Source organism: Coregonus clupeaformis, unplaced genomic scaffold, assembly GCF_020615455.1.
Source record: "Coregonus clupeaformis isolate EN_2021a unplaced genomic scaffold, ASM2061545v1 scaf2797, whole genome shotgun sequence".
Lineage (NCBI taxonomy): Eukaryota > Metazoa > Chordata > Actinopteri > Salmoniformes > Salmonidae > Coregonus > Coregonus clupeaformis.
This window is the reverse complement of record NW_025536251.1, coordinates 1-64442: the sequence shown is the minus strand read 5'-3', so window position 1 is coordinate 64442 and position 64442 is coordinate 1. Positions and strand designations below refer to the sequence as shown.

Genomic DNA, 64442 nt, shown 5'->3' with positions numbered 1-64442 from the left:
AATGTCCATTGGTCGTGTTACTTGGCCAAGCAGGCCTCTTCTTCATTGCGTCCTCTAGTAGTGGCTTTGCACTGTTCATGAAGACCTATCCACAGCCCCTCTGGTGTTGATGCTGAGATGCCCAGACTTGAACTGTAAAGCATTTATTTGGATGCAATTTTCTGAGGCTGGCAACTCTAACAGAACCTTTCTCAGTAAAGAGGTGAAATTAAGCCCTCCTCCATGCGTCCTCCCACATGCAGTCAGCTCAGCACCATGTAGTTTTCGTACATAGAAGGCTTATATCTGCACCTGAAGAACTGGCAGCCCTTAGAAGTAGTATGGTGCTTAGCAAATGATGTTGTAACCAGGTCATGAGTTCTAATCCTCGAGCCGATTAGGTGAAAATCTGTCGATGTGCCTTGAGCAAGGTATTTAACCCTAATTGCTCCTGTGGTTGCTCTGGGATAAGAGCGCCTTACAGCCAGACTATAAAATGTAAAAATGTTCTTTGACATATTCCACATTGACTGACCTTAAAGTAATGATGGACTGTCTTATTATTTGAGCTGCTCTTGCCAGTAATATGTGACTTGGTATTTTACCAAAGAGTTAACAATCAATGGCTCAAACACATTAAGAAAGGAAAGAAAATTCAATAAATTAGCTTAAGAAGGCGCAACTGTTAATTGAAATGTACCCAGGTGATTACCTCATGAAGCTGGCGAGAGAAATGCCAAGTATGTGCAAAGTTGCTGGTCAAGGAAGGTGGCTATTTGAAGAATCTAATTTATAATATATTTTGATTTGTTTTAAGACTTTTTTGGTTACTACATGATTCCATATGTGTTATTTTAGTTTACATCTTTCACTTATTATTTTACAATGTAAAAATAAAGAAAACCTGGAATGAGCAGGTAACCAAACATTTGACTGGTACTTACATGAAATACTCAAAGATTAAAGAATATATAAATGGATAAATGCAGTGAAATGTTGTTATCTGCCTAATATGGATTACTACATTGACACATTTTTCTTAGCTTCTGTATTCAAACCAGCCACCTTTCAGTTACTAAATTGTGCTGCTTCAATCCTAGGCTACTCTACATGAGCTAAGCATGTTTACACAGAATTTGAATAGGTAATATGACCACTATGATTAATGTCATTGTCAGTTCTACCACTCAAGCATTGTCCATTTTAAACAGGGTTGAAGACGAAGTAGGGGGTGAATGTAATCGTCAGAAGATGTGCTTCAGCTAGAAAATTTTTCATCTCTCTATTCGTTAAATAGCCAGCCATAGTTAATATTGATCAGCTAGCCAGCCAGTTTAGTCAGTAGAAATGAAAACCATCAAATACACTTTTCCAATATTGACTTAACATCCTTTGGTTGCCCATTCACTAAAATGATACTACAAATAACCTTAATTGACACCATTGTAGCTTATATGGATGCTGGAGCTATTTAACGTTATAATGAGAAAGATGCTAAGGTTATGGAAATAATCTGGTTAAAAGTTATTATGAGAAAATAGCTTTCGGCTATGCCGAAACATTAGCATAGCCACATCGCGTGTTTATTTCTCCAAGTACAGGTTGTAATATATTGCTCTGTTTGAGTTGATCAACTTTATTTTGAGGCATTGGGAAATATTAGGCACAGCTGAGCAATATATGGTAAAGGTCAATACTTCATATTGCATTGCAGAGAATTCTGAGTTCTCTATGCCCACAGACGGAAAACAATTGACCTCCATGACATAGCATTACTCCTTCTGATCTAGGCTGATGGGAAGCTTTATGGATAAATTAATTCTTTAAACGCATCCAAGTGTATATATGTGGTGACTCATAACACAGTCAGGTGTTTATCATATCTGTCCCTAATGAGTGCGTGATTTGTGTGGGAAGTCTCAGGGAATGACATTGTTTAGCCAGGCCACTCTACTCTTCACAAATAAGGTTGAAAGATTTACATAGAGGAACAGCTTAGCTAGCTAAGCAGTCCTTTTTGTCTTGTAATTTCACATTTGGAAGGTAATTGAAACAAAATTATTAGATATTTACTTCAGTGCACAGCCAACAACTAGCAAGCAAAATATATGAATAATGCGCTGAAATTAGCGTAATTGAGGGCCACATGGTAGTTAGTAAATGTATTATTCTCAGAACAAGCAAGCCTTATCTATAGCTATGTCTGAAATGATCGAGTATTCTATTCAATGCATTACGAACACATGATTTACAAAAATATTGAGTGGTTGAAATACAGATACATTACAAATGAGGCAAATAATTAGTAGAAAACATATTTTCACTGTTGATGTCACTGATTGATTCTAGGTGCAGTATAACTAGTCAGCTAGATTTACAAGATTTAGGAGACCACCCATTTTAGCTGAAGAAGCCACATTAAAGATTGATAGCTATTTTTGATTAACTTTGTTAGTTAATGGCCAATGCTTGCCATCCATTTGACGACATGATAATGATGGCAAAGTTGGCTTCCACAAACATTTCCGTTTACTTAGCAATGCCATCATATTTCCAGGCCACTATAGTGTTAGTTAGACTAACAAAGCCATTAGTTTCCATTTATCACATCATCAGATGCAGTGGGCTATTGAGAACGCCATAATAAATGGTACGATGTAACCTTATGACGGAGGTGCAACCTATGAATAGCAACATTTGTTTTATGCTATTCTATTTTAATCGTAGCTCTCACACTGTGTGTGTATGTGTGTGTGTCTATCTGTCCGTCTGGAGTTCCAGATGGGCGGCCACTGGAGGGCAATCTCATTACTGAGCACATGTAGGAGCTCATCGCCAAGAAATTAATCTATAACAGCTGATACAAGATCCATATTAGACACACAGTGCTAGCTAACTAGTAAATGTATGACTAAAGATGGCGCATTGGGCAACATTTCTGCAAGTCCAGCGGGCGGAAGACCCGGTTCCTGCAATGACTCTGAATGCCAGGGGGAGTGGGCAGCGGTTCTAACCGTGATGTCATTGAGCGCCTGGCATCAATGCACGCCTGCACCTGCCCTTTTGCCCACGAAGAAGAAGCCGCCATGTGTGAGTGTAGAGGGGCAGATGAGACCCTTGACGAAAGCCGTGCCGATATACTCCTCACGTTGTGTTCCGGCAGGACAAGGAAAACAATTGCACTGCGGTGGCATGGCGCCCATGTAAATCCATTATGATTAGGGATTTATGTAATGGACATACACAATAGTCAAAATTGGTAAAGGAATGAAAAAAATTACTACCTAAAATCTAACAAAATAAATAACGAAAAGCTAAAGGCATATGTATTCACCCTTGCTATGTGAAGCCCCAACAAGACCTTACTTTTTGCAACCATCATTCTCCTTCAGAAGTCATATAATTTGTTAAATAAAGTCCACCTGTAGCAACGCATGTCACGATCCAGATACAGTTGAAGCCTGAAGATCATGACATCTTCTAGGTTGAGTTTGAACTTGTTTTTCAACCACTCCACGCTCCTCTTTGTTAATAAACTATAGTTTTGGTGTTTATTAGACATCTCTATGTACGACATAAGATTTTCCAACAATTGTTTATGATAGATTATTTACCATAATTCACTGAACATCTGGCAATGGGTGAAGTTTCATACAAGTTGACTGTGCTCAAACAGCTTAGAAAATTTTAGCCCATTGGTAGAGCACGGCTGCTTGTAATGCTAAGGTAGGGTTCGATCCTCTGACCCACCCATACAAAACAAGTGCACGCATGACTGTAAGCTCGCCGGAGTGTACATTCTAAGTCGGCATATTATTATTATTATGTTATCATGGCTTTAGAAGCCGATAGGCTAATTGACATCTATCGTTGTCGCCAATTATGGCAATCGTAATGGGCTTCTTACGCATACCTTCAAACTCAGTGCCTCTTTTGTTTGACATCATGGGAAAATCAAAAGAAATTGCCATGACTCGTTAGGAAACAAATGAGACTTCCACAAGTCTGGTCTTATCCTTGGGAGCAATTTCTAAATGCCTGAAGGTACCACGGCTCATCTGTAACACAAACACCAGGCCAAGCATAAACACCATGGGACTCCCATGCGCTGGCTCATGACAGCTCAGGACAGATGCGTTTGGTCTCCCAGACATGAAACGGCTTCTGGTTCAAAAAAAATCAACTCTAAACAAAGGCAAGTGACCTCGCATATGCTGGAGGAAACATGTGCAAAGTATCTATATCAGCAGGGGAAACGTCCTACATCGACATAACCTGAAAGGCCAGCAAGGAAGAAGCCACATTGCTCCAAAACAATCATAGAAAAGCTGGGGACTTAGTGTTTGTAACTGCACATGGGGACAAGATCATGTTCTTTTGGAGAAATGTCCTCTGTTTCATGATGTGGAAACAAAATAGAACTGTTTGACCATAATGACCATCATATAAGTTTTTGGAGGAAAAATTTGTGTGTCGGGAAGAACACCATCTCAACCGTGAAGCACGGGGTGGCAGCATCATGCTGTAAATGTGGTGCTTTGCTGCAGGAGGGACTGGTGCACTTCACAAATAGATGGCACCATAGAAGTGTAGTACAGGATATATTGAAGCAACATCCTTGAAGACATCAGAAGTTAAAGCTTATCAAATGGCCTTAAATGGACAATGACCCCAACCATACTTCCAAAGGCAAAATGACTTAAGGAGAACAAAGTCAAAAGAATGAGCACATCAAAATTCTTCTGACCTCAATCCATAGGAAATGTGTGGCAGAACTGAAAAAGCGTATCAAGGAGGGTCAGCAAACCTGACTCAGTTACACCAGCTCTGTCAGAGTGAATAACACAAAATTCACCCAACTTATTGTGGGAAGTCAGGAAGGCTACCAGAAATGTTTGAGCCAAGTTAAACAAACTGAAAGGCAATAACAAATACTAAATGAGTGGAAACCCCACCACTGGGAATGTGATTAAATAAATAAATCTGAAATAAATCATTCTTTCATCATTATTCTGACATTTCTTGGCATTCTTAAAATAAAAGTGGTGATCCTAACTGACCTAAGACAGGGATTTTTACTAGGATTAAATGTCAGGAATTGTGAAAACTGAGTTTAAATGTATTTGCATAAGGGCAAACTCACTTCAACTGTATACACCTAAAATTTTACAGATGAAAATTACAGGCCTTCATCTTTAAGTGAGAACTTCGTACACCAGGCTGGACTAAATACTGTTTTCCTAACAGATGCTCAGGCAGAGAGGGTGAAATCACGCCAATCATGGTTAACTACTTGAGACCAGAGGCACTCAATAAAAATTTGGGGAAAAGAGCCGGGTGATGACGAGGCCATACAGCAGAGGCTAAAAGGAAGAAAAGTGTAGAGGCACGGCAGAGGAGCTGGCTAGCAGCAGATGGACAAGCATTAAAGGAACCCAGTCTCGCCTTCGCACCAAGAAAGGGCATGTCGCTAGTCCGGTCCAGCTCGATTCTGCTCCCCTCACCAAGCAAAGGGCACGCCAGCCCGGTCCGCCTGTTCTGTCCTCACCAAGCCAGTGGTGCGCCACAGCCCGTCCGCCTGCTCCTGCCCCCTCGCGACTCAAGCTTTCAGTGGTGCGCTGGCCGCCAGCCAGGCCCGCCTGTTCTGGACCCCACTGCCGGGCAGGCGCTGCCACAGTCCGGCCCAACTCCATTCCTTCCTCGGCACTGGGCCAGTGGCAGGCATGACGCCCAGCCCTGGTCCGGTCAGCCTCCTGCCCCCGCACTAAGACAGGTGCGCGCCAATAGCCCGGCCCGGCCTGTTCCTGCCCTGCACTTAGCGGTGGAAAGCGCCACTGGGCCTCGGCCCGGCCTGTTCCTGCCCTCAGACCGAAGTAGTGGTGCGCCACCGGCCCGGCCTGTTCTGCCTCCCGACCAAGCCAGTGGTGCGCGGCCGCCAGCCCGTCCGGCCTGTTCCTGTCCCTGAGACTAAGCCAGTGGTGCGCCACCAGCCCGGTCCGGCCTGTTCTGCCCCGCACTGGCCAGTGGCGCGCCGGCCGCCAGCCCGGGTCCGCCTGTCTCTGTTCTTCAGACCAAGCCAGTGGTGCGAAGCCACGTCTGCGCCCGCATGTTCCGTTCTAATTCGCCAGTGGTGCGCAGCCGTTCTTCGGCCCGCCTGTTCTGCCCTCGCACTCAAGCCAGTGGTGGTTGCCGCCAGCCCGGCCCGGCCTGGCTCCTGCTCCCACTCAAGCCAGGGGCGCAACAGGAGGCGAGAATCGTGGCTGTCACTCGAGCTGATCCGCCTCCGGGTGGCGAATGCCACCCGGCCCTCACCTCTTATGTTTATGCCAGTGTCGTGATCCGCACTTTGAGGGGCACCGTCATCACTCTGACCCAGGACGCCATATGCTGATCTGTACGCATTTTCGCCGTGTTGGCCTTAGCAGAATCAGCATGGTCTCACTATGTTGGCTTCGGTGGTGGTTCAATCAGATGTTGTCGCCGTTGTTCGACTGGCACCACTGAGTGCAGCCTGGCTGGCACCAGTGGGCCAGATCCGCCTTGTGTGAGGCGTTGCTTGTGTACCTTTGACTTCACGCTGCTTTATTTATCATGAAGCTTATAAGTCAAATGAACATGTTTAGCAACACACTGCACCTGGTCTGACCCATTCATCAACGACGATGATGTTGTAAATGAGAACTTGTTCTCAACTGGTTAATTTGAGCAACAAATGAATTGAAAATAAAAATAAAATTATACCAGATTCTCACTTTGATTGAGGTCGGGACGACGAAATATGATCTACATTTTATCAAGTTTCTTAAACCACTTATGTACTTAGCAGTATGCTTAGGGTCATTGTCCTGCTAATAAGAACCTCCATCCCATTCACCCTTGGGCATGGAATATGGTTTCCTCAAGTTCTCCTCTGGTCTAGCCATCCACTATTCCTTCACCTGAACTAGATTCTGTGTCCTCAAGCTTCACAGAAAACACCACAGATGAATTCGCCACCACCATGCTCACTGTGGGGGATGTAGGCCCGGCATATGGAAGGCAATTAAACAGACATGCTTGATGGACAATAAACTGATTTTAGTCCATCCTGATCATAATTTCTTCCATGTTTGGGAGGCCTCCATTATGTTTTGGCAACCACAAAATGGTTTGCTATTTTCTGAAGCAAATCATGCCATGATTTCAGCTCATGCTTTGATGCATGGCTTTATAGTGGTCCTGGTAACATGCATCACCCTCTTCTGTGGAGCTTCATAAGCCTTCAGGCATACTGCTGGTCTCTGTTGCCTCTATGATTAACACCTTCCTTGCTTAACCGTGACGGTAAGCGCCTTCCTTATGGTAGTCATAAGGTGCCATATTCTTCCGAATTTTTAGTGTTGGATTTAATGAAGTCTGCGATGTTCAAAGTCCTGATGATTTTTTACAACCAAACTCTGATCTGCTGTACATCTCCACAACTTTGTCCCCGACTTATTTTGGAGAGCTTACTCGGTTTTAATGGCGCGTTGTTTGGTGGAGCTTCTGTCGGTGGAGTTGCAGACACGGGGCCTTCATCAGGGTATATACATACTGAGATCAGTGTGACACTAGATTTGAAACACAGGTGGACTTTATTTAACTTGATATGACTTGTACAGAATTGTTTCACCTGATGCTATTTAGGGCTTGTAGCAAAGGGGGTGAAGATATATGCACGCACTACTTCTTCCGTTATTAATTTTTAGAATTTTAATCAACATCTTTTTCATTTCACTTCAATCAACTTTGATTATTTTGTGTATGTCCATTACATGTTAAAATCCAAATAAAATTCATTTTAAATTACAGGTTGTAAAATAGAAAACGTTAAGGGACATTTGAAAAAATAGAAAGAAATCTGCATTTTCATACTACTGTAATCTACTGCATATAACTAGTTATGGTATCAAAGCAAGTACTATTGTATTAGAGACTGTAATAAAGTAAATGCCACCATAATCTGAATGAATGAAATTCATTGAGGGAGGGGGTCAGCCTACAGTATTTTACTGTAATTACAAGATTATACAGGGTGGTTGCTAGATAAATGTGTTTATACATTACAGCATACTGCAACAATATTTATAAGGGCACTTACTCCCAGAGAGGCTCCCAACCTTTCTTCCCCAGGCCTCTTTTCACATTTGAAAACACACCAAACACAACAATTCCTTTCCTGCCCACAACATTTCACAATGCTCTTAGTTAACTTACAGGTATGCTGCAATAAAAAAATGTCAGAGTATTTTATCACAATATCCAAATTAATGTATAAACTATGCCTTCCATTACAGGGCACCAGATATTCCAACACAGAGATACAACTTGCCTCACGAATGGAACCCTAGGGCTCTGGTCAAAGTAGGCACTATCTAGGTAATAGGTGTCACTTGGGATTCAGGCACAGTCACTTTTAACAGCCATGTAAATTCAGCAGCAGTCTCAGCATCATCATACCTCTAGATCAAGCAGCAGCACTTCTAACACGTTGCAACATAGCCCGCCTTGAGGTTTCCTCTAGACAGTGCCATCTAGCATCTGGATGTCTACAGACATGTTTTCTAGTTTACATTATCACTAACCTTAACTCTAACTCCCTATCAGCTAAAATTAGCCACCTAGCTAACGTTATTACAACATATTGTAGTAATCAAACAAACAAATAATTAAACAGTATAGAGATTGTAATAGAATTGTAATTCATAAATGAGAATAATAATATTGTAATTCATAACATATAATTCGAAATGGATGATACATAATCATAACAGAATACTGTACATACCATAAGAAACTTAACATATCATACTAATTGGAAAGTGTCCTGGATTATCGCTATAAATGTTAATGCCTACCCTACCCAGATATACTGATTTCTATATAGGCTTATTGTTAAAAAAGAGGAGTCTATTTGAACATTGCTAAAGTTGTTTATCAACTAAAAATGAGCTGAACTGAGTTAAAGGAATCAAATCAAATTTACACATTTTTATTTTACTATATATGTTTACAAGCAGAACAAATTCTATTTATACGATGTTTCACACCGCCAAACCCGGACGACGCCATTAATTGTGCACTGCCCTATGGGATTCTAATCACGGCCGGGTCAGGATAGCCTGGAATCGAACCAGGGGGTCTGGTAAATGATCACACTGATGCAGTGCCCGAGACCGCCATATCGCAGTTCGGCGCTTCTTAATACAACATAGCCTTACAGTGAAATGCTTACTTACAAGCCCAACCAACAAAAATGCAAAAAAATGTTTTGTTGAATCAGCGTATCTGATCATCAATAGATTAGAGAAAGCAGAATGTTTTAACATGTGTTTCGCATTTCATCAGTTAGGTCCTTGTTTAATAGCCTATGATACGTTAAGTGTAATGTTGAAACTTCCTTTTTTACACAATAGAGGCTCATTGCGGCTCGTAATTCGCTGCCTTGCATGGGCATTCCTGGAAAACAGGCTCACAGGCGTGGCGGCGCGATACTGCCTACCATTGACATATCTTCAAGCTCCTTTTTCTGTGGGGCTCTATCGCAAGGCATCCACGTTATGGTGCACACGCCACCACTGTACTGACTGCCCCCTGCCTCCTGCCTGTGTAGCTGAGTCCTAGTTTAAAAATGGCCAATAGAAGCAGCAAAGAGGGGTTCCTGCAGATTGAGGAATGCCCATATGCAATAACGCCTAAATTGCAGGCTGCCAAATTCACCCTCTCTTCTCTTACAATAGCCTATACTAAAACCAATGGCATATAGTCACAAAAATAGATAGGGTGTTTGTTAAACACTGCATGAATATTTTTTGCGAATGGAGGAATTTGGAGCGGCAAAGAAAGTTTTTCCCAGAGTGCTGAGCGCTTTTAGCGGAATGGGGAAAGGGACATTGGCGCTGGTGAGCTGTCCGGGGAGCAATGAGTGACTTCCAACTATGTCTAACTCTGATCACATACTCTGGAAGCAACTTGTGACCATGCTTAGATAACCGTCACGGAATCTGAAGCCGAGGCTGCTCCTCCTCCCTGCTCGGGCAGGTTTCAAAGTGGTCGCCGCCTCTGAGGTACCAGCTGCCATCACAGCGTTTCATGTTCGGCTTGGTTTGTCTTATTGGGTACACCTGTTTCTAGTTGTTTCATTAGTGTCCTATTTAGTTCTCTAAATGATGTTGCGTGTGTGATTACGCCTGTTTGGGTGTTCTGTGCTTACGCGGTTTCTCCGTTGTTTTGAGAGGTTTTCAGACATGTTAGTGCGCCTTTTGTTTGATGCCTGTGTGCGCCTTTATTTCGCCTCCGGCCTATTGTGTCGTACCACGTGAATATTTACCAAAGTCTTTGGACTTTGTTTCAAGGGCCTATGCTGATTCCACCACACTCCACCTTCAGCACCTGAGCATAAACCAAATACTAGTGTACATATTTCGCTTCTAATGCTCTTATTGTTGTTGAATGAAACAGTGTTACTGAAGTGAAAGTATATATCAATGTCCCGTTTCTGTTAACCATTAACATAATTCACAATAAACAATAAAATCATGATTCAGGCCGCCTTCAGATGATATGTCAGGCAGCCAGACATTTTCATATCTGTTTCAAAGCTTTACTGCTATTTTGAATCGCTTAACATGATCTGCATAATCAATTGGGTGGCAACATAGGATTTTAAGCCATTGGCAAATGCCCGTTTGTTGCGTTATGCTTTCTCATTCCCCGGATGACCGGCACTTACACTCATTAGTCAATATTCGCCCTGTTTATCAAAAAGTGTTGAAAACTTGTCAACAATCAACTGATCACTTTTGATGTCTAAAATATTCTCTGGTATGCAATCTGGTTTCCACTCTCAGGTTATGGATGTGTCAATGCAACCTTAAAGGTCCTTAATACGTCATATCACTCAGTGCCCTAAGCAAATGTTGTGCTGCTACGATACGCACCTCCATCTTAGCCAACCAATATATTGGTGTTTAGGGGTCTTTATCGGTTTCATAACTACGTCTCAAAGAGTGGAGTGTATAAAGTCAGAACATCTGCTGTCTCAGCCACTGCCTGTCACCAAGAGAGTACCCCAAGGCCTCACATCCAGGCCCCACGCTCTTCTCAATTTACATCAACAACATAGTCTGTGTAGTAGATGCCTTCATCCCATTTAAAAAGAAGATGATGACAGTCTATACTGAGCTGCCTCCTCTCGATTTTGTGTTAAATGCTCTTACTACAAAGTTTCATGTCCAACAAGTTTTCTCTGCCCCACCTTTGTTCTTGAATAATTTCAAAACAAAGGTAATGCGGTTTGGTAAGAAGAATGCCCCTCCTCTCACCGGTGTGATTACTACCTCTGAGGTTTAGAGCTTGAGGTATTCAACTCATACAAGTACTTGGGAGTATGGTTAGATGTGCACTATCCTTCTCTCTACATATCAAAGCTGCATAAATAACGCTAAATCTAGACTTGGTTTCCTCTGTCGAATTACCCTCTTTCACCCCAGCCACAACTAACCCTGGATTCATGACCATCCTTCCAATGCAGATTACGGCACGAATTTAGTGATACAAGCAGGTTAGGTGCTCTTGCATGACGTCGTTTATCCGCCACCAGATTTGCCACCAATGCTCCTTACAGACACATCACTGCACTCTACACCTCTGTAAACTGGTCATATCTAGCACCATCAAGACCTAATTGCTGATGCTGGTTTAGAAAACCCTCTAGGCCCTTACCTCTTATCTGAGACATACGCCCTCAGCCCCACATACAACACCCATTCTGTCAGTCATGATCTGCAATTCTGCAAAAGCAATACACATCCCTGGGTCGCCTTCAGTTTGCTGTGCTAGTTAACTGATTGGAGCTTCAAAAACATCTTAAATTGACAGCTTTATCTCCATATCTTCATTCAAAGACTCAATCAAGAAACACTCTTACTGAGCAGTTATTGCATGTTTATGGATGAATTCTCTACTTCACCTTCTTGCTTCGTGGGGTTGTCTGTGCCCACAATGTTTGTACCATGTTTTGTGTTACACTATACAGCTGTTGCCACAGCCAGGGTCGCCACAGGTATTGCTACCATGCTGTGTTTCTGTTATTTTATTTTTTTATTTTTTATTTTGGGGGTAGATCATTTTAATATTGCAGATAGATTGTAATTTCTATCACAACTGTTTTAATACCTCCAATCCTTCATATGTATTTTTTCGAATATATATAGCACACCACTGCTCAAAAGTTTGGGGTCACTTAGAATGTCCTTGTTTTCCAAGAAAGACAAGAAATGAGAGTTTGAATAGGAAAGATAGCAAAATGGAATAGAAATGTAGTCACACAAAAAAGAAATAATGATCTTTAATTGAAATAATAATTGTGTCCCCAAACTTTGCTTTAATGTAATCCTTATTTGCAGCACCATGTTCAGACCTTGCATTCTAGTTGTCAATTTGTTGAGGTAACTGAAGAGATTTCACCTCATGTCTCCTGAAGCACTCCTACAAAAGTATGTCAACTTCTGAAGCTGAAATAAATCAGTGTACACATACAGCATTCATTTTGTAAATATTTACATATCTTTCACCTGAAGAAATGACACTTGTTGAAATGCAAAGTAGATAAGAACACACAGTGCATTTGTCTCATCCCTCAAATAACACAGCACACAGCCATTAATGTCTGTAAACCACAATAAAAGGAGTACACCCAAGGAAAATGTCCAAATTGGGCCCAAGTGTCAATATTTTGTAAACATCATTTTCCTGAGCACTGCCTTGAACTCCTCTTAAAGTGTGGTTCGGCCAGAGCTCACAGGCAAGCATACTGAGTCCTTTCCACTCCCTCCATGACATACTCATTGAGCTGGTGATGTTAGAGACTTTGCACTCTTCCACCTTCCGCTTGAGGATGCTGCCCTAAAGGATGCTCAATAGGTTTAGGTCTGAGACATGTCATTGGGTCCATCATCTTTACCTCAGCTTCTCAGCAAGGGGTATAGTCTGGAGGCAGCTTTGGTCGTTATCATGTTGGGCCACTGCCTCATGACCAGTCTCCAAGGAAGGATCATGCCCTGGCTTCAGTATGTCACAGTACATGTTGGCATTCATGTGTTCCTCAATGAACTGTAACTCCCCAGTGCCGCAGTAGCACTATGCAGCCCCAGACCATGACACTCCCACCACCATGCTTGTAATTTCACCTAGTTGCCACATGCTTGACACATCTGGAACCAAACAAGTTTATCTTGGTCTCACGAGACTGCTGTGACATTTGTCTCCAGTAATCCATGTCCTTAGTCTGCTTGTCTTCAGTAAACTGCGCCTATGGGCTTTGTGCATCATCTTTTAGAAGAGGCTTCCTTCTGGGACACAGCCATGTGCAGACCAATTTGATGCAGTGTGTGCGATGTCTGAGCACTGACAGGTTGACCCCCACTTCTATCCTCTGCAATGCTGGTAGCACTCATAGTTCATTTCAAAGACATCCTCTGATATGACGCTGCCACTGCATCAACTCCTCGGAGTCATCATGGTGAGGCCTGTCTGAGTGGAACCTGTCCTGTTAAAGCTGTAAATGCATCCTGATGGTTCGTTGTGCCGGGCTGTGTGAGGCACCAGAGACACCATAGGTCTGACAGGTGGTGGTCATGTAGTCAGCAACCATCTTCTCTGGGTAGACAGACTGCTCATTTCTGAACAAGCAGGAGATGCTGCTCTCGTTTTTTCAGATTGCTAGATCTGAAAGACCTGATAGTTGTTCCTTCTTGTGACTACAGTACAGGTCTGTCCTGGGCCAGTGCTTTGAGACGGGGTAGTACCTGTCAAACACAGAGTTCAAGGAAGACAGTCTGACTGCACGACTTCTGAAAATACAATAAATAATAAAGATCAATAAAAATAGTACAATCATGTTAAGCGGTAAATGCACAATAAAAGGGTTTGTTTATGCTTGGTGAGACTTTACATAAGTAAGTGTTTATTGATTCCTTGTAGAGACGCCTAATTTATTTTTGTTACATGATGGCTTTCCACCAAAGTGTTTGTGTCCTGCAGTAGGCCCTGGTGAAGAATATTGCATTATCCTCTGTATAGTTGTTGATGTAGTTCATAACCTCACAAGTCCTCATGCTTCAGGTAACCTGCGCTTGCTTGGGCCATCTATTTTGAATTAGACTATTCTTCTTGTATGACTGTGGAGGAGAGCTGTTCTATTGATGCTGAAAACAAATTCCAAAGCAAATATTTTAGCAAATAAAGATGAGGGCTTACCTCAGACACAATTTCTAAATTGACATTCTTAGCTATGATGGCCCTATTGTCTAGACCTGTCTACATGTTCATGAAATACAATAGATGGGCGAACACCCCCATACACTCTGGCTAACTTGATGGTCATGCAATCATTGTGGCAAAGTGGAGTCTTTTTTGTTTAGATATGTAAATTAGCTAGATGAAGAATAGTTAAAAACAATGAACCATTAACCAATTTATACAGTACTGGGAATATAAACCACTGCTGAAGCAGTCATTTCATTTATTAAACTGTAGTATGAATCTGCAGAAGAAGTTTAACCAACTAGGTTCCATTTTAATATCTAGCCAACATTAGGCTATGCACCAGGCAATGCAAATGATTTTTTGAGATATATATAATATTACTAAGATCGTAATCATCTGCGAAGTGGAGTCTTTGTTTAGACACAAATTAGCTAGCTATTAGTTAAAATAAATGAAAAATTATCCCAACCAATACAATACTAGCAATACAAACCAGATTGTCATAGCTAGCCACCATGTACAAAGCTGTAGTGTATGCTGAAATAATAGATCCAGAAATGACTATATGCACAAAAACGCTATTTCCAAATGTTTGCACAAATATGTTTTTATATCAAGCAAATAGTGACATTTCACCTGCTGAAGATAGATCCACCACCTGACAGGTGTGGCATATCACAAGCTGATTAAAGAGCATGATCATTACTAGGTGCACCTGTGTTGAGACAAGAAAGGCTTACCAAATGTGCAGGGTTTGTCATGACAAACACAATGCTACAGAAGGGTTCCAAGTTCTTAAGGGAGAGTGCAACGGCATGTTGACTGCAGGAATGTCCACCAGAGTTGTTGCCAGAGAATTTAATGTTCATTTCTACCATGTTTCACCTCTCAATTAGGTCTGACTGACTAGGCCTGGGCATCGTAATCACATTTCAGTGGACAAATGCTCACCGATGGCCACTGGCACGCTATAGCGTGCTTTTCTCTGCCAGGATTAATCGGTTTACACTGTACCTGGCAGATGGTGGACAGCTGTATGTAGGTTGTGTGGTGAGCGGTTTGCTGATGTCAACGCTTGTGAACACCCCATGGTGGTGGTGGTTATGGTATGAGCAGCATGTTTACGGACAACTAACACGATTGCATTTTATTGATGGCAATTTCAATACATAGTTAATGACGCAGATCCCATGAGGCCATTGTCGCCATCCATCCACTTCTCACCTCATGTTTCAGTAGTGATAATGCACAGCCCATGTCACGAGGATCTGTACACAATTCCTGGAAGCTGAAAATGTCCAGTTTTCCATTGCCTGCAAATCATCATAATGTCATCCATTGAGCATGTCAGATGCTCTGGATCGACATGGTACGACAGCAGTTCCAGTACCCGCCAATATCCAGCAATCCTTCTCGCACAGCCAATAAGAGGAGTGACAACATTCACAGGCCAACAACAGCCTGGATAGGCCTGATGCAAAGAGGCAAATGGTGGGTTCACACCAGATACTGACTGCTTTTCTGATCCAATTTATCTTTTTTAAAGGTATCTGTGACTAACAGATGCATTTCTGTATTTCCAGTCGTGGAAATCCATAGATTAGGGCCTAATTATTTTATTCAATTAATTTACTTTATTTGAACTGAATCTGTGAAATTCTGCTGAAATTGTTGCATATATGCGAGATGGAGCCCAATTACTATCAGTTGAACATCATCATTACACACAAATTCCCGTATCCATCTTCCTTTTCCCTTCCGCAAGATTTAAAAGGAAGCAGAGATGACATGAGAATCACCCACTACAAATTGAGGGTCACCCAGGTCTGCAATCCGTATCTTGATGCTGCTTTGAGATGGAACAAGGAGGTGTACACTGGTCATGTGTACTGTAGCGACCGCTCTTTATGGGAAATCTGAAGTGTTTTATTTAAAAATGGCTTTTCAATGGCTGTATTGTTAAGTGGGTTATTTTGTAAAAAACATATACATATTATTAGTGTAATCACATTATTGATATTATGAAAGAATATGAAATGATGTCAACACCAGGTTATGAAGGTTTTTTCATTCCACATTCACAAAATGCTTCCAAATTACTATAATTCTCTGTTGCTATGTATGAGGCACATAGCTGTCGGCATGCACCTGCATGTCGCTGTTCACGCATCAGCTGTTCACAAGTGTCACCGCAGAGAACAAGTCCATATCTTCACCTGTAGTAGTCTTAAGAATGGCTCGAAAAGTGATAATGCCTCTATAACAAGGTGCGCAATGAAAACTGCGCCATGAATTTAAAAATGGCAGCCCGGTAGCCTCGGAGCCGCGCACCTCCCGCCTCCAAGGCCTCGTGTGTTTTCCACTGTCAGTACTGTGGATATGTCGTGAAAACCTTCACCACAATCCTGACCGTTGTCAAGTGGCCAGTCCATCTCTGGGTCTGGCGCATGACGCCCAGTGGCACGCCAGGCCAGAGCCAGCGCCTGTTGCTTCCTGAGGTAGTTGTACAGTATGTTGCATACTCTGAAAATAATCGGCTGCTTCATACTGGACATGGTATGAATCATGAACCAGATGTAGTTGGTGATTAAAGCAGTAATATGGGGTGGTATGTTATGATCCGCTTGTTTTGAGCAACTTTGTCACCACCATGCCCGCCAGATATGAGTGATGCGCCATCATAACTGACTCAGGATTTGTCCATGAGTCCAAAGCTGGGTGAGCTCAAATAATGATGACACTGTCAGGAGCCCTCTGCATCACTTTCTTCAGATGTGGCTATTGGTCAGTGAGTGTTTCACACAGACCACATAAAGCTGTCACCAAACGCACAACCACAGATATGTTTTCTTGTTAAAGGACTCTGTAGACATTCACTTAATACCAGCTACTCTTCACTGTTCATCATTCTGTCACGAGAGATTGCTCATCAGCTCTGAGAATCTCGCTTGTATCTGGTGGGGGCTGGCATAGCGGCATTCTGTGGGGATTGTAATCCGTGGTTGTTCAGGGATCTTTATGCGATGGTGTACCAAAGAGAGACAAAACAGCCCATTGAGCTACATACATCTAGCACACTGGCAAACCAGCATTATCTCCATTAAACGGCAATTGATCACCACTAAAAACTCCAGCACATCACACTTATAGCTGGACATGGGTATCTGTTATGCAGCCAGTTGTCACCTTAAGAGGAAATCTCTTTTCCTGTCTCTGCCAAGCTTGAATCTCTCCACATTGCTTCACATACAGAATTGTCTTTTGAAGCTGCACATTGGTTTGTTTGCCTGTTCCAATTGCATGCTTCCAATCATTACATCCCTTAATGGAGAAGTTCACCGATGATACAGATTTGAAATTTAAAACGATAACAAAAACGCGAGTCCTTTCCACGTAAATCAAGCCAGCTCTGTTCAAATACCAGAGCAGGGGGAACAACGTGAGGTTCGCCGGGTCAGATCAGTCTGCAAACGGGCTTAATCCGCCTGCTAGATGATTTCAATTTTTTTGAGATATTTAAATATTTTTACATAAAATGCTTGTAATTAATAAAATAAACTGTTGTTCCACTAACCACTGGATGGCAATAGCAATTGTGTTGAAGCAAGCAAACTGTTTACATCAGGTGGCGGCAGGTCAAGCACGCATGAGTCAGTCGAGCTGCATTTGTTTTGCCCGCGAGAATGACACGGCTTCTACTTTTAACATTATAAAGCCACACCTCATTGCCCCAATACACGTCAAAAAAGAGAAAAGTGACGCAGAGTGCAGATGTTCCAAGAAAAATATCCCATTTAATCAATGTGAGAATTGAATGTGGTGCCGTATGTTTGGTGTGTTCAGAGCATGTTGCAAAGAAAGAATATAATCCTCTGCCGCCATCTGTGTGAGCCTTCATGCCGACAAATATGACAACTTCTGCTGACAGTTGAGATGTAGAGAAGGTGAATGAACTGTTGATGGTCTGAAGAGCCAGCAGTCTGTGTTTACCACAGCCGAAGACCATGACGCTGCAGTGAAAGCTAGCTACCCTATTGCTACTGAAATCGCAGTGGCTTCAAACCATTTAGTGAGGGTGGAATTTAAAAACATGCATGATGATGCAGCTGAGATTTAAGTTCTGAAAAGCGGCAGGTTTGAAAATACTGCGCCTGATGTTGAAAGCTTGTTGCAGATAGGATTTCCGATCTTTCTGCGGATTTGGACAGCTAAAGAAGCAAAGTAAGTCATTGTGCTGGGTTGCAATTGATGAAAGCAACGGACATTACAGATAAAGCGCATAATCCGCCAGTTTTTCAACCGCCGTTGAGCGGCGACATTGACTCGCCACCGAGGAGTTCGCTGCTGTGGAGTTGGTGCCATGTATGATAATAACGTACAGCAGTTGGATGCACGCACTGGTCGGGCGCACATCAGGTTTGAGTGGACTGGTCCTGCCAAAGCTGTCAGCCTGGCTACAGAAGGTGCGCCAATGATCGGAAAAAGTAAGTGACAAAGTTCAGAGAGAATGCAATCAAATGAGGACGGATTTTTGACTTTCACTGTATCAAACCAGAGAAGCGAAAGGTGTTGTTTATGTGGATAACGCCGAAGAATAACATCCAACTGTTAATCTCTATCCGATCCAGAGCCTGAATCACCGTCAGTTTGACAGCCTCTCAGAGAGAAAGACTGCACCCATGGCTCTGCCATACCACACTGGAGGTAAGATGGTTAAGCCAGGAAGCAAAGCTGAGGCGCTTGATTTACTGTAGAAGAAATTTGTTGTTCATGTAAAGAAAATGGCAACCAGTGTTAGAATTTCATTCCAGAATGGATGCCGGATCTGCATTTATGGTGATGTTACAGCACCTGAATAACTGAACAAACAGGCTGCAAGGGCTAACAAAGTTGTCACATTGAGCAGCATACGCTCTTTCAAGTTGAGTTTGTCATTGTGGAGATAACTTGCCGGTGTGATGCAGTCACTTCTGTCTGGCAATGTGTGCGCGACCCAACATGTGGGGTGACAGAAGCAGAACCATAAAGATAAACAACTGGACTGTTACTGGAGTTTGATGTTCTAGATTTATGTTTATATGTTTTAGCAAGGATGCCATTGCTTTAAATTGACTTTTATTTTATTTGTTATTTAACCTATTCTGACTCTGGTGGTTCTTGCACTGTGGTTTCTAAACAGATTTCATTATTTTTATCTGTTACTTCATTGATAAATGACACCTCATATAGTTCTCAGATCTGTGGAAACAAAGGTCCAAACAACACCAGGCTAAAAAGCTTCTCAGTGTTCTTTTGTGGAAAATTTCTAAATAAACCGATACTTTTACGATTTATTGAAGTGAGCAAAATTGTAGTCTGTTTGGACACTGTCCTCAGGCTCCTAGCCATGTTGTATGTTGATCGTATGAAAACAAAGAAAACAGACCCAGTTGTTGTTTTGTTATATATACCATGATTTTTCCTGCCAGCCCACTTAAATATTTTCTCCATGGGCTCCCCTGAGCTAAAATGACATGACAATTTGAGCTAGAGGAAATGACTGCTTTTTTAAATCCAAACATTTGATCGAATATTTATTTCTCAACACAACCTGCTTGGGTTTGTCCATGCCGAGGTTACCTATACCCACTGATTCAACAGTTGTGCTCAAATGCTGCCCCGACTCACTTTATTTACTAGCATCAGGCTCAGACTGTCGCCCAGGGTCTCCTCTCCAACTACAACACATCAGGAAGCGCCGGGTGTCGCATCCACTGGCAGAGAGACTGTTGGTGGGCTTTCACCACTTCACGGATATATATGACTTAACCGAGTTTCTGTGCAAGTCATAAACTCATCCAGCTTTCAAAATGCCGTAACTGCTGAGCGGTTACACTGATGTAGGCTACGGCCACGACGAGCTCAACTTCTTTGTCAGCGCTGTGATAGGCTGCCACGGCAAGGTAGATTCCCATCAAACAAACAAAATCAAGCACCATTGTTTCTTTATATTTTTATGTTTTAATGATAAGAATGCAAATAATACTGTAAACACAAAATTAAAGAATTATTATAATATATATATATAGTATATATATATATATTTTTTTAAGATATTTACATTTATATTTACTACTATTTTAGCAGACGCTTATCCAGAGTTACTTACAAAAATTGGTATTCACTTACAGCCAGTGGATGAAACCACTTCTCTTACAACCATTTTATTATTTTTTTATTTTTGGTGGGGTGAGGTATGGGGTAGAAGGATTACTTATCCTAACCCAGGTGGTCTCCTTAAAGAGGTGGGAATTATAAGTGTTCATCATTAAAATAGGAGCAGCGAACAGTTTTGATCAAGGAGCGGAACTGTGCCTTCCAGAGAGGTAGGGGCCAGCAGGCCAGAGGTGGATGAACGCAATGCCCCCGCTTGGGTGTAGGGGACTGATCAGAGCCTGTAAGGTAATGAGGTGCCTTTCAATGCCCAGAGGCAAGCACCATGGTCTTGTAGCAGATGCGTAGCTCTAACTGAAGCCAGTGGAGGCAAAGGAGAGCCGGGCATGGAGAGAACTTGGGAAGGAACACTGGGACGGCTGCGATTCTGATGAGTTGTAGGGCTTAAGGGCAGTGTGGAGCCCAGCCATTTGCGAGCTGCAGTATCCAGACGGGAGATGAGCAAGTGCCTGGATTAGACCCATGCCGCTTCCTGTGTGTAAGGCAGGGTTTTAAACTCTCCAAATGTAGTAGCACATGAACCTATGATCTGACAACACCATTAGCGGAGGGAATCACAGGGTGTTGGTCTTAGGGTCACGCAAGCTTTTTTAATTTGGGGAGGAGGACAACAGAGTTGTCAAACCGGGATGGCGTAGACTATGGACGCAGCCCTGAGGTTCAGCTTGACGTGTTGATCCGCCATCCACACTGATATGTCTGCTAAACATGAAGAGATGCGATCTGCAACCTGCTATCAGAAGGGAAAGGAGAAGATTAGTTTGTTTCATCATGAGTAAATGAGAGGAGGAGGATAGGGGTAGGTACCTTTGGAGGAGGGATAGGGGTAGGACCTGCCCAGTGCGAGGGAGAGGATAGGGCTAGGTACCTTTGAGAGGAGCGTGTAACGATCCCTGCAGTCTGAGTCGGTTTCTGTCTGGGTATTAGTTTTTCTGCTCGGGATCTCCAGTTTCCCGAGGGTTCTGGAACGCTCCCTGCCTGGTTGCCGGGCAACGTTGCTAGGCGGGAGCTCTCTTGATTTCCGCACCTGCATCCCATCAGCAATCTGCACACCTGGTCCTGATCATCACCCTTCTTAGGCTCTGTCCTAACATCCATTCCCTGCCGGATCGTTAGCCATGAACAGTATGTTTGTCCGTGTATCAGCCTTGGAACTTCTAGCGTTAGTTTTGTTGTTTTGCACCTTTTTGACTTGCTGTATACTTACCTCCGTTTTGTTCTATCTGCAGTCACTCACCCGGAACCTTCACCCAACCTCTGCCTGATGGTCGGCGGCTGCCGAGCCATTACTGGACCTACCACTGCACCCTCAACAACCCATCCACGCCACCCGCTCTGTTCCCTGGATTATTCAGCCTCACTCGTGGATCTATTAAATAAACACTCACCTTTGTTTCAATTTACCTTGTCCTGGTCTGCTTCTGGGTTCTGGCTTAGTAAACCGTGACAGAACGATCCGGCCAGTAATGAACCCAGCGGACCTGGACTCTGTTCGCCATGCCATTACCCATCAGGAGAAGATGTTGGGCCATCATAGCACGGAGCTACAGGAGATCGCGTTGGCAGTTCGGAACCTTTCTACCGGTCTGACGGAGGTCCAGAACCAGCGCAAGTTTCCGGTGGAGGATCCACTACCGGTTTCACCCATCTCGCCTGCCGCTTCTGGAGCTGGGTCCTTCCGTGAGCCCAAGGTTCCGACGCCGGATAAATATGAGGGGGAGCTGGGAAGATGCCGTTCTTTCCTTATGCAGTGTGGGTTAGTGTTCGATCTACAGCCCTACTCTTATGCCACAGACAAGGCTAGGATAGCCTTTGTGATTGAGTTGCTGCGTGGTCGAGCGCTGGAGTGGGCTTCAGCCGTTTGGGAACGACAAGACCCCTGCATGGCGTCATACCAGGGGTTCACGGCCGAGATGAGGAAGCTCTTCGACCATTCCGTCCGAGGGAGGGACGCAGCTAGGCGCCTGTTTTCGCTTCACCAAGGAACTCGCAGCGTGGCCGACTTCGTGATCGAGTTCAAGACGTTGGCTGTGGAGAGTGGGTGGAATGAGGAGTCTCTGCAAGCGGCCTTTTACCAGGGTCTGTCGGAGCAGCTCAAGGATGAGTTGATCTCCTATCCGGAGCCTAGTGACCTGGACAGCTTGGTAGCCTTGTCTATTCGGGTGGATAATCGAGTCCGAGAGCGAAGGAGGGAGAAGCAATGGGTTCCGTCCAATCGATCAGCTTCTCAGGTTCCAGTCGGGTCGGGGATTGGACCAGAATACGTCGATCATCGTCCACCACACAGGATTAGTGGAGAGGTCCTGTCTCCCGATTCTGAACCAATGCAAGTAGGGCGGCACGGGTTAACCAAGGAGGAACGCCAACTCAGACGTAGGACTAACTGTTGCCTCTACTGTGGTGGTTCGGGACAGTACCTCGCCACCTGTTCCCGGCGGTCGTCAAACTGCGCGGCTCGCTAAAGTTGGGAGGACTTTTAGCGAGCCAGTTTCGACCTCTCAATACCTCTGTCAGACCCGTTTCCCGGCTACCCTTATGAACAGGAATCAGAGCTTAGCGATTAACGCTTTTATCGATTCAGGTGCCGATGGAAGCTTTCTTGATGCCGAAGTTGGTGGAACAGCTGGGGCTTTCCAAGGAGCAATTGCCGGAAGCCATTGAAGCGACCACTCTGAACGGCAGTAGTCTGGCACGTATCACGATGAGGACTGAACCGGTTAAGATGCTGTTGTCGGGGAATCATTCGGAGATGATTTCATTCTTCATTCTGCCGTCTTCCCATGTTCCTCTGGTCCTTGGATACCCCTGGCTGAAGGAACACAATCCCACGTTCGATTGGGTGACGGGCAAGGGTAACGAGTTGGAGCCTTGATTGTCATGCTAACTGTCTCAAGACTGCCTGTCCCCATTCGGTTCCCAGTCAGGTGATTGAGGCTAAACCCCCAGATTTGTCCCTGGTTCCCGAGACATATCACGATTTGGGGGAAGTGTTCAGTAAGCAGAAGGCTCTGTCACTCCCTCCCCCACCGACCATATGATTGTGCCATCAACCTGTTCCCTGGAGCTGTCTACCCCAAGGGAAGGTTATACAGTATCTCCCGACCTGAACGTGAGGCTTTGGAGACCTACATCAAGGAGTCCCTAGCTGCTGGTCTCGTTCGTCCCTCGTCATCACCCCTGGGGGCAGGATTCTTCTTTGTGGGTAAGAAGGATGGCTCTCTTCGACCGTGTATTGATTATCGGGGGTTGAATGACATCACGGTCAAGAACAAGTATCCCCTGCCCTTGATGAGTTCTGCCTTCGACTCCTTACAGGGTGCTACGGTGTTCACCAAGCTAGACCTACGCAATGCGTATCACATGGTCCGGATCAGAGAGGGGACGAGTGGTTGACGGGTTTCAATACACCGATGGGTCACTTCGAGTATCAGGTGATGCCGTTTGGACTGACCAATGCTCCAGCGGTATTCCAGAGTATGGTGAACGACGTCCTGAGAGATATGATCGGTCTCTTTGTGTTTGTTTACCTGGATGACATTCTGATCTTCTCGAAGGAACTTTCCGACCACGTCCAGCATGTCCGGCAGGTTCTGCAGCGATTGTTGGAGAATCGCCTGTTCGTGAAGGCCGAGAAGTGCGAGTTTCACGCCCACACGACATCCTTTCTCGGGTACATCATCTCCAGGGGAGAGATTAGGATGGACCAGGAGAGGGTTAGAGCGGTTCTGGAATGGGCCCAGCCCGGTACGAGATTGCAGCTCCAGAGATTTTTGGGGTTTGCGAATTTCTACCGCAGATTCATCCGGGATTACAGCCGTGTGGCCGCTCCGTTAACTGCCTTGACTTCCAGTATCAGGATCTTCAAGTGGAATCCGGAGGCGGATCGAAGCGTTTCTGGATTTGAAGAGGCGATTCACCAACGCACCGATTCTCTCTCAACCGGACACGGCCCGTCAGTTCGTGTTGAAGTGGACGCGTCTGATGTGGGAGTTGGCGCCATCCTGTCGCAGCGATGCTCCACGGACAGTAAACTCCATCCCTGCGCCTACTACTCTCGTCGCCTTTCGCCTGCGGAGAGGAATTACGATGTGGGTAACCGGGAGCTTCTCGCGGTGAAACTTGCCTTGGAGGAGTGGCGCCACTGGTTGGAGGGGCGGAGCAACCGTTTATTGTCTGGACTGACCACAAGAATCTTGCTTACGTGCAATCGGCTAGACGTCTCAACTCCCGTCAGGCCAGGTGGGCGTTGTTTTTCGGACGATTCAATTTTTCCCTGACGTTCCGACCTGGATCTAAGAACGGCAAGGCGGACGCCTTGTCCCGGATGTTCTCCAAGACGGAGGAGAGTGGGTCCAAGACCGAGACAATTCTCCCCCGGAACTGCGCTCGTGGGAGCAGTTAGGTGGAAGATTGAGGAGGAGGTGATGGCGGCCCTTCGGACGCAGCCCGGTCCCGGTAACGGTCCACCCGGTCGGTTGTTTGTGCCGGAGTCGGTTCGTCCTGCTGTCCTCAAATGGTCCCACGCCAGCAAGATGGCTTGTCACCCTGGCGTGGCTCGGACGATGGCGTTTCTTCGCAGACGTTTTTGGTGGCCTGCCATGGCCGAGGATACTCGGGGTTATGTTGCTGCCTGTCCAGTGTGTGCGCAGAATAAGAGTACCAATCGGCCCAGCTCTGGACTACTTCACCCCCCTTCCTATTCCCCGCGACCATGGTCGCATCTGGCCCTGGACTTTGTCACTGGGTTGCCCGCTTCTGAGGGAAACACGGTCGTTCTGACTATCGTGGACAGATTCAGCAGGTTCGCCCACTTTGTGCCTATTGCCAAGCTTCCCTCTGCCTCGGAGACGTCCGAGATCCTGGTTAGGGGAGGTTTTCAGGGTCCACGGTTTGCCCAGTGATATCGTTTCCGACCGTGGCCCTCAGTTTACCTCTGCTGTCTGGAAGTCCTTCTGTTTGGCCATTGGAGCTACAGTCAGCCTCACATCTGGTTTTCACCCCCAATCTAATGGTCAGGCGGAGAGAGCCAACCAGAAGATGGAATCCACGCTACGCTGCCTTGTCTCCTCCAACCCCACCTCCTGGGTCTCTCAGTTGCCTTGGGTTGAGTATGCCCACAATACTCTCCCTACATCTGCCACTGGGATGTCTCCCTTCCAGTGCCTGTATGGCTACCAACCTCCCTTGTTCCCTTCTCAGGAGAAGGAGCTCTCAGTGCCCTCTGTTCAGGCCCATATTCGTCGTTGCCACCGGACCTGGCATCGGGCCAGAAAGGCACTCCTTAGAGTTTCGGACCGGTATCAGCTCCAGGCGAATCGTCGCCGGATCCCCGCTCCCACCTATACCATCGGAGATAGGGTCTGGTTGGCCACACGGGATCTTCCTTTACGGACTGAGTCTAGGAAGTTGTTACCGAGTTCATTGGTCCGTTTGTGGTGGAGAAGGTGATCAATCCGGTGGCAGTTCGACTCAAACTACCGAGGACGCTCAGAGTCCATCCCACCTTTCATGTCTCCTGCCTCAAGCCTGTTCTCCTCAGTCCTCTGTTGCCTCCTCCGCCTCCTCCTCCTCCTCCTCGGATGATCGGAGGTGGTCCTGCCTACACGGTGCGACGCATCATGGATTCCAGACGGCGGGGCCGGGGTTTCCAGTATCTCGTGGACTGGGAGGGGTATGGTCCTGAAGAGAGGAGTTGGATTCCGCGGCGACAGATCCTAGATGCTGACCTCATTCGTGACTTCTACCGCCTCCATCCTGGCGCTCCGGGAGTCCGCCCGGTGGCGTTCGTCGGAGGGGGGGTACTGTAACGATCCCTGCAGTCTGAGTCGGTTTCTGTCTGGGTATTAGTTTTTCTGCTCGGGATCTCCAGTTTCCCGAGGGTTCTGGAACGCTCCCTGCCTGGTTGCCGGGCAACGTTGCTAGGCGGGAGCTCTCTTGATTTCCGCACCTGCATCCCATCAGCAATCTGCACACCTGGTCCTGATCATCACCCTTCTTAGGCTCTGTCCTAACATCCATTCCCTGCCGGATCGTTAGCCATGAACAGTATGTTTGTCCGTGTATCAGCCTTGGAACTTCTAGCGTTAGTTTTGTTGTTTTGCATCTTTTTGACTTGCTGTATACTTACCTCCGTTTTGTTCTATCTGCAGTCACTCACCCGGAACCTTCACCCAACCTCTGCCTGATGGTCGGCGGCTGCCGAGCCATTACTGGACCTACCACTGCACCCTCAACAACCCATCCACGCCACCCGCTCTGTTCCCTGGATTATTCAGCCTCACTCGTGGATCTATTAAATAAACACTCACCTTTGTTTCAATTTACCTTGTCCTGGTCTGCTTCTGGGTTCTGGCTTAGTAAACCGTGACAGAGCGGATAGGGCTAGGTACCTGTGAGAGGCATGGATAGGGCTAGGTACCTGTTAGAGGCATGGATAGGGCTAGGTACCTGTGAGAGGAGGGGAAAGGCGTGAGAGTGCGTGTGCTGCAGGCGGTTCTGGCGCTGGTGCACCTGCTGGGTCCTCCACTACAGCTGAATCTTACGCTGCGGCCAAGAGAGGTCACCTCTCCTGCCTCATTACTTCCTGATCCAGAAGAGCTTGGCGAATCAGAGAGCTCTATCTGCATGGTGAGGTCAAGGGCGGGAACAACCACAGTGGATGTAGACTCCATCACCCATGCTACAATATCCATGCACTTGGCACTAAACTCATGTCTGCTCATCTGCAATGTTAAAAGACCATACAGAGTTAGTTTGTTAAAGGGGCTGCACTGATATAAAACGTAGAACCATTTACTCAAGCTAGTCAATTAAAGCAGTGGTTCAGGATTAAAGGTCCTGCAGGATTTCCACAAATTAATGTTTGGTCCATTTTACCAACATTAACTACTTTAGAGGTGACTATAACTCACCCCGGCACGCATATTCTCACTCAGCAGATTCCAATGGCTGAAAAGTAAATAAATGCAAGTACACAATGAACTACATGACATTACCTCTATTATCTTAGACTACGTTATGGATGGACATTACCTCTATTATTTTAGATTACGTTATGGATGGACATTACCTCTATGATTTTAGATTACGTTATGGATGGACATTACCTCTATTATTTTAGATTACGTTATGGATGGACATTACCTCTATTATTTTAGATTACGTTATGGATGGACATTACCTCTATTATTTTAGATTACGTTATGGATGGACATTACCTCTATTATCTTAGATTACGTTATGGATGGACATTACCTCTATTATCTTAGACTACGTTATGGATGGACCTCTATGGAACTAGGCCACACCCAGACATCCCTGATTGGTTATTTGGTCCGTTGAGTCCTTTGTATTGGCCCGAGACTATGGGAGACTCTCAATCTCCTCGCCTCCTTCTCAAAACCCATTGGATGAGAAGGTCAGAAGGGCGGGACCTCTGGCTTTCTCATCCAATGGGTTTTGAGAAGAGAGGACACGAGGAGTATGCAATTGAGATAGGGAACATATCTAGGGGATGCATGGGGAAGCCAAAGAGCAACTTACTCGTCCTTCATGCCCTGCACAAAGGTGTGTAGGTCTGGGTAGCTTCTCTTTCCCCTGCTGAGGGTGAGGCTGGTCTGGGAAGTTTCATCCTTGTGGGTCACGGTTAGTGAAGGTCACCACTGCAGCCTGCTGGCGACAACAGAAAGCAGAGTTAGGCTGTAATTCAATTTTGCGTCATTAAAACACAAAATATCTCAATGAAATGTCATACATGTAATAGAAAAATACATCAAATACATCAACTTGTCCGACAGAGATTTACATGGTTACAAAAACGTCACGCCACTTTTTTCCAAGATGGCGAAGTAGTGCAGTCCTGTTTCTGTCGTGTGTCTGTAAATAGCCTGTAAATACCCTGTTTTTTGTATTTTTCGTACATATTTCCCTATCAGACTTTTCATCCTTCTACAAAATATACTTTCCTGCAACCCGCCTCACTCAATGTGGAACGGATTCTATTATCGACTTACCTTTATCTAGAATCTAGAATCTCCAGTTGAAACTAGCTAGCCAGCTAACTAGCTACTTGCTATTAGCCACAGCTAGCGGTGTTTCACCCAGAACATTGGATTTTTTTCCGCGGGAAAAAACACAGCGCGTTATCGACCCAGAACATATCAGTTTTTCCGCCGGAATCACTGAATCACTGGACCTTTAACTCCGGATTCATCGCTACCAGCTGGCTACAACAAAACGGACGCTGTGGTCTGGCTAATCATCCTGAGCTAGGCCCATCTCCCGGCTATCTACCTCTCTGTCAACCGGACGGGACCACCTAGTGTTGACACGGAGCCCCGCCGATCCTACACGACTGGTCTGCCGACGAAATCGTCTGATGTGGTTACGACGTTAACCACGAAGATTCCATCCATCTGCTAGCCCTGGCCCGCTAGCACACGCTAGCCGTGGCCTCTTACTAGTGCTTCACCACCGGACCTTATGATAACTCAGCTATACAGCTGATATCTGCTGGACTGTTCCTTTTTACGGTACTACATCCTGTTTATGTTTAGCCTCAGCCCAAACATGGTTAGTTTATTGTTGTTTCGGTTATTTCTAATTGTACTATATCACTGTAGACCCCCAGCCTAGCTAAACCTGCCTTAGATAGCTCCTTTGCACCTCCCCCTATACACGCGGAGACCGACTCAATTGATGACTCCAGCGATGCTATCTCTTTCATTGTTACCCAACGCTTAGGTTTACCTCCACTTTACTCATATCCTTCCATATCCTTGTCTGTACATAATGCCCTGAATCTTTTCTATAACACCCGGAAATCTGCCCCCTTTATTCTATGTACCCAACGCACTAGAAGACCAGTTCTTAAAGCCTTTAGCCGTATCCTTATTCTAGTCCTCCTCTGTTCCTCTGGTGATGTAGAGGCTAACCCAGGCCCTGCAGCCCTCAGTATCACTCCTACTCCCCAGGCGCTATCATTTGATGACTTCTGTAATCGCAAAAGTCTTGGTTTCTTGCACATAAATATCAGAAGTCTACTTCCTAAGTTTGAGTTATTCACTGCGTTAGCACACTCTGCCAACCCTGATGTTCTAGCAGTGTCTGAATCCTGGCTCAGGAAGGCCACCAGAAATTCTGAAATTTCCATCCCCAACTATAACATTTTCCGTCTAGATAGAACTGCCAAAGGGGGTGGAGTTGCAATCTACTGTAGAGATAGCCTGCAGAGCTCTATCATACTATCCAGGTCTGTGCCCAAACAGTTTGAGCTTCTACTTCTAAAAATCCACCTTTCCAGAAATAAGTCTCTCACTGTTGCCGCTTGCTACAGACCCCCTCAGCCCCCCAGCTGTGCCCTGGACACCATATGTGAATTGATTGCCCCCCATTTATCCTCAGAGTTTGTACTGCTTGGTGACCTAAATTGGGATATGCTTAATACCCCAGCCATCCTACAATCCAAGCTAGATGCCCTCAACCTCACGCAAATTATCAACGAAACTACCAGGTACAACCCTAAATCCGTAAACATGGGTACCCTCATAGATATCATCCTGACTAACATACCCTCTAAATACACCTCAGCTGTCTTCAACCAGGATCTCAGCGATCACTGCCTTATTGCCTGCGTCCGTAACGGGTCCGCGGTCAAACGACCACCCCTCATCACTGTCAAACGCTCCCTAAAACACTTTAGCGAGGAGGCCTTCCTAATTGACCTGGCCCAGGTATCCTGGATGGATATAGATCTCATTCCGTCAGTAGAGGATGCCTGGTTGTTCCTTAAAAGTAATTTCCTCTCAATCTTAAATAAACATGCCCCATTCAAAAATACAGAACTAAGAACCGATATAGCCCCTGGTTCTCCTCAGACTTGACTGCCCTTGACCAGCACAAAAACATCCTGTGGCGTACAGCATTAGCATCAAATAGCCCCCGCGATATGCAACTTTTCAGGGAAGTTAGGAACCAATATACACAAGCAGTCAGGAAAGCAAAGGCTAACTTTTTCAAACAGAAATTTGCATCCTGTAGCACTAACTCCAAAAAGTTTTGGGACACTGTAAAGTCCATGGAGAATAAGAGCACTTCCTCCCAGCTGCCCACTGCACTGAGGCTAGGAAACACTATCACCACCGATAAATCTACAATAATCGAGAATTTCAACAAGCATTTTGCTACAGCTGGCCATGCTTTCCATCTGGCTACCACTAACCCGGCCACCAACTCTGCACCCTCTGCTGCAACTTGCCCTTGCCCCCCCGCTTCTCCTTCACACAAATTCAGACAGCTGATGTTTTGAAAGCGCTGCAAAATCTGGACCCCTACAAATCAGCTGGGCTAGACAATCTGGACCCTTTCTTTCTAAAACTAGCCGCCGAAATTGTCGCAACCCCTATTACTAGTCTGTTCAACCTCTCTTTCATAACGTCTGAGATCCCCAGAGATTGAAAGCTGCCGCGGTCATCCCCCTCTTCAAAGGGGGTGACACTCTAGATCCAAACTGCTACAGACCTATATCCATCCTGCCCTGCCTTTCGAAAGTATTCGAAAGCCAAGTTAACAAACAGATCATCGACCATTTCGAATACCACCGTACCTTCTCCGCTATGCAATCCGGTTTCCGAGCTGGTCACGGGTGCACTTCAGCCACGCTCAAGGTCCTAAACGATATTATAACCGCGATTGATAATAGACAGTACTGTGCAGCCGTCTTCATCGACCTGGCCAAGGCTTTCGACTCTGTCAACCACCGCATTCTTATTGGCAGTGTAACGATCCCGGCAGTCTGAGTCGGGTCCTGTCTGGTGACTAGTTTTTCTGTTCGTGATCTCCAGTTTCCCGAGGGTTCGGGAACGCTCCGGGGAGCTCTCTTGATTTCCGCACCTGCATCCCATCAGCAATCTGCACACCTGGTCCTGATCATCACCCTTCTTAGGCTCTGGCCTAACATCCATTCCCTGCCGGATCGTTAGCCATGAACATCACCCGTCCGGAACCTTCATCCAACCTCTGCCTGGTGGTCGGCGGCTGCCGACCCAGGATGGGATCAACCACTGCACCCCCAACAACTAATCAACGCCGCCCGCTCTGTTCCCTGGATTATTCAGCATCACTCTTGAATTTGTAATAAACACTCACCTTCGTTTCAACTTACCTTGTCCTGGTCTGCTTCTGGGTTCTGGCTTAGCAACTCGTGACAGAACGATCCGGCCAGTAATGAACCCAGCGGACCTGGACTCTGTTCGCCATGCCATTACCCAGCAGGAGAAGATGTTGGGCCATCATAGCACGGTACTACAGGAGATCGCGTTGTCAGTTCGGAACCTTTCTACCGGTCTGACGGAGGTCCAGAACCAACGCAAGTGTCCGGTGGAGGATCCACTACCGGTTTCACCCATCTCGCCTGCCGCTTCTGAAGCTGTGTCCTTCCGTGAGCCCAAGGTTCCGACGCCGGATAAATATGAGGGGGAGCTGGGAAGATGCCGTTCCTTCCTTATGCAGTGTGGATTAGTGTTCGATCTACAGCCCTACTCTTATGCCACAGACAAGGCTAGGATAGCCTTTGTGATTGAGTTGCTGCGTGGTCGAGCGCTGGAGTGGGCTTCAGCCGTTTGGGAACGACAGGATCCCTGCATGGCTTCATACCAGGGGTTCACGGCCGAGATGAGGAAGCTCTTCGACCATTCCGTCCGAGGGAGGGACGCAGCTAGGCGCCTGTTTTCGCTTCGCCAAGGAACTGCAGCGTGGCCGACTTCGTGATCGAGTTCAAGACGTTGGCTGTGGAGAGTGGGTGGAATGAGGAGGCTCTGCAAGCGGCCTTTTACCAGGGTCTGTCGGAGCAGCTCAAGGATGAGTTGATCTCCTATCCGGAGCCTAGTGACCTGGACAGCTTGGTAGCCTTGTCTATTCGGGTGGATAATCGAGTCCGAGAGCGAAGGAGGGAGAAGCAATGGGTTCCGTCCAACCGATCAGCTTCTCAGGTTCCAGTCGGGTCGCCAAACTGCGCGGCTCGCTAAAGTTGGGAGGACTTTTAGCGAGCCAGTTTCGACCTCTCAATACCTCTGTCAGACCCCGTTTCCCGGCTACCCTTATGAACAGGAATCAGAGCTTAGCGATTAACGCTTTTATCGATTCAGGTGCCGATGGAAGCTTTCTAGATGCCGAGTTGGTGGAACAGCTGGGGCTTTCCAAGGAGCAATTGCCGGAAGCCATTGAAGCTACCACTCTGAACGGCAGTAGTCTGGCACGTATCACGATGAGGACTGAACCGGTTAAGATGCGGTTGTCGGGGAATCATTCTGAGATGATTTCATTCTTCATTCTGCCGTCTTCCCATGTTCCTCTGGTCCTTGGATACCCCTGGCTGAAGGAACACAATCCCACGTTCGATTGGGTGACGGGCAAGGTAACGAAGTTGGAGCCTTGATTGTCATGCTAACTGTCTCAAGACTGCCTGCCCCCATTCGGTTCCCAGTCAGGTGATTGAGGCTAAACCCCCAGATTTGTCCCTGGTTCCCGAGACATATCACGATTTGGGGGAAGTGTTCAGTAAGCAGAAGGCTCTGTCACTCCCTCCCCACCGACCATATGATTGTGCCATCAACCTGTTCCCTGGAGCTGTCTACCCCAAGGGAAGGTTATACAGTATCTCCCGACCTGAACGTGAGGCTTTGGAGACCCACATCAAGGAGTCCCTAGCTGCTGGTCTCGTTCGTCCTCGTCATCACCCCCTGGGGGCAGGATTCTTCTTTGTGGGTAAGAAGGATGGCTCTCTTCGACCGTGTATTGATTATCGGGGGTTGAATGACATCACGGTCAAGAACAAGTATCCCCTGCCCTTGATGAGTTCTGCCTTCGACTCCTTACAGGGTGCTACGGTGTTCACTAAGCTAGACCTACGCAATGCGTATCACATGGTCCGGATCAGAGAGGGGGACGAGTGGTTGACGGGTTTCAATACACCGATGGGTCACTTCGAGTATCAGGTGATGCCGTTTGGACTGACCAATGCTCCAGCGGTATTCCAGAGTATGGTGAACGACGTCCTGAGAGATATGATCGGTCTCTTTGTGTTTGTTTACCTGGATGACATTCTGATCTTCTCGAAGGAACCTTCCGACCACGTCCAGCATGTCCGGCAGGTTCTGCAGCGATTGTTGGAGAATCGCCTGTTCGTGAAGGCCGAGAAGTGCGAGTTTCACGCCCACACGACATCCTTTCTCGGGTACATCATCTCCAGGGGAGAGATTAGGATGGACCAGGAGAAGGTTAGAGCGGTTCTGGAATGGGCCCAGCCCGGTACGAGATTGCAGCTCCAGAGATTTTTGGGGTTTGCGAATTTCTACCGCAGATTCATCCGGGATTACAGCCGTGTGGCCGCTCCGTTAACTGCCTTGACTTCCAGTATCAGGACCTTCAAGTGGAATCCGGAGGCGGATCGAGCGTTTCTGGATTTGAAGAGGCGATTCACCAACGCACCGATTCTCTCTCAACCGGACACGGCCCGTCAGTTCGTCGTTGAAGTGGACGCGTCTGATGTGGGAGTTGGCGCCATCCTGTCGCAGCGATGCTCCACGGACAGTAAACTCCATCTCTGCGCCTACTACTCCGTCGCCTTTCGCCTGCGGAGAGGAATTACGATGTGGGTAACCGGGAGCTTCTCGCGGTGAAACTTGCCTTGGAGGAGTGGCGCCACTGGTTGGAGGGGGCGGAGCAACCGTTTATTGTCTGGACTGACCACAAGAATCTTGCTTACGTGCAATCGCTAAACGTCTCAACTCCCCGTCCAGGCCAGGTGGGCGTTGTTTTTCGGACGATTCAAGTTTTCCCTGACGTTCCGACCTGGATCTAAGAACGGCAAGGCGGACGCCTTGTCCCGGATGTTCTCCAAGACGGAGGAGAGTGGGTCCAAGACCGAGACAATTCTCCCCCGGAACTGCGTCGTGGGAGCAGTTATGTGGAAGATTGAGGAGGAGGTGCTGGCGGCCCTTCGGACTCAGCCCGGTCCCGTAACGGTCCACCCGGTCGGTTGTTTGTGCCTGAGTCGGTTCGTCCTGCTGTCCTCAAATGGTCCCACGCCAGCAAGATGGCTTGTCACCCTGGCGTGGCTCGGACAATGGCGTTTCTTCGCAGACGTTTTTGGTGGCCTGCCATGGCCGAGGATACTCGGGGTTTTGTTGCTGCCTGTCCAGTGTGTGCGCAGAATAAGAGTACCAATCGGCCCAGCTCTGGACTACTTCACCCCCTTCCTATTCCCCGCGACCATGGTCGCATCTGGCCCTGGACTTCGTCACTGGGTTGCCCGCTTCTGAGGGGAACACGGTCGTTCTGACTATCGTGGACAGATTCAGCAAGTTCGCCCACTTTGTGCCAATTGCCAAGCTTCCCTCTGCCTCGGAGACGTCCGAGATCCTGGTTAGGGAGGTTTTCAGGGTCCACGGTTTGCCCAGTGATATCGTTTCCGACCGTGGCCCTCAGTTTACCTCTGCTGTCTGGAAGTCCTTCTGTTTGGCCATTGGAGCTACAGTCAGTCTCACATCTGGTTTTCACCCCCAATCCAATGGTCAGGCGGAGAGAGCCAACCAGAAGATGGAATCCACGCTACGCTGCCTGGTCTCTTCCAACCCCACCTCCTGGGTCTCTCAGTTGCCTTGGGTTGAGTATGCCCACAATACTCTCCCTACATCTGCCACTGGGATGTCTCCCTTCCAGTGCCTGTATGGCTACCAACCTCCCCTGTTCCCTTCTCAGGAGAAGGAGCTCTCAGTGCCTTCTGTTCAGGCCCATATTCGTTGTTGCCACCGGACCTGGCATCGGGCCAGAAAGGCACTCCTTAGAGTTTCGGACCGGTATCAGCTCCAGGCAAATCGTCGCCGGATCCCCGCTCCCACCTATTCCATCGGAGATAGGGTCTGGTTGGCCACACGGGATCTTCCGTTACGGACTGAGTCTAGGAAGTTGTTACCGAAGTTCATTGGTCCGTTTGTGGTGGAGAAGGTGATCAATCCGGTGGCAGTTCGACTCAAACTCCCGAGGACGCTCAGAGTCCATCCCACCTTTCATGTCTCCTGCCTCAAGCCTGTTTTCCTCAGTCCTCTGTTGCCTCCTCCGCCTCCTCCTCCTCCTCCTCGGATGATCGGAGGTGGTCCTGCCTACACGGTGCGTCGCATCATGGATTCCAGACGGCGGGGCCGGGGTTTCCAGTATCTCGTGGACTGGGAGGGGTATGGTCCTGAAGAGAGGAGTTGGATTCCGCGGCGACAGGTCCTAGATGCTGACCTCATCAGTGACTTCTACCGCCTCCATCCTGGCGCTCCGGGGAGTCCGCCCGGTGGCGTTCGCCGGAGGGGGTACTGTAACGATCCCGGCAGTCTGAGTCGGGTCCTGTCTGGTGACTAGTTTTTCTGTTCGTGATCTCCAGTTTCCCGAGGGTTCGGGAACGCTCCGGGGAGCTCTCTTGATTTCCGCACCTGCATCCCATCAGCAATCTGCACACCTGGTCCTGATCATCACCCTTCTTAGGCTCTGGCCTAACATCCATTCCCTGCCGGATCGTTAGCCATGAACATCACCCGTCCGGAACCTTCATCCAACCTCTGCCTGGTGGTCGGCGGCTGCCGACCCAGGATGGGATCAACCACTGCACCCCCAACAACTAATCAACGCCGCCCGCTCTGTTCCCTGGATTATTCAGCATCACTCTTGAATTTGTAATAAACACTCACCTTCGTTTCAACTTACCTTGTCCTGGTCTGCTTCTGGGTTCTGGCTTAGCAACTCGTGACAGGCAGACTAAATAGCCTTGGTTTCTCAAATGACTGCCTCGCCTGGTTCACCAACTACTTCTCAGATAGAGTTCAGTGTGTCAAATCGGAGGGCCTGTTGTCTGGACCTATGGCAGTCTCTATGGGGGTGCCACAGGGTTCAATTCTTGGGCCGACACTTTTCTCCGTGTATATCAATGATGTCGCTCTTGCTGCTGGTGACTCTCAGATCCACCTCTACGCAGACGACACCATTTTGTATACATCTGGCCCTTTCATTGGACACTGTGTTAACAAACCTCCAAACGAGCTTCAATGCCATACAACAATCCTTCAGTAGCCTTCAACTGCTCTTAAACACTAGTAAAACTAAATGCATGCTTTTCAATCGAACGCTGCTAGCACCCGCCCACCCGACTAGAATCACCACTCTCGACGGGTCTGACCTAGAGTATGTGGACAACTACAAATATCTAGGTGTCTGGTTAGACTGTAAACTCTCCTTCCAGACTCACATAAAGAATCTCCAATCCAAAGTTAAATCTAGAATCGGCTTCCTATTTCGCAACAAAGCCTCCTTCACTCATGCTGCCAAACATGCCCTCGTAAAACTGACTATCCTACCGATCCTTGACTTCGGCGATGTCATTTACAAAATAGCCTCCAACACTCTACTCAGCAAATTGGATGTAGTCTATCACAGTGCCATCCGTTTTGTCTCCAAAGCCCCATACACTACCCACCACTGTGACCTGTACGCTCTTGTTGGCTGGTCCTCACTACATGTTCGTCGTCAAACCCACTGGCTCCAGGCCATCTATAAATCACTGCTAGGCAAATCCCCGCCTTATCTTAGCTCATTGGTCACCATAGCAGCACCCACCCGTAGTCTGCGCTCCAGCAGGTATATCTCACTGGTCATTCCCAAAGCCAACACCTCCTTTGGCCGCCATTCCTTCCAGTTCTCTGCTGCCAATGACTGGAACGAATTGCAAAAATCTCTGAAGCTGGAGACTCTTATCTCCCTCAATAACTTTAAGCATCAGTTGTCAGAGCACCTTACCGATCACTGCACCTGTACACAGCCCATCTGAAATTAGCCCACCCAACTACCTCATCCCTATATTGTTATTTATTTTGCTCTTTTGCACCTCAGTAGCTCTATTTGCACATAATCTCTTGCACATCTAGCATTCCAGTGTTAATACTATTGTAATTATTCTGCACTATAGCCTATTTATTGCCTTACCTCCATAACTTGCTACATTTGCACACACTGTATATATATTTTCTGTTGTATTTCTGACTTTATGTTTTTTTACCCCATATGTAACTCTGTGTTGTTTTTATTGCACTACTTTGCTTTATCTTGGCCAGGTCGCAGTTGTAAATGAGAACCTGTTCTCAACTGGCTTACCTGGTTAAATAAAGGTGAAATAAAAAAATAAAAAAAATAAAAAAAATATTTTATGTGTTTCTAAAATCGCCTATGGGAAAAATTAATGGTGGAAAAACGATTGGAACCATTTCCCTGTTTGACCGCTAGGTTTTATGGGTATTATCACACCTCCACTGTAACACTCTATAGAGGGGTTGGTTGTTTAGCAACAAAACTGGCATGCAACTATGGGGCAAAATAGACAGGGTTTGACTTAGACAACATGTAAACTATATTTAGTCTCTAAATGTTTAATGCAAACATAAATACATTTGAACAATGAACTCGTCTCAAATACATTGTTACAGTTGTTGTTGGTTAGCTAGGTAGCGAATTTTAGTCATTGCATAGACATGATATCAGTCAAAACACCTCAAAACAAGACATGGTATCAATAACACCATACAACGAGCTGAAACATGCCATAGAGCTACGATTCCCCACATGGCAGCTTGTTGTTAGCTGAGGTACAGAATCATAACAAGATACACGACTTCCGGCCATCGATGCGCGAGCATCATTTTCGTGACGTCAGCCAACCCTTCTATGGCTCCTGGTCAAAAGTAGTACACTAGCCTACATAGGGAATAGGGTGCCATTTTGGACGAATTTATGAAGGTGCTGTCATAACCTTTGACCCCCATTTGACCCTACTGTACCTTTAGCCAACTCTCATGACTCCCCGGCCATATACTTTCTAGTTTGATATTACAGCATGAATAGCACATTATTTCATTTGTTAAACAATATTACACAGTAATTAATATAATTGTAATTATTATATTATTAAATAAATAAATTAAATAAATAAATATTACACAGTAATTAATATAATTGAAGATTTAAAAATAAATAACATGTCTACCTTGAACTCTTTATTCTCCATCTCCTTGCAAAATCAGCACATTTCCTTGCCAAAATGAACGCGCATCCAAAGCGAAAACAAACGCAATCCTCCAGCACCGCTCCAGCGGTTTTTGATCAGTTTCAACATTTATCAGTGATGACGTAACAATGCTGTACAGATTTGACGCACTTTCGATCTCGTGCTGATGCAACACTCTGTGTTGTTGAAAGCTCACGTATGGAAATCCTGCGAGTTGTAAACAAATTTAGGCTATTGTTGCCCTTAAAACTGTAATGTTGAGGACGCCATGAAAAATAAAATACATAACCCACACCGTTAGGCCAAGGTACATGCAATATTCATCACTTTGCCAATAGACTTCTTGTTCCTTTTTGTATGTAGCCTTTCTTTTGGGATTAGCACCACTGTCACCTAGAAATTGATACTGCGGTTGTCACATAAAACAGATAACCCATAGTTCATTATTAAATAACATAACTCATTTCTTTATTTTATTACTCATAAAATGTACAGCAATCTTCAGATACTGAAAGAATTCATGGGAGTTTCGAATTCAGTCACTATTTCATATGTACATGCTAGTTTCATCCTTTTAAAGAAAAAAAAGGACACGAAAAAACCTGTGAACCTCCTGATCCTGATTTGACGAACATAGCATATGTATTGTACATATTTCCAGTTAAAATTATTTTCAAAAAGAGACAAAAACGGGGGTTTGAACAAGCAATCACATAAAAGGATTGAGTGGTTTCATTTTTTTGAAGAAGTTAAGCAAGCAAAACCTGTCAAAATACATTGATTATAAGACCAAGACAAATAATATATATATATTTTTTTTCAACAGAAGAAAATCTAAATGCTGCTGTCCTACCATTGGTTTACAGTGTTTCTCCTCTCCAAGGGAGGCATGTTTTCCCCCCTCGTATGCCTCGGAATAGTATCAGTGCTTTTCACAAACGTTGTAGTACTTAGTGTGCATCATTGTTTTCGCTCATACAGCTGCCCCTACTCTCCTAACCTCCCCTCAGGAACTAAAGAAGGCACAAAATGATGACATAAATATCACAAGAAAGAATACATGAATTAATAATTTACTTTCTAAAATATTTTCTAGAGGGCAAAGGACAGGTAGGTTTAATAACGCAAATGTAAAAAGTCCTGTCGCTCACATACAAATGCAAAATCTAAATGGCACCCTATTCTTTATAGAGTACACTACTTTTGACCAGAACCCTATGGCCCTGGTCAAAAGTAGTGTACTATAAAGGGAATAGGGTGCCATTGGGGATGGAAATTCTTTGAAATTACTCATGAGAGCAAATACTACGATTCTTTGGTTCCCACAGAGGGTCAGGAGCTTAAGACATGAATGATTTTATTAAAATGTTTGTTCATAAAAAATAAATGATTTCCCCTCCTCCCACATGGATTACAGACAAGAGGCTAGGTGCGTTCTGACTGTCTTAGTGTGCGGATAAACATGACCATCACTCTCATAAAACTTAAATGAAACATCACTCCTTATGTTTTTTCTCAGCCCAAAACGCTCAATCCCATTTCTACTGTCAAAACAGGTTTTGAAAAGGCTTCTTCCACATCTTTTGGTCCATGTCTGTTTTTCACTCAGTGAAGTGCTACTATCCCCTTGGACTACAGGTTATTGCCGCCATAAGGTGTCCGTCTGTCTGTTGGCTGGACAGTTTCTACCGTTTAGGACCTTTGTGGGTAAAGGTAAAGGTGGGGTATAGCAGCAGCAGTTCCAGGTCCAAGTCCAGTATCTGCTGGAAGGACACCTGGTGGTACGAGAGGATGAGTGTGGCCAGCCAGCCTGTTGTGCCTCCCCCCTCTCCCTCCCTCCATTTCTCTCTCTCCAACTGCGGGACTCTTAAGGCTCCTGTGCGGACTGTCTCGGCTCGTGCCCTCCCAAAGCTGGCTGTGGTGATTTAAGACACGGTGTGTATGTGTGGATTTGTTTGTGGCCTCTGCCCCACTTCACTGTCCATCCGCCTGCCCTTGGCTCCCCTCCTGGGCAGCGACCACCACCCCCCTCAGTATGTCTTTGAGTCTGAGTCGTTGAGTTCCTCATCCTTGTAGAAGCCTCCATCGTGGTCGCGGTGGCCGATGTTGTTGAAGCTGCAGTAGGAGCTGTGCTCGCTGCGCAGCACGGGCAGGCTGTCGAAGGTCACACTCTTGGAGGGGCTGGTGGTGTAGTGGTTAATGGCACTGAAGGACAGGCTGGGCGCCGGGTTGCAGGGGGACACGGGCATCATGGTGGCCAGGATCAGCGCCAGGCAGTCCGCCACGTCTTTGTTGGGGGCGCAGGCCAAGGCAGGCGTGTAACCTGAGGGGTTCAAACAGAACAGCAGAGGGTCACTTCAGGAGCATCACCGTTTACTATAACACTTTTGGTGAAAAACATGAAATAACACCAGGCTAGGAGATACAAAGTTAAGACAATAACCAAGCAGTGGACTAGAGAGAAACATTTGTGGACACATTGAGAAGAGAAGTACAGAAGAAAACGGTGTTAGCGTTATGGATCTTACCATTCTCATCGACTGCGAGCACGCTAGCACCCTTCACTAGTAGCTCCTGAACCACCACAGTCAGACCATTTCTGGCTGCAACGTGTAACGGCCTGAGGAGAAAGTACCGTCAGATTAGCCAGCAGCAAATGAGGATACCTCCCAAATGCCAGACTATTCCCTATATAGTGCACTTCTTCTAATTCTTCTGGCCCAATTAATACAGCTGAACCATACGTACGTCTGTAAGGCTGCGTTAGTCGAGTTGATGAGGTTCCTGTCTGTAATCTTCTCCAATATCAACAAGGCACTGGTTTCATGCCCCTTTAAAAACCAGAGTCAAACATGTCAGACCAAAATTTCAACCAGAGAGAGCCAACTGTTCAGATGAACGTCATCTTCATGTGGGGATGCTCACCTTACTGCAGGCCAGATGAAGAGCAGTGTTCTTGACTGCATCCTGCAGGGTGAGCTCTGCTTTGGCACTGCTCACCAACAGCTCTGACACAGACAGAGAAACATAAAGAAACTCAATTAGGAAATTAAGCGACTTATTAAAATGTAAAACAGACATGTTGAACTTAAGCCGGCTGGGCGAGGCAAAGCGGAGGAGAGGGGGCTGCGTACCGACAGCGTTGGTTTGTCCGTTCTCAGCAGCCATCATGAGGGAGGTCTTCCCGGAGGCATCGGGGGAGTTGACCTGGGCGTTGTGGCCTAGCAGCAGCTGAAGACACTCCACGTGGTCCGTGAAAGCCGCCGCATGCAGGGGGGTCCTGGAGAGAGAGGAAACTTATTTCACCGATATCATGTAGGACTGTTATAAACAAGTTTGTTCAATTAACCCTGTTTATACCATAGAAATATAAAATCACTAATAGATGTATTAAAAGTAATCTACAATCCCTCATCCAACCCCAGAGGTCATTTTATTCCCAAGACAACATTATTCTCCAGAAGAAAAGGACTTTGTCATGTGCTGTAGTTACCCGTTCTTGGTGTCAGTGGCGTTGACAATGGCCGGCCCCAGAGTGTCAATCAGCATCTCTGCAGCCCCCTCGTTGTCATTGATCACAGCTCAGTGGAGGGGGCTGAACGAGTTGCCCTCGGTCTTGTGGAAAACCTCCTGTTCCAGCAGCACCTCTACACACGTGTCATGGCCTAGTGGAAGATTGATTCATACCGGAAAAAGATGACGTCGCTGCAGACCACAACAATACTCTCAGAGAAAGCTACACATCTGACAATGGTGAAGTCACAAAATATGTTTTAGCTACAACATATGCTATGTCAATCCCTGACAAAGTCCTGTTTCAGTGTAAGGTCCTCCACTGAGAGTCATAACCCCTAATTCTGTTGTAGTCTTGTTCATTCCCCCACATGGCTCCGTCCACACCAATCGAATGCTTTTCAAGCCACAAGAGGGAGTGAATGAGTGTACACTTCATGGAGGAGAGAACAGAGCTACAGTCCAGTTAGTCAGTACGTACCGTTGTATGTAGGGGTGTAACGATCCATCTACTACATCGATGTATCGATTTATATTCCTATGATCCAACTACATCGATCTGTGCTCGGCGAGTTGGCCTTTTGGACAACATATATCACTCTAACATCGTTTTAAAATGTAATAAATCGATTGTATCGATACTAGGAAATAACCCATTGGATTTAAGCACGTCAGACTTTATATGGATGTTTTTTCTTAGCACTTTTAATGATAAAGGCTTTAAACATTACTCGATTCAGTCTGCCTATCCGTGACGTCATCGCCCCACGCCAGCAGCAGCGCAAAGGCGCAAAGACAACAAAACATAGCATGGCGGACGACAGAGGAGAAGCCGACGAGCGAGAAATTATCAAGCCACCATTGCGGTCCTTACAAGAAACAGGAATCTAGGAAACTTCACCTGCACTGTCCAGTATCCAGGTATTTATTTCAGTCACACTGGTTGAATTTTTGGCTAAAAGGTTACTGAATCGATTTCAAGTCACTGAATCGTTTCGGATCGTATCGTTCTAAATGAACCAATATCGTCCTTGAATCGTATCGACAACCACGAATCGTGATACAAATCGAATCGTTACACCCCTAGTTGTATGGCCTGCCTAATTCAGGGACATGTTTACGGTGCTGAAGAGAGAAAATCAGAAAAGATCTAGTGTTCCGTTAGTCCAGTACGTACCGTTGTAGCAGGCCCAGTGTAGTGGCGTGTAGCCCTGGTTGTCTGTGATGACGGGGAGGGTCTCCACTGACTGGGCGGCGTGTAGGAGCCCCCCCAGCACCCCGATGTGTCCGGATGCCGCCACCAGGTGGACAGGGGTCCGCCCCTTACAGTCCCGAACCAGGAAGCTGGCGCTGTGCTGCAGCAGGGCCTCCACACACTCCTCATGACCCGTCAACGCCTGGGAGGAAGGGCGGGGAGACAAGAATGGATTTGAATAACTAATAATCAATGATATAATAATGAATCATCAATTATTACAAATGATGTCTGGAGACAGGTCCCCCTACAGGGATGAATACACCACTACCCATGGACAACTACTTTTCTGAAGATAATATGTATATTTGAGCCTCCCCGTCTCTTTCTGTGTGTGAGCGTATACAGCCAGCTCTCCTCCTCACCCCTCTGTGTAGCGCTGTTCTGCCCCACTTGTCTTTGGCTTCTACGCTGGCTCCCTTGTTGAGCAGTGAGTACACACAGTCTGTGTGTCCGCTCAGCACCGACAGCATCAGAGGGGTTCTGATACACAAGACAACAAGGTCATATTACAAACTGGTAATAACCAGGCTGAGTCCCAAATGGCAACCTATTCCCTATATGGTACACTACTTTTGACCCGAGCCCATAGGGTTCTGGTTTAAAGTAGTGCACCAAGTAGGGCATAGGGTGCCATTTGGGACGTAGAACTAGTGTCAAAATCTCTTTATTTCAGGAATTGTATCCAAAACCCAATTGACTTACTGTCCATTCCCGTCTTGAACGTCCACTGCACTCTGGAGGTCAGCATTTCCAATCAGCAAACGCAAACACTCCGAATGACCGTTGGTAGCTAGAGGAGGATAAACAGAGAGGATATAAGAATGTGAGATGATTGACCATTGGTAGCTAGAGGAGGATAAACAGAGAGGATATAAGAATGTGAGATGATTGACCGTTGGTAGCTAGAGGAGGCTAAACAGAGAGGATATGAGCTGATTGCTGGACGACTATTACCTTCACATGAACAGACAGATTTCTAGAACAGTGGTATTGGTAGATGACATCCTCATGATGTTAACACAGCAGATAATAAAACATTTTGGGGCTGAGGCCCTCGAAGCCTGTCACCTGCTAGCTGTGTACCTGGCTCTGGATAGAAGTCCCCCTGTGCACTGATCTAGGATCAGCTTACCCTCCCCAGATCCTCAGCAATAATGACAAAAAATGACCTTAGATCAGTGTGTAGTGGGCATTTTCACACTATGCTATATAATATCCCTAGAGTGGACATTGGCGTCCTAGCAACATGACCAAACAAATGTCCATCTTGGTAAGGAAAACTTTTGAATTACAGAATCTCTAGGTCTTACGTGATATCCTATGCGTACCTGCAGCGTGGATGGGGGTCCTCTTCAGGGTGAAGTCTTTAACCAGGATGGAGGCTCCCTGGTTGATGAGGACGTCAACACACTCCACATGGCCTTTAAAGGCATTCAGGTCCAGAGGGGTGCGCCCCTGGCTGTTCCTCACGTCTAGATCCAGCAGAGACTGAACCAGGACCTCCATAGCATGGTGGTGGCCGTGGTACGCCTGAATGGAAACAAACACACAGTCTGAAGCAAAGTCCAGTGGTATGCCTGAACAGATATACACTCCTAATATAATCAATGTCCTATAGTAGACCAGTGGTATGCCAGAACAGATATACACTCCTAATATAATCAATGTCCTATAGTAGACCAGTGGTATGCCTGAACAGATATACACTCCTAATATAATCAATGTCCTATAGTAGACCAGTGGTGCGCCTGAACAGATATACACTCTTAATATATTCAATGTCCTATAGTAGACCAGTGGTATGCCTGAACAGAAACAGTCCTAGACCTCTAAAGTAGACCAGTGTCTCTCAAATCGGGTGCCCATTTTTTCTCCCGCCCAGCATCAACATCGAAGGTCCCTGCCAAGCGTGAGATTTAGAAACAAACACACTACTACTCCTCTGTTGGAGGTTGATTAACTCAAATGGCAAAATAAGGAAATCATCCTCATCATCACCGTGTCAAAATATGCATGTATTTTACACTAATCAGGAACAGATAGGAACATGGTGTGTGAGTGTCTGGACAATCAACTTTTCGTGGAAAAACAACACCATGCCTGCATCCCAGATAGCACCCTATTTCCCATGTAGTGCAGTACTTTTGATCTGGGCCCATAAGGTTCTGGTCAAAAGTAGTGCACTAAATAGGGAATAGGGTGCCATTTGTCATGTGGCGAGACCCCTACAGGAGCAGGTAGGCTTTACTCACAGCTAAGTGTAGGGGGCTGATGGGAGCTCTGACATCAGAGTCGTTCAGGATGTCTGTCCCTGAGGTTTCCATTAGCTGGGGAAAGACAAGGACGGGCCAGTTTAGACTTGTAACATATTTACTTTGAAGGTTAGTCTAGTAGCATGTTTCATGTTGTAAATCTCAGTGACCAGCCCCTGCAGACATACTGGGGTGTTGCATTCGTATCTTAAACAAGCTAGTGTGAGGAAAAGTAACCAACTGGTACTTACCACATCTAAAGGTGTTTCACTTGCAATCTGGAAAAAGAACATCAAGAGTGACGATGCGGCCACGACAAACATGCAACCACACCTTAAAACCTACTGAATATCAACGTCTGTCCCAAATGGCACCCTATTCCCTATATAGTGCATTACTTTTGACCAGAGCCCTATGGGCCCTACATCCATTTGGGACGCAGACAAAATGGTCTGTGAATGCAGGGCGTCTAGTCCCCTGTGGTTCTGACTCACCAGCTCCAGACAGAGGCGGTGTCCGTACGCAGACGCGTAATGGACTGCGTTGTAGCCCTGATTGTCCCTGATCCCTGGGTTAGCGTCGTTTCGCAGCAAATATTCCAGACACCTAGAGGTCAGAGGTCAAGAGTTCACTAATCATTATACCAACATCAAGACAGACAGATAAGCAAGCAGAGACACTTTCCCAAAGGAGACGTGGCCAAGCTTTCACACTGCAGATTTAACACTAGTATGTATTCAAACACGGCCAACAACATACTCTAGACTACAGTGAAATGTGAAAGGTCATGGCACCACAACATACTCTCCAGACTACAGTGAAATGTGAAAGGTCATGGCACCACAACATACTCTCCAGACTACAGTGAAATGTGAAAGGTCATGGCACCACAACATACTCTCCAGACTACAGTGAAATGTGAAAGGTCATGGCACCACAACACACACAACAGTAAGAGAGGTGTGAGACGTACTTTCCGTCTGTGTCGGAGGCAGCAGCGTAGTGGAGCGGGGTGCAACCCCTTTTATCCAGATCGTTCACACTGGCCCCAGACCCCACCAAGGCAAACAGACACTGGTAGTTACAATTGGCTGCCGCATAATGCAGAGGACTCCTAGAAGAACGCACAGAAACCATTCAACATCAACAACAGAAACAGCTTATTGGAGCTGTAAAACATTTACATTTTACATTTACGTCATTTAGCAGACACTCTTATCCAGTGCGACTTACAGGAGCAATTAGCGTTAAGTGCCTTGCTGCAGTGCACATAGACACATTTTTCACCTAGGGGATTTGAACCAGCAACCTTTCGGTTACTGACCCAACGCTCTTAACCGCTAGGCTACCTGCCGCCCAATATTTCCCCTAATAATTCCTATATGCCCCTATACTATATTCCCCATTATCATAAAGATCACATATGAAAGTTATTTGATGCCACAGACAGACCTTCCGAAGCTGTCCTTTCTGTTGAAGTCTGCCCCTGTGTTGAGCAGCAGATTCAGACAGTCCAGGTTCCTGGTAACAAGATATCAAGTTCAGAAAGGCCCTCGTACATCTGAGCTATCAGGTGAATGGTAACAAGATATCAAGTTCAGAAAGGCTCTCGTACATCTGAGCTATCAGGTGGATGGTAACAAGATATCAAGTTCAGAAAGGCTCTCGTACATCTGAGCTATCAGGTGGATGGTAACAAGATATCAAGTTCAGAAAGGCCCTTTCACATCTGAGCTATCAGGTGGATGGTAACAATGAGAACCTTAAAGAAAAGAGAAACCCGTACACTGCTCTTGCTAGTATCACTGTTTTTATAATGCTAATAAAAGCAATAATAAAAAGTTATACTAGCAAGAACAGTTTGCAGGTTTCTCTTCTCTTTCAAGAAGATATAAAGACAATTTAGACCAGAGCGCAAGTCAATACCACCATGGCATGGAACCACATTATACAGAAATTATACCGCACTAATGATCTATACGATTTTTTTATACTGCTAAACAATGTGAAATGTAAGAGTGTGAATATGTGTTTGTTCTTTCTGGTGGCTTTCCAGTTCATGAACTAAATATTCCTTGGTGTAAAGCCTGGACCAGTCCACTCACCCAACAGCTGCTGCAGCATGTAAACAGGTCCTTCCAAAGTCGTCAGGGGTGTCTATATCAAAGCCTGATGAGAGGAGCTTCCGACAGCAGTCAGAGAACCCACTGAGAGCAGACAGGTGGAGGCGGAACATCCCATGGACGCCTCGCCTGCAACACATTTTTACATTTTAGACTTTAAGCAGACACTCTTATCCAGAGCGACTTACAGTTGATTCAGCTAAGATTGGAAACAGCACCACATCACAGTCCTCATTAAACCCCACAGCAGATCAACACATCAGCATGCTGCAATGCCCTGTCTATCAACCCCCCACACACCACAATGTGTTGAGCATAGTCTCCAAGCGGGAATTCGGTCAATGACAGAATTGCAGATGCATGTTGCATTTTTGCTGGAAACTGTGTGTGTTCTCACTTGGCTGTGTCAGCTCCGTTCGTGATGAGTGTATTGATGAGTAACTCATGGCCGTAGCGAGCAGAGATGTGCAGAGGTGTGTTTCCATTCTTTTCTTCACAGTCGATCTCAGCACCTACAGAACACACACACACACACACACACACACAGACACACACAGACACACACACACACACACACACATACACACACATACACACACACAGACACACACACACGTCAACCACTTGACCCTAGAGGCCTCATGAAGCTTCATGTTCAACCACATTGCAAGTAACATTGCTCTGTGCCAGTGAATCATGGTTTGAAGACAAAAGACAATGCTGAAGAGCCTACTGGTTCATATATATTCAGTTGAGAGCATTCACAGCGACTCACCATTCTGGATGATGGCTTGAGATCTGGAGAAGCGTCCGTGGATGGCCGTCATGTGGAGGGGGGTCTTTCCATCTTTACTCTGCAGATAGAAAGACAAAGATGGTTCACACGGCAGTCTGTGCTGCTGACCACAGGCAAAATCAAACACGTATTGGAGGAGCGCTTGATGGCATTTAGTTTGCATTGTTAGGCCTATTCCATTGGTATTTGAATGTAGACCAGGGCCAAATACTAAGCCATGTGCTGCGCCAGTGTGTGCGTCCCAAATGGCACCCTATTTATAAGTACACTACTTTTTGAACCAAAGTAGTGTACTTATAAAGGGAACAGGGTGCCATTTGGGACACAGGCAGTGTCATCACGGCTCCTTGCTCTATGGGCCCCTGGTCAAAAGTAGTGCACTACATAGGGAATAGGGTGTTATTTAGTTCAGACACAGTGTTGGTCATCCGGTCTCCTCACCTTGATGTTGACGAGGGCCCCGTTGCCCACCAGCAGCTCCAGGCAGAGCGCCCCATGGCGCGAGGCGGCCGTGAAGTGGAGTGGGGCGAAACCCTTCTCGTACACCTGGTTCACGTTGGCGCCACACTCGATCAGCTCATTCACCACCACATCCTGCCCGTTGTAGCATGCCACGTGGAGGGGGTGTTACCGTACCCATTGGGCTAATTTATCTGGAGGGAGCAAGGGAGGGAAAAGAGTGGAGAGAGAGAGAGGGGGGGGAACAAAACAATACATTCCTGATCAGGTCACTTGGTTCTGAAAACCCCCTGGTCCAACCTCTCTCTCTTCATTACTTGGTTCTGAAAACCCCCTGGTCCAACCTCTCTCTCTTCATTACTTGGTTATGAAAACCCCCTGGTCCAACCTCTCTCTCTTCATTACTTGGTTATGAAAACCCCCTGGTCCAACCTCTCTCTCTTCATTACTTGGTTCTGAAAACCCCCTGGTCCAACCTCTCTCTCTTCATTACTTGGTTATGAAAACCCCCTGGTCCAACCTCTCTCTCTTCATTACTTGGTTATGAAAACCCCCTGGTCCAACCTCTCTCTCTTCATTACTTGGTTATGAAAACCCCCTGGTCCAACCTCTCTCTCTTCATTACTTGGTTCTGAAAACCCCCTGGTCCAACCTCTCTCTCTTCATTACTTGGTTCTGAAACCCCCTGGTCCAACCTCTCTCTCTTCATTACTTGGTTATGAAAACCCCCTGGTCCAACCTCTCTCTCTTCATTACTTGGTTCTGAAACCCCCTGGTCCAACCTCTCTCTCTTCATTACTTGGTTCTGAAAACCCCCTGGTCCAACCTCTCTCTCTTCATTACTTGGTTATGAAAACCCCCTGGTCCAACCTCTCTCTCTTCATTACTTGGTTATGAAAACCCCCTGGTCCAACCTCTCTCTCTTCATTACTTGGTTATGAAAACCCCCTGGTCCAACCTCTCTCTCTTCATTACTTGGTTATGAAAACCCCCTGGTCCAACCTCTCTCTCTTCATTACTTGGTTATGAAAACCCCCTGGTCCAACCTCTCTCTCTTCATTACTTGGTTCTGAAAACCCCCTGGTCCAACCTCTCTCTCTTCATTACTTGGTTATGAAAACCCCCTGGTCCAACCTCTCTCTCTTCATTACTTGGTTATGAAAACCCCCTGGTCCAACCTCTCTCTCTTCATTACTTGGTTATGAAAACCCCCTGGTCCAACCTCTCTCTCTTCATTACTTGGTTCTGAAAACCCCCTGGTCCAACCTCTCTCTCTTCATTACTTGGTTCTGAAACCCCCCTGGTCCAACCTCTCTCTCTTCATTACTTGGTTCTGAAAACCCCCTGGTCCAACCTCTCTCTCTTCATTACTTGGTTATGAAAACCCCCTGGTCCAACCTCTCTCTCTTCATCACTTGGTTATGAAAACCCCCTGGTCCAACCTCTCTCTCTTCATTACTTGGTTATGAAAACCCCCTGGTCCAACCTCTCTCTCTTCATTACTTGGTTATGAAAACCCCCTGGTCCAACCTCTCTCTCTTCATTACTTGGTTATGAAAACCCCCTGGTCCAACCTCTCTCTCTTCATTACTTGGTTATGAAAACCCCCTGGTCCAACCTCTCTCTCTTCATTACTTGGTTATGAAAACCCCCTGGTCCAACCTCTCTCTCTTCATTACTTGGTTCTGAAAACCCCCTGGTCCAACCTCTCTCTCTTCATTACTTGGTTATGAAAACCCCCCTGGTCCAACCTCTCTCTCTTCATTACTTGGTTCTGAAACCCCCCTGGTCCAACCTCTCTCTCTTCATTACTTGGTTATGAAAACCCCCTGGTCCAACCTCTCTCTCTTCATTACTTGGTTATGAAAACCCCTGGTCCAACCTCTCTCTCTTCATTACTTGGTTATGAAAACCCCCTGGTCCAACCTCTCTCTCTTCATTACTTGGTTATGAAAACCCCTGGTCCAACCTCTCTCTCTTCATTACTTGGTTCTGAAAACCCCCTGGTCCAACCTCTCTCTCTTCATTACTTGGTTATGAAAACCCCCTGGTCCAACCTCTCTCTCTTCATTACTTGGTTCTGAAAAACCCCCTGGTCCAACCTCTCTCTCTTCATTACTTGGTTATGAAAACCCCCTGGTCCAACCTCTCTCTCTTCATTACTTGGTTATGAAAACCCCCTGGTCCAACCTCTCTCTCTTCATTACTTGGTTATGAAAACCCCCTGGTCCAACCTCTCTCTCTTCATTACTTGGTTATGAAAACCCCCTGGTCCAACCTCTCTCTCTTCATTACTTGGTTATGAAAACCCCCTGGTCCAACCTCTCTCTCTTCATTACTTGGTTCTGAAAACCCCCTGGTCCAACCTCTCTCTCTTCATTACTTGGTTCTGAAAACCCCCTGGTCCAACCTCTCTCTCTTCATTACTTGGTTATGAAAACCCCCTGGTCCAACCTCTCTCTCTTCATTACTTGGTTATGAAAACCCCCTGGTCCAACCTCTCTCTCTTCATTACTTGGTTATGAAAACCCCCTGGTCCAACCTCTCTCTCTTCATTACTTGGTTCTGAAAACCCCCTGGTCCAACCTCTCTCTCTTCATTACTTGGTTCTGAAACCCCCCTGGTCCAACCTCTCTCTCTTCATTACTTGGTTCTGAAACCCCCCTGGTCCAACCTCTCTCTCTTCATTACTTGGTTATGAAAACCCCCTGGTCCAACCTCTCTCTCTTCATTACTTGGTTATGAAAACCCCCTGGTCCAACCTCTCTCTCTTCATTACTTGGTTATGAAAACCCCCTGGTCCAACCTCTCTCTCTTCATTACTTGGTTATGAAAACCCCCTGGTCCAACCTCTCTCTCTTCATTACTTGGTTATGAAAACCCCCTGGTCCAACCTCTCTCTCTTCATTACTTGGTTATGAAAACCCCCTGGTCCAACCTCTCTCTCTTCATTACTTGGTTATGAAAACCCCCTGGTCCAACCTCTCTCTCTTCATTACTTGGTTATGAAAACCCCCTGGTCCAACCTCTCTCTCTTCATTACTTGGTTATGAAAACCCCCTGGTCCAACCTCTCTCTCTTCATTACTTGGTTCTGAAAACCCCCTGGTCCAACCTCTCTCTCTTCATTACTTGGTTCTGAAAACCCCCTGGTCCAACCTCTCTCTCTTCATTACTTGGTTCTGAAAACCCCCTGGTCCAACCTCTCTCTCTTCATTACTTGGTTATGAAAACCCCCTGGTCCAACCTCTCTCTCTTCATCACTTGGTTATGAAAACCCCCTGGTCCAACCTCTCTCTCTTCATTACTTGGTTATGAAAACCCCCTGGTCCAACCTCTCTCTCTTCATTACTTGGTTATGAAAACCCCCTGGTCCAACCTCTCTCTCTTCATTACTTGGTTATGAAAACCCCCTGGTCCAACCTCTCTCTCTTCATTACTTGGTTATGAAAACCCCCTGGTCCAACCTCTCTCTCTTCATTACTTGGTTATGAAAACCCCCTGGTCCAACCTCTCTCTCTTCATTACTTGGTTCTGAAACCCCCTGGTCCAACCTCTCTCTCTTCATTACTTGGTTCTGAAAACCCCCTGGTCCAACCTCTCTCTCTTCATTACTTGGTTCTGAAAACCCCCTGGTCCAACCTCTCTCTCTTCATTACTTGGTTATGAAAACCCCCTGGTCCAACCTCTCTCTCTTCATTACTTGGTTATGAAAACCCCCTGGTCCAACCTCTCTCTCTTCATTACTTGGTTATGAAAACCCCCTGGTCCAACCTCTCTCTCTTCATTACTTGGTTATGAAAACCCCCTGGTCCAACCTCTCTCTCTTCATTACTTGGTTCTGAAAACCCCCTGGTCCAACCTCTCTCTCTTCATTACTTGGTTATGAAAACCCCCTGGTCCAACCTCTCTCTCTTCATTACTTGGTTATGAAAACCCCCTGGTCCAACCTCTCTCTCTTCATTACTTGGTTATGAAAACCCCCTGGTCCAACCTCTCTCTCTTCATTACTTGGTTATGAAAACCCCCTGGTCCAACCTCTCTCTCTTCATTACTTGGTTATGAAAACCCCCTGGTCCAACCTCTCTCTCTTCATTACTTGGTTATGAAAACCCCCTGGTCCAACCTCTCTCTCTTCATTACTTGGTTATGAAAACCCCCTGGTCCAACCTCTCTCTCTTCATTACTTGGTTATGAAAACCCCCTGGTCCAACCTCTCTCTCTTCATTACTTGGTTCTGAAAACCCCCTGGTCCAACCTCTCTCTCTTCATTACTTGGTTATGAAAACCCCCTGGTCCAACCTCTCTCTCTTCATTACTTGGTTCTGAAAACCCCCTGGTCCAACCTCTCTCTCTTCATTACTTGGTTATGAAAACCCCCTGGTCCAACCTCTCTCTCTTCATTACTTGGTTATGAAAACCCCTGGTCCAACCTCTCTCTCTTCATTACTTGGTTCTGAAAAACCCCTGGTCCAACCTCTCTCTCTTCATTACTTGGTTCTGAAAACCCCCTGGTCCAACCTCTCTCTCTTCATTACTTGGTTATGAAAACCCCCTGGTCCAACCTCTCTCTCTTCATTACTTGGTTCTGAAAACCCCCTGGTCCAACCTCTCTCTCTTCATTACTTGGTTATGAAAACCCCTGGTCCAACCTCTCTCTCTTCATTACTTGGTTATGAAAACCCCCTGGTCCAACCTCTCTCTCTTCATTACTTGGTTATGAAAACCCCCTGGTCCAACCTCTCTCTCTTCATTACTTGGTTATGAAAACCCCCTGGTCCAACCTCTCTCTCTTCATTACTTGGTTATGAAAACCCCCTGGTCCAACCTCTCTCTCTTCATTACTTGGTTCTGAAAACCCCCTGGTCCAACCTCTCTCTCTTCATTACTTGGTTATGAAAACCCCCTGGTCCAACCTCTCTCTCTTCATTACTTGGTTATGAAAACCCCCTGGTCCAACCTCTCTCTCTTCATTACTTGGTTATGAAAACCCCCTGGTCCAACCTCTCTCTCTTCATTACTTGGTTCTGAAAACCCCCTGGTCCAACCTCTCTCTCTTCATTACTTGGTTATGAAAACCCCCTGGTCCAAATCACTGGCTCTAACCTCTCTCTCTTCATTACTATTATGAAAACCCCCTACACATTTGAATGCGTGTTGACTCACATCCACACCAAGGTCCAGGAGGTACTTGACCACACTGATCATTCCACTGGAGGCTGCAGAGTGGAGAGGGGTGTAGGCCTTCTTGTTTTTACAGGACACCTCTGATCCATGAGAGGCCAGCAGTTTCACCACCTCAATGTGCCCTATGGTAGAGAGAGAAGGGGAGGGATAAATAGAGAGAGAGAGAGAGAGAGAGAGAGAGAGAGAGAGAGAGAGAGAGAGAGAGAGAGAGAGAGAGAGAGGGGAGGGAGATAGTAAGGGGGTTAAGAGAGAAACAGAGATACAAACACAGAGAGATAGGCAGAGAGAGGGAGAGATAGATTAGTTTACAGTGGTACACAGCACCATAAGCAACACCTACATCATGTTAGTACAACTGAAAACATCTAATCAACCTACTTAGTACATGATTCTGACATAATAACACACTAGACGTGGCTCATACAGCTGAGCTGTGAGACTAACACACAGTCCATTCATTCATTCATTCATTGGTATAAAGGACATTAGTCAGAATGTAAATGATGTGGTAAACTCATCACCCATGTAAGCAGCCCAGTGGATTGCTCGGCGATCCTTCTTGTCAAAGGCATTAATGTTGGCTCCTCTGGAGAGAAGCAGCCTCACCATCTAACAGGGAGAGGAGAGAGAAACAAAACACAGGTTGAGGAAAACTAAACAGCAAAATCCGCTAAATCTGGCTTCAAAGCCTTCCCTTTAAAATTATATATTTTGTATTCACAATGAATGAAAGATAACATGTAAAGACATGGTACATTTCTCCCCTTTTAGTCCCCCTTTGACCTCCCCCTCCCCCAGAATGCCTCCAAACACATTTAAAAAGAAAGGGAAAGTAATTGAGTTACATGTCAGAAAACAAAACAAAAGTATACAACAACGTTACTTCAAGCAAAAATGTAATAGCCTAACAATTTCAGGTGATTAAGTGATTTTATAGGCCTATATAGCAGTAATCTCAAGGTGGGGCCAAGAGTACTAATCTGGAGGAAGTGTTTGGAGCTGTTCAAAATAGGATATCATCGGGTCCCAGGAGGAATAAAATGAGTTGGTTGACCCTCGAATGGTAACTTCATTTTTTCTCATTTTAGGAACAGCTTCAGATCTTTGAGCCAAAGAGAGGCTAAGGGAGGATTGATAGATTTCCAATCCAATAAAATCCTTCTGCGGGCTAACATGGAGGCAAAGGCAATGGCATCTAGCTGTCTATTGGTCAGAGAAGGATTGTTGTTTGGTACTCCAAAAATAGCAATTTCTGCACTAGGCTGCAACTTTATATCAAATGCTTCAGAAAGGGTTTTAAATAGTGGACAAATAATCTGCCAGACGGGGACAGGACCAGAACATGTGGGTCAAGTCCGCCAAGGAGCTTTTACACCTGTCACATGTACCATCAATATTTGGGTAGAATTTGGACAATCTGGCCTTACTGAAATGGATACGGTAAAGTACCTTAAACTGTATAAGGCTGAGCCGGGCACAAGAGGAGCTTCCATTTACCCTCAGTAAGGCATTTCACACTCAGATCGGATTTTATTCAAAGCCTCCTCTGAACAAACTCAAGCATACAACTAGGGCTGTGATGGTCATGGAACTTCAGGTGTCGGTGATTGGCGTGTCTTATGTACGTGGTCATCGACAAAACTGACAGCTGACAGGGGGGCGGGACGGACATTAGCAAAGGAAAACATTAGCGCGTTTAGGCCAGTCTTGCTCTCAAGTTTGGGGAAGCTAATTTTCTCCATGAAAAATATCAAGCATTCCATGCATCATCACATTTGCAAACTTATAAAAAAAAAATTGTTCACCTTTATTTAACCAGGTAAGCCAGTTGAGAACAAGTTCTCATTTACAACTGCGACCTGGCCAAGATAAAGCAAAGCAGTGCGATAAAAACAACACAGAGTTACATTTGGGGTAAAAAAACATAAAGTCAAAAATACAACAGAAAATATATATACAGTGTGTGCAAATGTAGCAAGTTATGGAGGTAAGGCAATAAATAGGCTATAGTGCAGAATAATTACAATAGTATTAACACTGGAATGCTAGATGTGCAAGAGATTATGTGCAAATAGAGATACCGGGGTGCAAAAGAGCAAAATAAATAACAATATAGGGATGAGGTAGTTGGGTGGGCTAATTTCAGATGGGCTGTGTACAGGTGCAGTGATCGGTAAGGTGCTCTGACAACTGATGCTTAAAGTTATTGAGGGAGATAAGAGTCTCCAGCTTCAGAGATTTTTGCAATTCGTTCCAGTCATTGGCAGCAGAGAACTGGAAGGAATGGCGGCCAAAGGAGGTGTTGGCTTTGGGAATGACCAGTGAGATATACCTGCTGGAGCGCAGACTACGGGTGGGTGCTGCTATGGTGACCAATGAGCTAAGATAAGGCGGGGATTTGCCTAGCAGTGATTTATAGATGGCCTGGAGCCAGTGGGTTTGACGACGAACATGTAGTGAGGACCAGCCAACAAGAGCGTACAGGTCACAGTGGTGGGTAGTGTATGGGGCTTTGGAGACAAAACGGATGGCACTGTGATAGACTACATCCAGTTTGCTGAGTAGAGTGTTGGAGGCTATTTTGTAAATGACATCGCCGAAGTCAAGGATCGGTAGGATAGTCAGTTTTACGAGGGCATGTTTGGCAGCATGAGTGAAGGAGGCTTTGTTTGCGAAATAGGAAGCCGATTCTAGATTTAACTTTGGATTGGAGATTCTTTATGTGAGTCTGGAAGGAGAGTTTACAGTCTAACCAGACACCTAGGTATTTGTAGTTGTCCACATACTCTAGGTCATACCCGTCGAGAGTGGTGATTCTAGTCGGGTGGGCGGGTGCCAGCAGCGTTCGATTGAAAAGCATACATTTAGTTTTACTAGTGTTTAAGAGCAGTTGGAGGCTACTGAAGGAGTGTTGTATGGCATTGAAGCTCGTTTGGAGGTTTGTTAACACAGTGTCCAATGAAGGGCCAGATGTATACAAAATGGTGTCGTCTGCGTAGAGGTGGATCTGAGAGTCACCAGCAGCAAGAGCGACATCATTGATATACACGGAGAAAAGTGTCGGCCCAAGAATTGAACCCTGTGGCACCCCCATAGAGACTGCCATAGGTCCAGACAACAGGCCCTCCGATTTGACACACTGAACTCTATCTGAGAAGTAGTTGGTGAACCAGGCGAGGCAGTCATTTGAGAAACCAAGGCTATTTAGTCTGCCAATAAGAATGCGGTGGTTGACAGAGTCGAAAGCCTTGGCCAGGTCGATGAAGACGGCTGCACAGTACTGTCTATTATCAATTGCGGTTATAATATCGTTTAGGACCTTGAGCGTGGCTGAAGTGCACCCATGACCAGCTCGGAACTTATGTAAAATAGCTGACTATTCCTAATGTGATTAGTAAATTGGATAGTCATAATTTAGGCTAATAATATAACTCAATCACAGGCTGTTCAATGCAGCGGGTGGTGGAGTAGGTTTCTTTTCACTGGAAAAATGTGGCCTTTTATTATTTTAAAATCACGCAATTCTACTACACTTTATATGACTAGAGAGATTAGCAGAATCTTTTTCAACACGACTTTCAAGTGGCACTGACCCAGTGATAAAGACAGTGAATATGCACACTCACCGGGGATATAGCCGATGCCAATAATACTGTTCCCTCAATTAAGTTGAGGATTTTGATCATTAAAAAGACATTAGTATTTTCATCTTCTTCTCTTTGAAGCAATAAGCCAATTGCTTTCCAAACTGTTTTCCCTCCATTGTATTTTGAAAAATTGCGATATGCCTGGTTGAGCCTCTCTTTCACTGACATTCACAACTCAACAGTCATCTATTTGGAAGCCTATTCGCCGCACTCCGCTGCCTTCCGACAGGCTACGCGATTTAAAACAATCCAGAAGAAGCTAATGATCATGCTTTCTGGTATAGTATACACACGTAACATGTAGGATTCCCAGAATATGTTCTATATTCTCATTATTAACTCATTATAATCAGTGGTTTAATTAGAGTATGATTGGCTAAATAAAACAATGGGCCTATGGTAATGCAACATTAAGTGATTCAAGGAAACTAGCCTATTTTGTTTGTTTATTTGCTCGGGCATCTGAATTACAATTATTCATGAACAATAATTTTGCATAGCTTATTCTTTTAACATTGAATAGCCTATAAATGGTTATTACAGCTTAGTTATTAAAACTTCATTTCTCACAAGAATGAGGTTGTGAATTGGGAGGTTCAGCTCGGTCTGGGCCTTACTAGGTCCCTCTTTTAAATCGCCAGCTCTGCTAAAAAGTGCCCACCAGAGTTCTACATAGGCCTAGAACACGGCCTGTGCTCTGGCTTCACATTGATGGTGACAGCGAGATGGAGATTGTGGCCAAAGCAATTTAGCCAAGGCCAGTTCAGTTGCCTCACTTCAGCCACAATGTTGGCCCTGTTGTCTGTGGCGATACAGGACATTAGATTTTCGTCAAGGGCCCAGTCAAGGAATTCCGGAATGTAGGTTGTTTCCAAACAGTTGGATTTCAGTGTCCAGTCTTTCGTCAGATAGTGCACTGTTAGGTTCATGTAAGGAGTCATATTTACACTTGACCACATGTCCATATTCAGTGCAAAAATAAACAAATCTACGTCCTTTAGCTCTGCCTGAACCTCCCCCCTTCACCTTGTTGAACAAGGTAGGGACCGCTGTTTGAGACAAATACTTTCTCCCCGGTAACTCGTATAGTCTGTCAAATTTCCAGAGCATTTATTTGAAGGCGGGTTTCTCCACCGTTCGTAAAGGCACCATTCCTATGACTAAATAACGAGTTCCAGTGTCTGGCAGTGCTCGCCACTTATCGGTGTCCCGTTTGTGGTGCTGGAATTCTTAGTAGGTAGCCTATGGGTTTTGCGCATATTCTGCAAACAGGCTGGCCAAGTCATCTGGTTCTCCATCGTCGTTAGGTGTGAAACTGAAATGTGCCCAAACAGGTTGTTATGGGGTTTTTTTTTGCTATGAGAGCCATCTTTTTCACCTCACTCCTCTGATCTACTGTAACAATGAAAAAGGTCAGAGGTGAAGGTCAGAGGTCAGAGGCTACCCACCCACCCCCAGCCTGTAGGCTATAGATCTAGAGGTACTATAGTTACCCCCGGTCCCCACTTTTCACCTCACCCCCCCCTCTTCAATTAACCTGAATTGACCTTCAAAGATTCTCTCCTATTCGCGCATAGAGCAGATTTGGTGATTGCGGTGCATCAAAAGATAGTCCATCTATTAAACTGTCTATATCTCCTCCAACTAAGTCAGCAAAACAATACCATATAATCAATAGTTAACACTCCCGCTATGGATAAAGTATATCTACATTAAAATAAAGGTGATAAAACATTTTATGGAGAGAAAATCATACTTCTTTTTGGTTTTGACGGTAATTTTATTTTCATGGTGTTCTTCATCCAAAACCGTCAATGTCACGGTTATCCAATTACCGTCACAGCCCTACATACAACCATTGTAAGTAATCGGATGCACAGTAAGCTCAACATGGGGATAGGACAGGTATAAAGTGTAGACTACAGTGTGTAATCATGTCCATGCTAATTGCTAACCTCCTGGTGTCCACTGAAGGCTGCATGGTGCAGCGCCGTGCGCCCGGCCCGGTCTGACACGTTCACGTTGCTGAGGAGAGGGACCAGGGCCTCGGCACAGCGGACTGCCTTATTGGCCGCAGCGATGTGGAGCGGCGTTTGCCAGTTCTTGTCCCTGGCGTTCACATCAGCAGAGTGTTTCAATAACACCTGGACAGCCTCCTACAGGAACACAGTTCAAATCATGTTCAACTTTGTTTAAAGTGCATTTAAAAATCACAACACACTTAACAGTCAAACACATATGCACAGGAGTGTGTGTGAGGGCTGACAGTATCACTACACGTACCTCACTGCAGGAAGCCAAGGCCCGGTGCAGAGGAGTGAGCCACTTGTTGTCTTTGGCATTTACTCTGGCTCCTGGGACACAGACAGAAAAACAGGTGACAGACCGACAGGGGGACAGACCGACAGGGGACACATTCAGTGCCTAACAACACACTATACAATACAAGTAAAATGATATACAACATAATTCTGACAAAATAAATGACATACCTGTACACGAAGAGACAACACACAATAGCTTAGCCCTTGGTGCAGCCACAGCTCTCGGGCACCTGCGTGAGCACATAGAAACTCACTGTCTAATCAGAGACTTCAACACATTAGTTCCCACAATGAGTTCATCAACCTGCCCATCAACAATAAGCACTGGGACTACATAACAGAAGCCATAAAGTTGAATTTTTAAGTCACACATGCCCACTGGGCTAGTTTGTTCCCACCACAACCCACCAGGATGATGTCTGAAGGAGCTAGAAAGTTCCCCTCTACCACTCCTGCCTCCCTCAACCGAGGTACAATATCTGCGCGCAGAGTAGTAGCCATGGACCCACTATCTAACATCCCCTTCAGCTCAACTTTATCCTGTACTAGCACAGTGGTGTAAAACAAACTGTCATTCTGAGTAATTCTCATTGTGTTCTGAAAAATGACTGTGTTGTTCTTGGGTACTGACTCACAAAAGTAAGAATAAACAGATTGGATATCATCATCAGTGGAGGAAAAATAAGAATGCCCCACATTGCCCTCCTCAGAACGGAGGCTTTCTAGTTTTCCTGAGACCTGCCAGTCTGTCCACATCCAGGGTTCTGTCGCTGCCCAGCCTCACTACAGTCAAAGCTCATGTGGCCCGGAGAAAAGCACTTGACGCACAGCTGGTGCATCTGACACTGAGCTTTGGTCCAGTGATTAGTGCTTCCACAGTCAGCGCACTCATGCTGAAGTTTGTGGAACTGTTTACGGGGCCCTCTACATTTAACATGTTTAAGTCATTTAGCAGACGCTCTTATCCAGAGCGACTTACAGTTAGTGCATACGTTAGTTTTTTTTTTTTCATACCCCTGTGGGAATCGAACCCACAACCCTGGCGTTGCAAACACCATGCTCTACGAACTGAGCCGGCCATTCCCTCCACTACCCTAGGCGACGCTGGTCCAATTGTGTGCCGCCCCATGGGTCTCCCGGTCGCGGCCGGCTACGACAGAGCCTGGATTCAAACCAGGATCTCTAGTGGCACAGCTAGCACTGCGATGTAGTGCCTTAGACCACTGTGCCACTCACAGACTGAGTATTGCTGAGTATTGCTGACCAGAGCCTTCTCTAACAAAGTCAAAACTTTCTTTAATGTCCCACCCTCAGATACAGATGATGCCTGGTCTGGTTCACGGCCACATTGAGAAAAAGATGACACATTAGGTCTTTTCACAGGACCCACTCCCTCCTGAGGGCAGTCAAAAACAGCAGCAACCTGCTGTGAAAGTTGTGTTCTACATGCTTTACGTTCCCTTAACAGTTCATCCAACCGATCCTGTACCTCACTGGCTGTCCAGTCACGAATGGGTTTGCTCTTGAACACTTGGGCCAACTCTTTATCAGGACAGTTGCGTACAAACATGACTGCCAACTCTGAGCACTGATTGGGTAAGGTCCTGCCCTCACTCACAAGGTACTGTTCGGCTGCCTCTGCAGCTTTGTTAAGCCTAATCCAGAAATCTATTGGACCCTCATTAGCATATGGTTTGATTGAATAGAAATCAGCTAATGGCATACCTGAGCAGACAGTATCCCCAAAGTGTTGCTTGAAAACACTGAACACCGCCTTAACATCTGTGACAACAAGGTTGTTACGCTTCCAGACTTTGGTCACATCCCGTGCTCTCCCCATGAGCCTAGACATCACCTCCCCAACATTCCCAGACCCAGTGTAACCCCTCTTCTCTAGGTAGACTTCCATTAACTCCTCCCACTCCAGGACAGAGTACTTATCTGAGCCATCACCCCTAAAAAGAGGTGGAGCACTAACATCTGACTTCACAACCAGATTCAGCTTGGACGCATCAATAAAGGTTGACCCACACTGCTCAGGCAGGGGAAACTGCTGGGGTTGGTGAGGGGGACGGGCAGGAGAAAGACTTGAAACCCCAGGCTGCAGTAAACTCGCTCTGATAGATTCTCCTATCTCTGAACCAATCTGCTTAATAAGGTCACTAAGCTGACTCGGAGGCGTCCCATTATCACCGAGTACTGTGGATGATGGTACATCAAAAGACAGAGGTGGGATACCCTGGTCAGGTGGAACAAACAGCCTACCCCTCCCAGTGCTTGCAAACTCAGGACAAGCAAACGCTCTACTCCCAGGAGCTGAATGTACAATTGGTGTAAATGGAAGGACACCCCTCCCTCTACCCACACTAAAATCCACAGCATAACACGTCTTATGGATTTGAGAATCTTCCATGGCTCAACAGAGCACTAAAATACAATGTAATTTAGTGCATTCAAATACCAAAAAAATTTATGCAATAAACAAATTCATCCAAAACATACAAATAAGCACGAATACCTGTATCTAATGAATATGCTACATTCACTTTCACTGTTTACAGTATATATTCACTTACAGTAAGCCATCAACAAATTCACATGCGCAGGTCGTGCACCTCATCCACATGCACAGCTCCGGCGGTCGGCTTGAGCTGACCAGTCGGCTCACTAGGACACTGCCACAACTGGAATTCTGATGGTTGGATAATTTTTATTCGACCTGCACACGAAGAGACAACACACAATATGTTAGCTCTTGGTGCAGCCACAGCTCTCGGGCACCTTGCTAGTTGAAGGTCAGGCAAAAATGAACAGGTGCTGCATGCACACATTCAGTGCCTAACAACACACTATACAATACAAGTAAAATGATATACAACATAATTCTGACAAAATAAATGACATACCTGTACACGAAGAGACAACACACAATAGCTTAGCCCTTGGTGCAGCCACAGCTCTCGGGCACCTGCGTGAGCACATAGAAACTCACTCAAACACTGACCCAAATACTCCCGAGTTACAATAGGTACCCTAATTAGCGAGCTCGGTGAAAGTTGTTAACATACATCTTTATATTGTCCACATTGTAACAAAACCTGTAGTTGCGTAACAGCACTTTGTGTAACTTTACCACAGTTTTATATCGACAAATTACGGCGCCAAGGACAACATACCTTGCTAGTTGAAGGTCAGGCAAAAGAGAACAATAAGAGGGTACATAAATACAGATAACCCGCGATGGACCAAACCAAAATATACACAACTTTTACAATTAGGTCTATTTGCAATATAGATACATAAAAATGTTTGTACACCAAAAAATAACATTAGCTATGCAGCTGTAATTAAATAAAGAAACCACATTGAATTATTATTATTATTAACTTATTAACATCCCCTCTTGACCTGGCCTACTTGAACTGTCCTTGTGTGCAATTTGGTGCATAATCTAGGGGAACAACATCACACTACTACACATATAATTCAAGTCATACCTTTATTGTCATTCATGCTCTTATTTTTAACCTAGTAGTTTTGCAAAAGTGTAACCTGCGTCAATTCTAGGAAATATTGGAATAACGTGCTTAAGAGGAGCCCTGACACGCACAACAGGATAACACAACTACCACATTTTCAATTGACAATCATTGATTTAAATGGATGTGGTCAATAGATTTGTATAGGCATATATACTAATTTAATTTAACTTGTAAGCCAAGGTTGGATTAGTAGGTCTATGCAACATGCACCTGGATAACCGCGTCATGAATCGGAACGGGCTCCAACGTCCTCATATACACATTATGACAAAATAAAGATCTTAATATTTCACGAAATAAAGACATAGAAGAAAACAGGTTCTAGAAACTCAATTTCTCCATGGCAATAGAATGTAAACATGTAAATTGCGCCAAACATATCCAAATATCGCCTACAACTCAATTCTCAGCGCAGCATATTGGACGACTCCACAGGCATTGATCATTCGCGACTTTAAGTCATTCCTGTTATCTCTAGAGCATCCCGTATATTTATAGCGCTGCATTTCGTCCCCCTCTGACCATGGATAGGGTTGGGAGCATTCCTGAGTTCACTTATGGTCCCACTAAGGTAATCTTAGGAGATATTCCTTTTGGCATACTGTAAATGCCTGTGCATAATGTACCTAATAAAGCATAATTGTTTTAATTATCTTCAAAGGAATTCTGTAGAAGCAGCCTTTATTTTCAGACTCTGCAGGCCTGCTGGGAGGAAGCATATTACAATAAACAGGTAAGATTCATCCCACAAAAAAAGTAACCACAGAAAA

General features: G+C 45.7%; 1 long non-coding RNA gene and 1 pseudogene across 1 annotated transcript; both read right to left on the bottom strand.

Moving 5' to 3' along the window:
• Nucleotides 1-27025: 27025 nt before the first annotated feature.
• Nucleotides 27026-28113, bottom strand: LOC123489146. The gene is made up of 3 exons (XR_006660462.1): nucleotides 28021-28113; nucleotides 27390-27426; nucleotides 27026-27200 (listed from the first exon to the last, which is right to left on the bottom strand). It is a non-coding gene; the product is annotated as an uncharacterized LOC123489146 (long non-coding RNA).
• Nucleotides 28114-40401: 12288 nt separating this feature from the next.
• LOC121565390 lies at nucleotides 40402-63051 on the bottom strand (annotated as a pseudogene).
• Between the last annotated feature and the right edge of the window lie 1391 nt (nucleotides 63052-64442).